The sequence below is a fragment of the Anolis carolinensis genome, chromosome 1, assembly GCF_035594765.1.
Source record: "Anolis carolinensis isolate JA03-04 chromosome 1, rAnoCar3.1.pri, whole genome shotgun sequence".
Classification (NCBI taxonomy): domain Eukaryota; kingdom Metazoa; phylum Chordata; class Lepidosauria; order Squamata; family Dactyloidae; genus Anolis; species Anolis carolinensis.
The window spans coordinates 54,197,768-54,269,856 of record NC_085841.1 but is presented as its reverse complement, the minus strand read 5'-3'; positions in this window follow the sequence as shown (position 1 = coordinate 54,269,856).

Below are 72,089 nucleotides of genomic sequence, written 5' to 3'. Positions count from 1 at the left end.
TTGATTATTATGATGGTTCATACAAGATGGAGATGTGGAAACTCCAGAAAATCAGATTGAGACCCCAGATGGGCTAAATTCAATCTGAAGCCTGACATTACCCATCTCTGCTATATTTTGGGAAGGTCTATGGACACATAATTATTGCAGCATCTTTTACACCAGCTGTAGATTCAATTTTTCCTGCTCTTAAATTACTTTTGGATCTACTAAGTGCTGTCATCCAGGGGCTCCTGCATTCACAATAAGATATTGGCAGATTTTTGTAACAAGTCACATCTGCGCTCTCTGTTGCAGGCCAAGCAGCAGGTGGTACTTCAGCAAGAAGCGTGCCTGGAGGAACTCAAGTTCTGAAAAAGAGAAAAGATATTCAAGAAAAAAATGAGGAAGGATAATAGATCTGATACCTTAAAGAAACTTGGTGGAACAAAAAGGTCCTTTATATATTATTGCGTGAACCATTATTTGCATCCCCCCCTACACAGTATTAAACCAGTGTACAGTACTGCAACATAAAATATAAACAAATATGCAATATACAATTTAACATGTACTCTTTGTGAAATTCAGGGAATGCATGTCATGTTGGATTTAACAAGGTGGGCTTGCATAAATGTTTATAATAGTTATATTATAGGGAACGCACAACACCCCTACAACTATTCATGCCACCTACGTACTAGAACTTCTCATGCAAACTACTAGTTGGAATCTTAAATCAGCTGCATTCAGAAAACAACAGGACAAAAGGAGGAAAGGCTGGAAAATCTAACTTTGTGCAAGGACTAAAACAGGCTCTCCAAGAATCACCTGAGCTGATCCCCAGAAGAAATCCGGGAGATGATAGATCCTTTCCCTGGATCCAAGTTGTAGCTACAAATGACAAACAGACTTTCAATGTCCCTAGAATTGAGTCCAGGACTCTGAGATTTGTTATGACTCCAGTCCTTTTATTTCAGAAGCCTTGGCAATGCATATGACTCTCTCCAAGCTGGAATACATTGTTATTAGACTGCTTTAGGTTATGGAAGCGTCACACATCTTGCAGACCAAATGGCCCTTGCGATGACACAACAAAGAAGAACTCTCTCACACGCTTTCCTATTTTAATCACCTTGCCCAGTTTGAGTAATAACAAAACAACTGTGGAAGGTTTTGGAATTCAGGTATTTTTCTCCTTCCAACATCTTGAGACAATTTGATGGGTAAATGCATCAATGCACTCATTACAGAATTGTCTGGGCCAAGAAAGAGAAGCTAGGAGAAACTGTAACTAATATATAATGATGACATAAGAAAATGGCCAAGCACCCATAGTCATTATATACTATCTTCCCAGAGGAAATACATTTTTGGGAAATATTCATCTTTGTGATGCTGGAACTAAAAGAACAGAAATATTTTGGGAAGAGCAAATGGATCTTTTGTCATCGGGCCTTTTTTTTAAAAGGAGGCAACCAATGAATTCAATATCATGCTTTTTTTTTTTTTTTATAAATGTCACCTGTAATAGATGAGGACAGTGAATTGGGAGAAAAGGCGTCATCAATCAACAAGTGCAACAATTCTACCTTCCCCATTAATCTTCGTCCTGCAAGACTGTCTAAGGGGGCAAAATGTAAGTACAGAGGAGATGTGAGGACAATCAAAACAGATGAATAAACCACACACAGGGTCATTGTTGTTGCATGTGGGAGATGGGTTCCATCCCACCACTCTTCATGAGAGCAGCATTTTGATGGATTCGACAGTCATTTCCAACTAGCTGCAATGAGAAAGAATGTTGCAATGTCACAGAATTTATTGTCAAAAACACATTTGTGGCCATCAGCAGGATTTTCTGACTCAATTCATGCATTTTTATATCAATTAAATCAGAAAAATAAAAGAGAACTTTAATGTGAATAAATCTTAAACATCTTCATACCATTCCTGTTTTAGTCCAGTGAAGCCTAGTTGCAGTTGAACGAGAGCACAAAAGCCATCTAGTCCAACCCACTGCAATGTAGGAAAATACAATTTAAGCTCTCCTGACAAATAGCCATCCAGCTTCTGCTTATAACCCACCAGAGAAGGAGATTCCACCATGCTTTGAGGTAGTGTATTCCACTGCTGACCAGCTCTTATTGTTAGGACGTTCTTCCTAATGTTAAAGTGGAATCTCTTTTTTGCAATTTGAATCCATTGCTTCATCTTCTAGTCTCTAGAACAGCAGAAAACAAAGCTTGCCTCCTCCTTAAAAACATACCGGTATTTTCAAATATTTGAACATGACTATCGTGTCTCCTCTCAGCCTTCTTTTCTCCCAAGCTAAACATACTCAGCTCTCTGAACTGCTCTTCATAGGGCTCAGCTTCCAAACCTTTGATTATTTGGGTCATCCTTCTTTGGACATATTTCTTTTGGTTTCTGTCTGCACTAAATGATTACTCCAACCACTGGGTATACTTGGATTTGATGGTCTGTGAGGCCCCTTCGAATTTTATGATTCTGTTTCTCCATTTGTTCTCCAAAATGTTGAGTGCATTTTAGATGGACCTTGAGCTTCTTCATATTCATTGATAAACCGGATAAACAAAAGGAGTCAATTTGTTCCATATTTTATGTGTGTTTCATAAAATCTTAAGAGTTGGAAGAGGTCAAAACTCTCTTTTAGTCAAATCAACATAAATGAAGTTCTTCTGAATTTAAAGACCCCTGAAGATGTATCCCCCTCCATAAAACAGTCTATTCTATTGTTGAACAGGTATTATAGTAAAGAAGTTCTTTATAATGTTTAGGTATTGTGATTTCAATCCAATGATTCTAGTCTCTGGTGCAGAAGAAATAAAATTAGCTTGATGTTTTACACGATGTCCATTCAGATATTTAAAGATGATTATTGTGTCACATAGAATCATAGAATAGTAGAGTTGGAACCCCCTGCTAAGAAGCAGGAAATCGCATTCAAAGCACCCCCGACAGATGGCCATCCAGCCTCTGCTTAAAAGCCTCCAAAGAAGGAGCCTCCACCACGGCTCGGGGGAGAGAGTTCCACTGTCGAACACTCCTCACAGTGAGGAAGTTCTTCCTGATGTTCAGGTGGAATTTCCTTTCCTGTAGTTTGAAGCCATTGTTCTGTGTCCTAGTCTGCAGGGCAACAGAAAACAAACTTGCTTCCTCCTCCCTGTGACTTCCCTTCACGTATTTGTACATGGCTATCATGTCTTCTCTCAGCCTTCTCTTCTGCAGGCTAAACATGCCCAGCTCTTTAAGCCGCTCCTCATAGGGCTTGTTCTCCAGACCCTTAATCATGTTCTCCTCTCAATGTTCTCCTTTACAAACATAACATTCATAGCTCCCTAAGACAGTATTTATTTATTTATTAAAAGTTTTCTTTGTGAACATATACCGTGTTTCCCGGAAAATAAGACAGTGTCTTATATTAATTTTTGCTCCCAAAGATGCTCTAGGTCTTATTTTCAGGGGATGTCTTACTTTTCCATGAAGAAGAATTCACATTTATTGTTGAACAAAAATGAACATTTATTATATAATGTACAGTAGTTGTCATCACAAAGCAGCATAACCAGACAAACTGAATCCTATCAAGAATTTCTTGTTACTACCATTATTTCCATGTACAACACTCTATGGTATGTACATTTACCGATCTTACATGCTCTGGTGTTCTGTTTGGCGGGCATGCTTCCAAACAAAAACTTTGCTAGGTCTTACTTTCAGGGGAGGACTTATATTTAGCAATTCAGCAAAATCTCTCCTAGGTCTTATTTTCTGGGGATGTCTTATTTTAGGAGAAATAGGGTAGGTAAGAAAAAAAATAGAATGGGCAGATAGGAGAGTGTAGGGATGACATTAGGTTAGACATAAGGGAGGCTAGGGGGGATGGGAGGGGGTATAGCTAGGGTCTTTGGGAGGGAAGGGAAGAGAAAGGTGGGGGAGGGGAAGAAAATTATTGTTTTCCAATTTTCCTCTTCATTGTCAATTTTTTCTCCAGTCACTTATTTTTTCCTTAGTGTGCTTCTCCTTTTCTCTCTCTTTATTGGGACTATTTTCCTTGTAGTTGTCTACTTGGGTTATATTAATATATTTTTCTCTATTCATATCATTTTAAAGTAATTGCCAGTTGGTTGTCCTCTGAGATTTCCCTGGCATCTTCAACATCAGTTGGGTCAATTTGTCCATGACCATGATTTCCATAATTTTGATTAATTATTGTTCTTTTGTAGGTAATTCTTTTATTCTCCAGTTTCTAGCATATACAATTTTTCCACTGTTGTTAGATAACTAAGAAGGATTTCTGTGTTTACATCTATGTCAATGTCCGTATCTGTTAGTCCAAGTAAGAAGTACTCTGGTTTCATTTGTACCTTATGTTTGAGAATCATTTGGGATGCTTCCTGGATCTCCCTCCAATAGTTTTTAGCTTTTTTGCACGTCTACCACATATGGTAGAATGTACCTTCTTGCATTCCACATTTCTAGCACTTGCCCTGCATGTTTTTGTGTGGGGTTATATACCATCTGTACAACATTTTATACCAATTCTCTTTTAGATCTATTGCGCAGGTAACATTTTAGTTCTGATTCCTAACACAATTCTTATGAGGCTTGGTTCCTAGACCTTTGATAATCATAATAGATGTTTCAGCTTATCAATATCCTTTTGAACAGTTATATCCAAAACTGAACATAGTATTTTGGATAAAGTCTAATCAAACCAGAATAGAATGTCATTACCTCTTTATTTGATCTCGACACTATACTTTCGATTAACACATCCCCCCCCCCACTTCCCCAGTACTAATCCCCTCATTCTTCCCCAAAGGTCTGGCGGCAAAAGAAGATCTTGACCCACTTGCGGAAGGCCAGCAGGGATGGGACCATCCTGGTTTCTTTTGGTAGGGAATTCCACAGTCTAAGAGCAGCCACTGAAAAGGCCTTCTTGCATATTCTCTTTAAACTCATTTGAGTGGGTGGTGGGACAGAGAGAAGGTCCTCCCCAGTATATCATAGATGTCTACTAGGTTCATAGAAAGATACAGTCCTTCAGGTAACCTGGACCGGAGCCATATAGAATTTTGTAGGTCAAAAGCAGTACCTTGAATTGTACCTGGAATGTTGTCAGCCACTGGAGCTGTTACAACAGAGGAGTTGTACGCTTTCTGTAGCACACCCCAGTTAGCAGTCTGGCTGCTGTTCTTTGGATCAACTGAAGATTTTGAACACTTTTCAAAGGCAGCCCCACATAGAATGTATTTAGTGAGGATTCAACCAAGGCATGTACCACCATGGCCAGATCCAACATCTGCAGGAAAGGGTGCAGTTGGCACAGTAGCTTTAACTGTACAAAAACACTCCTGATCACTTCTGATACCTTGGCTTCCAGGTTAAGACCTAAATAAAGGAGTATCCCCAAGCTGTGAACCTGCAGTTTTGGGAGGATTGTGACCCCATTGCAGCTGCCAGGAACTGGTTTAGCAAAGGAACTGCTTCCTTGGAATTAGGTGAAAAGGAGTAATAGAGTTGGGTGTCATTTGTAGGTAGATAGCACCATACTCCAAAACTCTGGATGACCCTTCCCAGTGGTTTAATGTTGAACAGCATGGTGAACAACACGGAGCCCCGAGGGATGCCACAAGCACCATTTTCTGAGACCGTCCCTCCAGAAAGGAACAGAGCCACTGAAGAACAGATCCTCCAAGCCCCATCTCAGAAAGGTGACTCAGAAGGATACCATGATTGATGATATCAAAAGCTAGGAGACTCAACAGGGACACACTCCTCTTGTTTAGTTCTCTGCATAGGTCATCCACCAATGCAACCAAAGATGTCTCTGTCCCATAACTGAAAGCAGACTGAAATTCATTGAGATAATCTGCCTCATCCAGGAACCCTTGGAAGAATTTCAGTGTCACACTACATACAAACACACACACACACACACACACACACACACACACACACACACTTCATTTTTCCTGCCTAGATCCAGTATCCTTACAAATTATTTTGTTAGTTTTGCATTTGTAAGTTATTTTTTCCATATGCTAAACATTGTTCCACAATTTACTGACACTCAGATAGTTTGTATCTTTCTATGTACATGAAATATTTGCCCAGGCAGTTGTTACTCATATTAAACTAATTTTTTTATCAATCTTCGTTATTTTCATAGAAGACAGTGAGTAAACACAAAACTTAATTGCTTGATTAGTTATTTGTGAAATGACAACAGAACTGATCTGATCCAGAAGTCAAAGGTGAAGAGTGGTGTTTCAAAGGAACTATACAGTTGAAGAAGAGCACATAACATTTTTGATACTGTTGACTCCAATGCCCTGTAGGGAGGGAGCTCATTTTTTCAGCCTCACATTTGAAGTGCCCGAATATAATTCTGTAAACTTCCCTAACAGAAATTATGTTGCAAGAACTGTGATGCATTTGTGAGTGCTTGTATCTTTTGGAGAAGCCGTGTGTGCCTAGCTTAAATTGTCTTTTTAAAAGAAAGAATACAATGAAGATTTTCAAAAGAAAAAATTGGAAGTGTAGGGGAATGTCCACAAAAACCTCATTCTCATTTGTTGGAATTAATTATTTGAGAAGGAGGAATGTTTCTGGGACTCATTACATTCCTCACAAATGTGTTGTCACCAGAAATAATTAGGGCCTGGTGATGCAAGTAACACTTTAATTTCATGCTCTGTAAAAAGCGTATGTCTTTATACTCACCCCTTGCTTCTTTGCCATATCATTAATGGCGGTATGACTTGTCTCTTCGATTTGTGTATGGGTGTAAACTAAAGTTTTAAAACAATTGGCAGTAAATTATTTCCTGGTGAGAACTTCTTCTGTCCCATTCTCTTCCACCTCTATATTTAGTACATGACAGATGTTCCTGATAAACAAAGTCAGAGGAACAGATGCTTAACTGACTATAAATTAGGGTGGTAGCATGCTGCGGAGAGAAAGATCATCAGATAAGGTGCCTCCACCATGCTGATTCCTCCACAGTGCCCAGGTGGATGGAGATGAACATCATCATCTTCTTCCCACCATCTCTTATTAGTTTTCCTTTATATCTTGCTTTCACCCAAGACTGGAACTTAAGGGAGCTTACAAATTAAAATTACTACAATATATTACTACAATTAAATTACTATATACTCATGCACAAGCCTAGAAATATTGGTAAAAAATCAGCCCCTCAAAACTGGGTTAACTTATCCATAGGTCAATGTGAGTATTGCACTTCAACTCTTATCAAAAAGAGATTCTTTCCCTTCTCTGAGTAGTAATGAAAAGTAAGAGCTTAATCAATCCCAGGAGAGCCTACCAGAACTTCCTCCACTATCTCGACCATGAAACTGCTTCTGTTTTTTTGGTGTGGGGCAGTTGTCATGAATACTGTTCAAACATTAAAAAGGTTCTTTTATTCCATTTTCAGTGAGACAGAGGGCCCTTCCACACAGTCATATAACCCAGAATATCAAGGCAGAAAATCCACAATATATGCTTTGATCTGGGTTATCTGAGTCCACACTGCCCTGTATTCCAGTTCAAAGCAGAAAATGTGGGATTTTATTCAGCTGTGTGAAAGGGGCTAGAGTATATTAGGCACTTTATGAGAAAGAAAGTAGACACACAGACTATAATAATAATAATAATAATAAAACTTTATTTATACCCCGCCACCATCTCCCCAACGGGGACTCGGGGCGGCTTACATGGGGCCATGCCCAGACACCATACAATATAACAAAATAAAACAACATATCATAACACAATATAACAGTGCAAAAATAATCATATACATTACAGCACAAATCAGAGAAAACAGTAAAAAACAGGGCGGGCCACATGAACACTTAATTAAAAACTCGGGAGAGAGAGACATAGGACTATAGCTACATTAGTTACACAAAGAAAGGGGATTACATTTTACTCAGCATACACACACACACACACACACACACACACATTCGCTTTCCATGTATACATTACCATCCCTTCTATCACCTGGAGAAGAGACCCACATGTGGGCCAGATCATGTTCCCCACAAATCTGCCATTCTGCTGAATACACCACCTTTCTTTGTCCCTTGGAGAAGGATGTGGTGGGTGACCAAACTACATTCCTGCAGATCTGACACACTTTTGGAAAATAAAAAGGGCTCTTATACAGCAAGTTTCTTGCTGCTGTCTTTCAAGAAGATGGAAATGACTGACAGGTTGTTTTGCAGCTAAAATTAGCTGACTCTATCATTTCCAGACAGATGTTGGTTTAACGTAAGGAACCATTGTGTTTGACTTCCTTAACTTAAAGAGTCATTGTCTTTGATTATGTAAACATGTTGTTTACAACCACAGTTAAACATTTTCTGGTCATGTCAGCAGTTCTCATCAGCAACATTTTAATCACAGCTCAGCAGTTCACCTCCTTTTGCAGTTTTCCAGGCTTCATTCTTAGGATAGTGTCTTCAGTCTTTCTCAGACTCCAGTCATACAGCTTTCACTCAATTTCATTCAGTCCACTCATCACATTTATCACACAGTTGGCCTCCTGAAGTAGCGTTTGTGCTTTCCCTTCTCCATGGAATGACTCCCAACCTATCCATGGGACATATCAGAGTCCATGCTTGCCCCCAAACCTCCTCACAACTTAAATATGAGGTTGTTATACATGAGTATATACAATAGTTAAAAAGATAGAAAAATATTAGTAGTAGTAGTTGTAGCAGTATTACCGTAATTTATTTATATTGAAATGTCACTATGGTGCTACAGGAAGAGGTCAAGTCAAGGAGACACTGCCTTTCCCCATCCCTCCTTGCTCTGAGGGTACTATATTGTGCATTTTGTGTCTTTTTGTCATGGCCTTGGGCTCGTACAATAAAACTATTTGATTAAGATAATCTGAGTAATATGTAATTTATGGGAATCAGCAACATATCACCACTGCATTAATTCCCTGTAATTGTGCATATTATGACAGTTGAAATATCTTATAGCTAAAGTTGATAAGCAGTGATTGAAACAGTGTCTATGAAATTTGGAATGCAAGGTATTTTCTATTGCAGGGGGTGCTGTATAGCACTTTAATATAGTAAAAGATAACATTAGAATAAACAATAAAGATAAGATATTCTATTTCTATTATTTCAGGTGGGAAAGCGAAAAAGCTGTATATTTTCTTATCGGAGAAAGCTTGCTTATTTGTGAATACAGTTTTTGGTAAGTATAAAAACTGTTAGGCTTCTCTGTGATTTCAGACCTTCTTTATTATAAGGCTTACTATATCAACATAGGATCTACACTTTTTTTTTAGAACTGATCCTGGAGGAAAACACACTCAGGGAAGGAAATGAGTGAAGATCCACTTAATGCTTATGGCTATTACAATAATAATGATAATGTTAATGATCATCATCATCATCATCATCATCATCATCATCATGTCAGGATCAAAATGTCTGTCCTTCTGTCAGCAGGTTTTGTCTGCTGACAAGAGGACAGCAAAGAGGGAGTTCTAGATTCCTTATGGATAGAGTTCCAGAGTCTAGGGGCAGAAAAGGCCCTGTCTTATATGTACCCATCCACCAATTATATTTGTGAAGGCAGTAGGACTGAAAGAAAGTGAAAAGCCTTCTATTTGGATGGAAATGGAAAGGATACGACTTTTCATCCACTAAATCCAAAGCTGAGCTGTAACTCCTGATAGGTGATCCAAGCCTTATCTACATCAGTTTTAGCATTTATGTAGCCAATTTCTGCTAGACATGTCAGGGGGTGGGGGGTGGGGATTGTGAAGGCACACACAGTGGCATGAAAATCCTGGTGAATCTGCCCCACACAGTCTTTGCCCAGGCAAATTGGCAGCTGAACCAGACCTCCTTTGTCAAATTCAAATGCTGTTGTTTAAAGCAGATGAGTTGATGGCCAGGTTCTGTTTACTATCCTAAAATGCAGCAACACAGATCTCTAAATATATGCTCCTGTCCTTGTCATTTAAATTCTAGTTGTGATTCAGAAAAGCAGTTCTCTTTAGTAAAGCATGTTGGACATAAATATGAATACAAGAGCATTGTATCTGGGAAGAGTTTGGACTGAATCCTTTGCTTTGCTATAGTTGTGATGACGCAGGAGCAGAGCTGTAATCGAAGCACTCTGCAGATAATAACCGTTCTGCTTGGAAGACTGTTGCAAAGAAATGGGCCACAGAGGGCAGATGTGACCCATCAGCTATTTTACAGCAATCATAACATGAGAAAAATAGAAACATGGTGTTCTAGTCTCCATAGACTACAAAAAATTCTCCAGGAAGGACTTTCATGTTTGACTTATTTATATTTATAACTGTGCAATACTAAAATGCACTTGGGACGATAAGTAGATAAAGAAGTTATATTTTACTGGTGGGTAAAACTGCACACCCAGAGCGTTATAATACATACTAGATGAACACCCCTCACCCTTTCAAAATACAAAAATTGAAAGTTTAAAATTACAAGGTATGTTTTGTTTCAATCTATCCCCCTTTTCTTGTAGGAGGATTGCTGTGACAACGAAACAGCAGTAGAGATGGTTTCTCATAGCTGGAAACTATTTTACTAAAGATGGATGCAGCCTCTCAGTGGGTGAGAGACACAAAACAAGAAGACAGTCTGTTACACCAATAGAACCCACAAGAGTGTCTGGAAATAAACATTTTCCCCCTTCAGATCGATGTAGCTGCTACTGTGAAGTTAACAAGCTTGAGTCTTTCTGTCAATTTAGTTTCTTGAGCTTTGCTTATCTGGGATTCTGAAATCCAAAACACCGCAAAATTTGTCCATGTGAATGGCTGAGATAAGCACATCTTTGCTTTTTGATGGTCCAGTGTTCAGAAACTTTCTTTCATTCAGAAAATTATTAAACCTTTATAGAAATTTACTACCAGACCATCGACCTCATCATATCTGCATGTATTGTGGCGATTTCAAGCGTGCACAACCGGGGAGGGGGGGGAGAAGGGGAGGAGCATGGGGAACCCATCACCCCATGCCCCGCATCTCCTGACTCACCCTGCAGAGCTTCCCACCGGCAAAGTGTTGACCGTCCGGCTTCCCCCATTGTTCTTGTCACGTTGCTGTGACGGTGGCAGGCTCCACTTCACTGCCCATTTAAGTAATTCTGCATCATGTAATGGGAGCGAACGGGCTCCGTGCTTAAAGGGGTGGTGTAGTGGAGCATGCCGCTGATTCTTCCCCCATCTGATGAGGTTGTTTGTCTCAAAGGTACTTATAAAACAGAGATCAGTTTTATGTTTCGATTTGGGTTCCATCCTAAAGATATGTCATTATCTGTGTATGTGTAAATACAGCTATTCAAAAATCTGGAAAGAAAACATCTAAACTACGAAACATTTCTGTTCTCAAGCATTTGGATAAGGGTACTTAGTATGTACACATTTCTATTGAACTTTCCTTCATGCTCTCTTCTTTCTTTCCTTTGTCTGGATTCTTTTTCTAGTCTTTGTAGTTTAACAAGGCATCAGCAGTCTTTGCCAGAGAAAGCTAAAGACTGTGCAAAACTGTGACACCCATGATTCTATAGCATTGTGCCATGGCAATTAAAGTAGTATCAAACTAGATTACTTCTGCCGTGTAGTTACATCCCAAATTAGACCTATTGAATCAATGGAATTTGCCTATGTGTTGACTCACTATTAAACAATTGACTGAATAGGCCTACTTCGTTTGGGATTAATTAAAAGGATTCCAACTAATGTGAGTAGGAGCAGTCTACAAGTATTTACGGAGATAATTCCTATGGTATTTATATATGTGCCATATTGTCTTTACTAGCAGTTGTTGCAAGGGAGGGATGCAAACACTATAGTCTTATAAGGGTCTTTATTTGTGCTGATGCTTTTTAATTGGTCCATAAGTGTTTTGCAGTTATGTGTCCATTTGACCAGGACAGCTCTTCATATTTTTTTTCACTGTCATTTATCTCTTCACATTGAGGGGCTGGTGAAAGGATCACTGGAAACACTAGTAGAAATGGATTGACAAACAAGGGATTGTTGATCCTTATACAGTTGGCCTTCTGTATCCACAGATTCTGCATCCACAGCTTGAAACATGAAAAAACAGAAAGCAAACATTGATTTTGCCATTTTGTATAAAGGATGTGGTTTTACTATACCATTGTATATATTGAGACTTGAGCATCTATGGATTTTAGTATCCACTGGAATCTTGCAACTAAACCCTAGTGATACTAAGCTCTTGTTGTACTATTATTGAGAGTTTGGAAGGATCCAGGTTTGCTAGTATGTTATACCCATGGAATACTTGTCATTGGATGTGTGGAAGGGACATGATATTCCCATGAGCTGAACTGAAATGAACACAAAGCCAAAAAATATTTTTGATCAGCTCTCATATTTGTTTCTCTGCTTGATGACTTTCCTCTAGGCTCTTTCTGTGTACTGTTGTCACTCATAATATAGTGAGAAGTGCAAGGATCTTCATCTGCTGTAATGATCCAAGACCCTGCTGTATCCCTCTCCAGTGATCTGAAAAATAAGCAATTTCAGAAAAATCATCATTACAGCTAGGAAAGGCTTTGGTGCATTTTTGTAAAAAAAAAAGAAAGAAGAAGAAGTAATAAATATAACTCACACATATATAGAATTGGTTTTTATACATTCAAGGCTGAAGTACTTTTGCAAAAGTGGGAATCCTTCCTTTAAAATAAAGGCTTTTCTTTCCACACAGTCTAGAACTAGTTCAGCAAAAGTGTTCTAACGATTTTTCCATGTCCTGCTTTTTCTATGCTACATTTATGAAAGCAGTATCATTTCCCCCCAATAACATTATAGTTCACGCACCTTGGACATTATTCATCCAATGGATATTATTCATCTAATACTAGTTGTAGTTCTGGACAGAAAAAAAGCTTTAACTGAAAATAAATGTTTGTCAGTCAAAAATTGGTTCAATGGGTCTAATTAATTGGAACTACCAATAGCATTTAGATCTAAATATTCTACCTCCCATACGTAGTAGACATATAACATTGACTTCCTAGAAAGATAAGATTCAATATTACTATCCCAACAAAAAAATGAACAGAGGATCCAGAAGGACCACAAAAGACTAGGATATCTGAAAAGCTTGTCTCTCTTGATATGGGCTGGCCCAAGTTTTAAGATCCTTAAGAATATCACTTTTGGTGTTTCCTGTCCAGCCACCCTTATAAGCATATTTGGTGAGGACATGGGAGGAAAAACTATTGGCCACTGTTCCCACGCTATGGAGTTCCCTCCATGATGGTCTCTTTTTACTTTACTTTTTACTTTAGTAAAAAGAGATCATGTACAGTACCTTTGGTTGTTAATTGTCCACTGGCAGAAATTCCTTTAATAGGGATGTGCTGTATTTTTTCATTGAAATCATTTTTGACTTATGGTGACACTAGGTGAACTATTATGAGGTTTTCCTGGCAAGGTTTGTTTGGGTGACAGTGGCAGTTTTGATTGCCTTTCTCTGAGGTTAAGGGTAGGGCTTGCCCAAAGAAACCCAGTGAGTTTTCATGGTTATGCAGGAATTTCAACCCTGGCTTCTACATTCCTAGTCCAACACCCAAACAACTGCACTTCACTGGCTCCTTTTGCAACACACACATATATAGGTATATGTGGACTTTGTGCCTTGTTTTAACTGTATTCTGGTTTAATCTATATTGTAATTACTTCTGAGTCCCAAGTTAAGAGAAAACTGGGATATAGCAGCTTTGAGTCCCCTTCGGGGAGATAATAATAATAATAATAATAATAATAATAATAATAATAACAACAACTTTATTTTTATACCCCGCCCCATCTCCCCGAAGGGATTCGGGGCGGCTTACATGGGCCTTGCCCGATAAAACAATCAAATATCAAAACACAGCAATAAAACAGTTCTCCAATAAAAACATCAATTACAGTAAAAACAATATTTAAAGCAAGGTATGACTAATTATCATTATTATAATAACAACAATAATAAAATGACTGAACAAATGATACTCAGTTTTTAAGAAAAACTGGCTAGAGCTCAAGTGAGGTCAATTAAACCATCAGGTAGCTTGCAGGTTGTAATAGGCAGTAACAGGGAAAACCAGCTGATCCCTAATCCATCCAAAATGCAGACGTGTGCTTTTAAGAACCTTAAGAACACACAAGCATCTCGAGCTCTGAGGATTACCTGGGAAGGAATCCCACTGGAGCATTGCAGGCACACCAAAATATTTGGGAGTTATTCTGGGCCGTGCTCTGACTTACAAGAAGCACTGCTTGACTATCATGAAAAAAGTGGGTGATAGAAATAATGTTGTATGAAAGCTAACTGGCACAACCTGGGGATGACAACCAGACACAGTGAAGTTATCTGCCCTTGTGCTTTGCTACTCTGCTGCTGAATATGTATGCCCAGCATGGAATACATCTCACCACATTAAAACATTGGATGTGTCTCTTAATGAGACATACCGCATTATCACAGGATGTCTGCACCCCACACCACTGGAGAAATTGTACTGTTTATCAGGCATTGCACCACCTGACATCCGCCGGGAAGTAGCAGCCAACAATGAAAGGACCAAGGCAGTGACATCTCCGGCCCATCCCTGGTTCGGATATCAGCCAGCACACCAACACCTTAAATCAAGAAATAGTTTTCTAAGATCTACAGAGATACTCACAGGAACACACCAGCAAGCAAGAGTCCAAAAGTGGCCGGCGAAAACCCGGAACCTCAACCAGTGGCTAATGCTGGATGAGAGACTCCCTCCTGGGCACACAGAAGACTGGGTTACTTGGAAGGCACTGAACAGATGACTCTCTAGCATCATGAGATTCAGAGCCAACCTTAAGAAATGGGGCCAGAAAGTGGAGTCCACGACATGTGAGCGTTGAGAAGAGCAAACCATAGAGCACCTATTACAATGCAGTCTGAGCTGTGCCACATACACAATGGAGGACCTTCTTATAGCAACACCAGAGGCACTCCAAGTGGCCAGCTACTGGTCAAAGGACATTTAATATAATGCCAAATTTTTTCAACTTTGTGTTTTCAAATACATTACAACTTGTACCCTCAGTTTGCTTCTGACATGATAAATAAATAGCTTGCAGGCTAAAAAAAATCCAGTGTCTTGCCATCAAAACGAGTTCTTTGGGTACTGATGAAATGATTTTCTTACTAACAAGCAAGACTTTTGAACATCTTTGAATCATTCTCAAAGATGAAACAGTGCAGGTGCTCTGGGCATTATTTTATCTTCAAGAAGGCCTTCCAAGACTGCACAAAGTGGCTGATTCAAAATGGAAATTTCAGGATGATACAGAAGCAAAATAGTTATTTTTATTTTGACCATTTAGCAAATCTACAATGGAGTATTCTGTAACAGTTCCCAGACAGTTTTTAGTGTGTATATCCATTGATCCTTGATCTGTCAGGGAAAAAAAAATCTGGTATGAGATGAAATCTATACTTCTACTAGAAGATGAATTTATCCAGCTAAACTTTAAAAAGAAGACTTTTGAGTGGGTCAAGTATTTCACATGTCCCCCCCCCCCTCTGAATTTCTCCAATTGTATTACAAGAAGATTTAGACAGTGGTTTGAAAGAAGGAAGTGACTGAGCTGAGATACTGCAAGTTGTAGCTACAGGCGCCTCCGCTCTCAGGAAATGGATTTTTTCCTATTGGAATGAAAATTACATGCACTGGAGTAGTTTTACTTCCTAATAGCTACATTCTTCATTCTACCAGTCCATTACTTGCTGAAGGTGAAAAGAGAGATGCCAAGTTTTTAATGTGATAAAGCATTAGATCGAACACTATGGCCAAAATAATAATACATATTTAGCTGGCAGCATCTCTTCTGACAACAGCAGCTCTCTAGGGTTTCGGGCAAAGATCCTCACCAGTTCTATTGCCTGGAATCTTTTAATTGGAGATTCCAGAGACTATTCTTCCTAGAACAAAAACGTGTTGTGTTATGACATTGATTGCATTTATCAAGGGACGACTATAGGCCTTGACCTATATAATCTACAGATTGTACAATCGTATTATATAAACATACCCAGCACTTGTGATCTACAGGAGAGTCCCTTCTATCAGTTCTACCACCATTAGAAACATGGTTGGTGGGACATGGGAGACAATCCTCTCTGAGTTACTTGAATATTTAGACCTAGATATAGACCCTAGATTTAGACCTAGAACTAGGGCACAACTATTAAGGTGGGCTTGGAATTGGTTTGAGAAAATTGGTTTCTCTGCACAGATTATTAGATTAACTGGTCTGGAACAGATTTGAGAGCAGAAAAATTAACTATGGAAGTTTGCCTTAAATCTGTTCCAGAATCTGCAGTATTTCCCCCCATTTTTGCCTAAGATGTGCACCAGTGCCTTGGAGACATTAGAGGTGGAAAAAAGGAAAATGATAGCAGTGGAGGTCATCTTGTCCATTAGCCCCTGCTGCCCAGCCACCCACTCCCTTATTCTGACGGGTGTCTATAAAGAGCTTTGCATTCTGTGGAGCAATTTTATTGTGCAATGTGGTTTAGATTCAGGGCTCGCTGAAGCACATTAAGGGATTTACTTAACCCCCCCCCCTCCATTTTGATGCTTTTAAAAGCCTTAATTTGTGCTGCAGTGAGCTTTTGCAGTGTGCATTTTATAGCCACCACAGTTTGAAGTCAACTTCAAGCTGCATGAAATGGTCAGTGTAAATGTACCCTAGACTTGGGCACTTCCTCACCAGGGAGGATAGAATAACCCTTTCCTTGCTGCCGTTCCATTGGAAGACAAGGACTTCTTTTTAAAAAATTCAGGTGGGTTTTTAGAATTGACGATTTTTAACAAAGAGCTGTAAGTAAGCCTACAATGTGATTCGGCAGCTAAAAAAGCCAATGGGATTTTGGTATGCATAAATAGAAGTATAGTGTCTAGATCCAGGGAAGTCATGCGACCCCTCTATTCTGCCTTGGTCAGACCACACCTGGAATACTGTGTCCTGTTCTGGGCACCGCATTTGAAGGGACATGTTGACAAGCTGGAAAGTGTCCAGAGGAGGGCAACTAAGATCATCATCATCATCATCATCATCATCATCATCATCATCATCATTTAATTACTTATTAATCGCCCTCCATCCATGATGCTCTAGGCGATTTACAAGATAAAATGGTAAAGGATAAAAATACATACATACAAATATTAATAAAATTAACATAGATTAAAAGCTCTAGTAAAGAGCCTGTCAAGGGTCTGGAGAACAAGCACTATGAGGAGTGGCTGAAAGAGCTGGAATGTTTAGCCTGCAGAATAGAAGGCTGAGAGGAGACAGATGAGAGCCATGTATAAATATGTGAGGGGAAGTCATAGGGAGGAGAGAGCAAGCTTGTTTTCTGCTGCTCTGGAGATTAGGATGCGGAACAATGGCTTTAAAATACAGGAAAGGAGATTCCACCTGAGCATTCAGCAGTGAAACTCTCTGCCCCAGAGTGTGGTGGAGTCACCTTCTTTGGAGGCTTTTAAGCAGAAGTTGGATGGCCGTCTGTCGGGGGTGCTTTGAATGTAACTTTCCTGCTTCTTGGCAGGGGGTTGGACTGGATGGCCCACAAGGTCTCTTCCAACTCTATGATTCTATGATTCTAGGATTCTAAGTGCTATATATTAAAAATTATAATTATGTGACTTTTAAAATCTTTTTAGAGTATATGGGGGCTGGGCTGTGGCGCAGCAGGTTAAGTAGCCAGCTGCAATAAATCACTCTGACCAAGAGGTTGTGAGTTCGAGGCCAGCCCGTGTCGGAATGAGCACCTGACAATTAAAATAAAAAATTGCCCCTGCTCGTTGTTGACCTAAGCAACCGAAAGATAGTTGCATCTATCAAGTAGGAATTTAGATACCGCTTTGCGTGGAGGCAAATGTAACTAATTTATGACACCATAAAAATCGTCCAGCTCCCGTTTGGAATGAGGAAGTATCCATCAAGATGTCACAGTGGATGATGAAGCAACTGCTCCCCCTGTGGCCAGAATCGAGCATCTCCTCAGGAATCTGGAAGTTGGAGAATGTTAAATCGCCTCTGCGTCTGTCTCTTTCTATGTCTCTATGTTTACATGGCATTGAATGTTTGCCATTATATGTGCACATTGTGATCCGCCCTGAGTCCCCTTCGGGGTGAGAAGGGTGGAATATAAATACTGTAAAATAATAAATAAATAAATAAATAAATAAATATTGTTAACATTTTTTTTGGTTTCACTGATGGATTTTTGTAAGTTTGTAATGAATCTTTTTAAGTGTAAGCTGCCTTTAGTCCCAGTCTTGGAATACATTACTTGCAAGAAGAATTGTTATAAAGAGTGCCGGGACATTCAGGGCGATGCATTAAGCTTCCACCCCTGAAGTCACAAAGCTTTTCTGCCTTCTCTCACCTGTTCAGATGCATTTTACCCATCTGAGTCAGATCCAATCCAGATCTTTTAAAGATGAGCTGAGGTTTGGTGTGGTGGGTTCTTTCTTGGAATACAACTCGAGCATTTTCCCATGAATTGCCTGAATGAAGTCAGTCAACAACAATTTTGAAGTAGAATCAGCTCAGATTAACCAATGTGAGTTAATGTTCTGTAACCTATTGGATTTACTCATGCATTGTTCCAAGCCTGTTGAACAACAAGAGCTTGGTAAGATTATTTTTGGACTATAGTTCCCACAGTTCCACAGCCAACAAGGCCCATGGCCATGCCAGCTGGGGGATTACGAGTTATAGTTGTAAAAATTAAGTTTTCTAAGCTTGTGAGTTGCCAGTCATTTCAGGGTTCAAACCTGCAACAGAGGGGTGGCTGCTGGCATTGTCATTGTGTGGTGCATCAAGCAACAGCCCCAGCTGTTTAGAACATGTTGTTCATTTTTTAAAAAAAGACAACAAATGAGAAAACATTTTTACATTAGGAATTATATATTCCATAATATAAACTTTATTTTGGAAAAATCTAATCCAGTTTTTTAAGACCATAGTTTAATATAAGGGAGTTGTGGCCCAACTTGAGGAATGTTTCTAAGCCAAACTTCACCCCAAACTTTGCTTTTAATCGGTTACTTCTACTAGACAGTACTTCCCATAGGTGACATTTTCTTTGATTTCAAATTAGTTTTTAGAATGATCCTTCATCTCCCAAATAATAATATCAATAATCACAATAATGTTATTAATGATAATCAACTAACAAGACACCATAGTAACCCCTATCCAGAAGAAAGCCTAACTAAATCTAGTAGGACTTACAAATTTATTTATTTATTTATTTAATTTATATACCGCTCTTCTCCTCCAGGGGGACCCAGAGCGGTCTTACATAATGGTCTTACATTAATGCCACATATAATACAAAATATAGTAAAACAAACGATCGTAAAAACACACTTAAAAACCAATATCATACCCCATTTAAAACAGTAAAACACTGTGTGACCATTACAACAGGGCCAGTAGCATTGGGCCAAAAGTCAGAGCCAGTCTGTATTCAATTTCACATTAATCCAACAAATACATCAGATTATATCAACCGTATCTTAGGATGGGCCAAAAGCTAGGTCCCACATCCAGGTCTTCAGCTGCTTCCTAAAAGACATAAGTGAGGGGACTTCCCTATTCTCCCTTGGCAAGGAGTTCCATAGCTGCGGAGCCACCACCAAAAAAGCCCTGTCTCTCGTCCCAGCCAAATGCACCTGTGACGGTGGCAGGACCGAGAACAAGGCCTCACTGGAAGATCTTAAAATTGAGATCTTAAAATTTAAAATGGAAAGATTATTTAAAAAATCCCAGGGGCATTTACAGACACAACTGCAGCACTAACGACCTCATCACAAAGGCCTAAAATCGGCGGCATGCTCTGGTTTAGCCCAGGTCACCCACCGCATCAACCATTTAGAAAACGGAGAAGGACATGTGAACAGAACTGGAAAAATGAGTAATTAGATAGGAAAAGCCACAAACCAGCAATCCTGTAGTCCAATATCCAGCATTTACTTATGTGGCAAATAGAAAGGCAGTTCTATATTTCCCTGACCTGAACACCTACTAAGCCATGATAGGAAACAATGATAGGGAGGAAATCATCAGGCAAAGCCCCTGGAGGTCTACAGCAGCCTTTCCTAAACAGACTGTGGCAGAGGATAGATAAGCAGATAGATAGATAGACAGACAGATTTCAAGATAGTGCTCTTGCCCGATCTTGAAATATATATGTCTGAACTCTACAGAGATTTGTGAACCTTACAGAGAACATTCATCACTTTGAGGACAGTCAGAAGACATTCTCTCTTTAAAAGTGGCATCTCTTTTAAGGGCTGCCTTGTTTATCTGGTTGAAAGTCAAATAAATGGAGAATTCCATCATCCAGTAGCAGGTGGAGACTAAGTCACCTGCACCCAAGTCACCTGCTCCCAGTTTACACCACAACAGTAAGGGAGATGTATTTCCATTAAAATTATAGCAATTGTTTTCAAATTTACCTCTCACACTTAAGTAGAATGTTCACATTTTGAGTGAACCCATGCCCTCTTCATTGATACTGAATAAGTGGCAGTCTCTGGCCAAATATGGATGAGATGACTGAGATGAGAAGAGAAAGTAATCCATGAAGTCTCATAAAAAAACAGTTGAATGGATGAGCTGAGCTGAAGAAATCAACTAAAAGCTGTGCTGGACAGCACTGAAATGCAGATTGCAAAATAAATGAGAGAATGTCAAAATGCACATCCCAGAAAAGGATTCTGAAGACCTTCAATTCTGGATAATTCAACATTAACTTTTACCTCACAATTAGGGCACTTCTATTTCTTGATTCAATCTTAGTATAAGCTTATAGAAAGAAGCTAAAGTGATGCTAAGTAGAGAGGAGACAGATAAGAAAGAAAATACATTACAAATGGTTTGTGTGTGTTTATTAGAAGATAACGAGGCAACATTTTAAGCAATATGGAGTAATAGATGATATGTGAGGTGGAAAGACCAGAGATTGACTATAAGGCCAAAGCAATAAAAAACAAAGGTGAAGATAAAGTGTCTTCAACAAGGGGAAATTTTTCAAATCTGCAGTTATTAAGTTTTTAAGAGTCCCAAAGGAAAGCAGATATAGGACTTTATTATATGTTCTTGCTATTTCACTATAGTCATGCTGTCATTGATAACAGATACATAGTGAGTTGAACACTTTCAATATCACATTTCTCTTCAATAGTACAATTGTACTGATTTGGCAATTTGTCATCCCATGATCATACTTCTGCATATTCTTGCAACCCCATCTTCATATGCTACTACTGTTCTTTAATTTTTTAATTTCTATTTTTTATTTTAGAGCAATTTAGCCATTTCAGCTTTGAAAAAAGTAGATATAACTATCTTCTATATATATAAAACAATCAAAGTGTGTATGTATGTATGCCTGCCTGCCTGTCTGCCTGTCTGTCTGTCTGTTTGCTCCACAAAGGCTGTTGCTAGGTGAAGTGGCTCTCTGTGATCCCATTGGTAAGGATAGGTGACATATGTACTAGGGGGATGGAGGGAGGGAGGGAAGGAAGAAAGATAAAGGGGGAAAGGAAGGAAAGGGAAATTGGAAAAATATGAGGGGAGACGAGGAAAGAATGAGAAGGAAGGGAAGAGAAAGGAAGGGAAGAAAGAAGGAACAAAGAAAGGGATGGAAGAGAAAGGCAAGAAAGAAAGAAAGAAAAAGAAAGAAAGAAAGAAAGAAAGAAAGAAAGAAAGAAAGAAAGAAAGAAAGAAGAGGGAGAAAGATGTATGAGGAAAAGCAAAAGAAAAAAAGAAAGAAAACAGAGGGAGAATGTGTATGAAAGAAATGAAGGAAAGAAATAAAATGCCATAAAAAGAACCCACCAGTTGCACTTGAGTCCTGAACCACAGTTTCACCACACACCACACTATGTCTAAAATAGTCCAGTAAGATAAAGTCTATTAAAAGATGAGTGTATAAAAATCAATAACTTTCTCAAGAAGCATCAAAATTCAAAAAGCCTTTCCAAAAGAATCACAGAAGCCCCCAATCCTTTTAAAACATAGTCTTTAAAAGTAATCCATAAACATGATAGCAGGAATCCCAGGCAAGCAGTCTAAAGCACACAGGACACTAGAAACAGGAACCAACTTGACAACTTGGATACATGAAACAAAACCTAGGAACAGGAACCGAGAACTGTTTTCTCCTTGAATTCAATGTTGCTCTCACAAAGAATTGTATCAGAAGAAACCACTTAAAAGGCCTGCTTATCCTTTCCTTATCTCTAAGCCACTGAGAAAACGTAGTCTGTCTTCTTTTAACTTTTTGTCTACAGAGTTCAAGGCGACTCCCACAGAATTGTCTCCCACATTTCTCTCAGCCTGCACTTCTGACAGATTCTCATGAGAACTTCTCATGAGACTCCAGTTTAATGGGAAGTGCCAGGAGATTATGAAACAACTTTCTCCAGGCTACTTCTATCCTCCTCTGGGCCCTCAGAATCTATCCCAGCATCCCCTTCCTCATCTTCTGAGCACTCCAAATCTGACCAGGCTATAACATTGCCCACCATTGCCAGAGTGTTTTCATAGAGTTATTGTGGTGTAGGTCTTCTCAGAGCTGGAAAAAGGAGAAAATAGGAGGACAGTGGTTCCAACAACACCTGTTGTGGGTTGCTCTTCTGATTATGAGGGAGAAAGAGGACAGGTGGTTGAAGAAGCAGTACTTGGGGATTTGGGATTAAGTGGTGAGGGAGGAGGAGGAGGAGAAGTGGCAGATATAGCAGAAATCCCTACCTTTTTGGAACGTCAAAGGGAGAAAGAAGTCAAAAGGAGATCAGCTAGGCTAACAGAGAAAGCACTGAGCAATGAGACCGCACCCTAGGGTCAGCTGTGCTGGGAAGCTCAGGACTATAAATTAGTAGCAAAGTCAGGGGCCAGTGCTGGCAGCAACTGACCTATTTTTGGGGGAGTTTCTGTTACTAGCACCATGTCCAGCATTGGAACTCTGAAGGTTCCAGTCATTTGCAACTCATAAGCCTGTTTATTAAAGACTTTATTTGCTGTCTGATGTGAAGACTTCTGTTTTATATTTGCTTGAAATCCATGTGTTATCATCAAAGACTTTAATTGCTGTCCAATGTGAAGACTTCTGTTTTACGTTTGCGTGAAGACCATGCATTATCATCGAGATTGTACTTTCTGTTTCTTTAATTGCATTATCTTTATTTTGGCTGAAATAAAGCCTTTTCTGTTTTCTTTCACTTGAGTCTAAGGCTATTTCTGGCGTAGAATTGGACAACACCCAGGAAACACCAGGTGTGTATGCTAGTAAAATATCAAACAAAGTGAAAATATACAGCTTGGAAGTAGCAAGGGGGTGGGGGGTAGAAGAGGGTTCCCTGATGTCACTTTACAGCTGGTATGTAAAGGGGAAGGGACCCATTATACCAATAAAAGTGATGGGAATATTGCAGGATTGGGAGCTATCTATGGATGTTTCCTCGTCAATAGCTAAGGATAGGAGAATCATGGGAGAAAGAAAACCGGCAGTAGAATGCATGCAGAGGTATGCGATAGGGACAATCAATGCAAAGTTGCTTGACTTGTGCAATAAAGTCCTAAGTATTTCTAGAATATTTGCCCTATTTATTAACTTGCTACTAATAACAATGACAATCTGAAATGTAAAGGAAAGAGTCAACATGAATAGTTTTTTTCCCTTGGTACTTGCTTTGTAATTTTCCATTATGGCTTAATTGACCACAATTAGCAAAAATATGCTCCTATGTTGAATGCTACTGCATGGTAGATTTTCCAAAACTGCTGTAAAAGATAAGGTGCATACTTGCTTTGATTGTTCAGTGAGGGTGCAGAATATCTGGACTGGGATGTTATTAAGCAACCCGATGTCTTCATTTCAATAATGTCTGTATCCTTGAACCCAAATAGGAAAGAAGATATCCTTAACAGACAGCATTAGCTTTCAAAGAGCTTTATGACCTGTGAGCATTATTCATGCTTTTATCATCTCTCCAGTTAAATATTTCTGAAAGTTTGCATAGATCCTAAAGAAGAAAGATGAGTACCAATGAGCAAGGAAATAGTATTTCTTGCTGAATATTATTAGCAACTACAATGCAATTAAACAGGAGAAGAGAGAGTAATTGCTTCAAATGATTGCTCGTCTTGGAAAGTTTAGCACTTAGATATCCCAGCGGCATAAACATTTTTATGCCATAGCAGATTTGAAATCAACAGAGTTTTGTGTGTGTGACTATAATGAGGACTGAAGCTTATATATGATGACTCCCGGTTTGGCTAATGAATTTTCAGAATCACCTCCTGAGGCCAGCTTGGAAATAGGCAGCCAGCTCCCAGCAGGGATTATCAATTTGATTTTGCATTCTGATTGTATTTTAGGCACGGAGAAGGAAAAAAATTGCAATTGCACTGAGGGAACAGATATGCCTTTAAAAATGAACATATTTCATCCGAGTCTAGTTTTAGGTCTTTGCAGATCCCTCCATCAGTACTTCCATCTAGTTTTACTGTATCGGAAAAACTTTTAACTGTTATACTCCCACTGGTGGGTGATAAGAAAGAAGAAGTCAGGCTTAGGGAATTTGAAGTCAGCTCCGTTTCACATGTGTTGTAACTGAAGTTCATGGTGGGCTTTATTTTTGATTTTGCAGATCTGCAGTTCTAAACACATTACTGTTTCTAGCAGTGCCTTTTATTGCCCAACTAGCTTGGGGACCCCGCGGTGCCCGGGTTATTAGAAGAAGGCATTGTTTGTTTTGGGATATTAGATAATATTGCTTAAGTTGGGTCCAGATCTATGATCAGCTGGGTTTAGTGCTCTCTGTAGAAGAGTGAACTACAACTCCCAGATTCCCAGGGCAATCCCCCCAACTCCTGCATGTATGCACAGTTGGCCATGTTGGGTCTGAGTGCTAAATTTGGTCCAGATTAATTATCGGCTGGATTTGGTGCTCTTTGGAGAAGGGTGAACTACAACTCCCAGATAAGGGAAATCACCCCCAACTCCTGTCTGTATGCACAGTTAGCCATGTTGGGTCTTGTGCCAAGTTTGGTCCAGATCCGATGCCGGCTGGGTGGATTTCTCTCTGGATAAGGGTGAACTACAATTCCCATAATGACGACCAATTCCCACAAACCATATCAGCATGTTTAGTTGATCATGGGGGTTCTCTGTGCCAAGTTTGGTCCTGGTCCATTGTCGGTGGGGATTACAGTTTTTCTGGATGCAGGTGCATTATAACTCCCATAAATCAAGGTCAATTTCCCCCAAACATAGATATAGATATAGATGATATAGATATAGGTATAGGTTATATAGATATAGATGATATATAGATATAGATGATACAGATGATATATAGTTATAGATAAACTTCATTTTTTGAATTTTATGGAGGTCCAAAGGATGGCAACTTCCATTTTTTATTTTCTAAAGAAATACTCCTATCTATATATACAAAAGGGTAATGAAATTTCGACCTAGGACAAAACAACAAAACTACACATCCCAGAAACACTAAACTTGGCAGCACAACCCCTCATCCATGCCTCTACGTTCATACAACAAAAAGAAAAGAAAAATAAAGTCCTAATTAGAGGGAGAGGAATAATTGTTTTTATTCCAATTGCTGCCAGTTAGAAGGCTAAGCTCTGCCCACTTGGTCTCCTAGCAACCCGCCAGTCCCAGGGGACTGGCAGAGTTAGGCCTCACTTAGGCGTCTTCCACACTGCCTATAAAATACAGATTATCTGCCTCTATGTTCATACAACAAAAAGCTCCAGCTACTCCAGAAAACGGCCAGGCTTTGAGACTGCAAGGCTATTCGCTGCTATTCCACCTGGCCAACAAAGGATTCCCAACGCGTGGCCGGGCACGCTGCCTGAATTATTGGAAGTAAGACCATTGGATCTTTGGATAATTAAAAGGTGAAGCCTATATTGTTCTGTAGCCTCTTCCCTGTCAAAGGTAACAGTCCAACTGTTCTAGACTCCCCCCTGGAGAATTAGTGCCACTTGACACCACTTCAGTGCCTTAGGACCTCATCACATGAGAGCATGGATCCACTTTAAATTCAGGTTCTGCCTCCTGCAGGTCCTGGACCTCACTAAACTACAAAACCCACAATTCTGCAGAAAGCAGAAACTGCATTTAAAGTGGATCCATGCTCTGTGATGGGGATATTAGTTCAATGCTACAGAATTTGTATTTGGGTGTGGAATTAGCACTATTTGACAGAGAATGCTAAAGACCTTGCAAAACTACAAATTTCATTATTCCATATCATATGGCACTTGAAATGCTGTTAAACTGCATTAATTTTACAATGTAAATACACCTTCACATACATAATAAAAAGCTGGGGGAGGGCTATCTATCTACTATGGCAGAAGAGTCTTCTTATCTGGTTTGTTATGCTTCCATTCTTCTTACTATCTTTTACTGTGTTCCTAAACTTTTGCATTATTAAATAAATGGTTTATTTAATGATATTCAACCTTTTTGAAGGTTTTATATGCACTTTGCTAAACTTTGTCCAGATCATCATTCTAATAAACCTAGTGTAGATCAAGAAAAGGATCCACTGCAAACATTATACCAAATTTTCCTGATGTTTCTGTTCTTTAATTTTTTGTATCCCAGAAAACCCATTAAGGCAGTGGTTTTCAACCGGTGTGTCCCGAGATGTTTTGGCTTTCAACTCCCAGAAATACTAACAGCTGGTAAACTGGCTGGGATTTCTGGGAGTTGTAGAGCAAAACACCCAGGGACCCGCAGGTTGAGAATCACTGCATTAAGGAAAGAATGGGGAAACACCTGCACATTGCTTTTTTTTTTTAATGACAAGACTCTGGGCCCTTCCACACAGCCATATAACCCAGAATATCAAGGCAGATAATCCACACTATCTGCTTTGAACTGGGCTATCTGAGCCCACACTGCCATATAATCCAGTTCAATGTGGATTTTATACAGCTGTGTGGAAGGGGCCTTAGAGATGTTAATCTAGAAGCAACCTAAACCCAGTGAAAAGAAGAGAATTTATTTTCATGCAAACATGCATAGGATAGACCAGCAAAAGGGGCAAAACTGATTTGGCTGTTTAGTCAGAGATTTTTGATATATTTTACAGTTTGAATTTTCTTCTTCTTCTGTGTGTTTGTGCTTCCTCTTTGGTGACACTGGAAAGGATTCAAGATTAATACTTCATTGATGTGTGTATGTATACGATTCTTCCATTAAAAAAAAAGAAAGCCCTGAAAGAGTGTGCAATAAATCAAAAGGAAAAATGCAATAAAAGTGAGCCACCAAATAAAATAATGCAACTCAGCAATAAAATATTTGGGCACTGGGGAAAAAAAAGCATAAACTGAATTACTGGGAAGATAAAATTACCAAGAAGATGAAATAGCTGCTTTCTACCTGTCTTAAAACATTTAATTGGATCCTCTAGAATGATGCATAGTGAAAAGAATTCTGAATGGTATACATTCTGTATAATTGAAGGAAAACATGAAAGGCACCAGTATCTGGATGAAACAGTGACAAAAACCACACCCTTTCCTCTCTCCTGTACTGATGTTTTTGCAACACACCTACACACAAACACACACACTTACATAAGAAAGAATGTCTTAATTTATTCTTTTGAGGGGGAGGGTGTCGATTTTTCAACAACATAAGCATTTCAGTAGCATGCTAAACCATTGTCTTTTTTTGCAGCTAAGATCACTCAAATGTAAATTTAATGCTGTTGCAGCAATGTGTTCTCTTAAAATATTATGTCAGTTGGGAAGCCACTTTGCTATGGATAGGTGACATGCAGGGCAACAAATAAACAAAGAAATGATTCTAATTAGCTGTAGGCATGTTGGTAGTCATTAACATTAAGGATTAGCCTTAATTTGTGAAGCTGAATCGTATGAGAATTTGGGTTAATCAGATCCAAGAGGAAGAAAAGCAGAAGCAACAATGGCTCGACAAGAATGCTGTAGTAGTAATCTTTTCAGGTAAAAAAAAAAAAGCAGGTCGATTGAAATAACAAGCAGATCTTGAAAAAAACACATTGCTAGAAATGCGGCCATAATCTCAGGATGGATAAGAACAAGACTAACATAGTTCCTGAGTTTTCTTTGGGTACCTGGTTTGCTGAATAGCTACATTTCAGTTTTTTTTAAAAAAAGAAGAAGCAGGGAGCATGTACACTTTCTTTAACTGCCCCATAAGAAGAAAATTATAGCTTATGGTTTACCTCCTTTGGTGTCATAGAATCATCCTCTCAAAGTGTGAGATTGCTCTCAGGCATTAGAGAAAGCTGCTTTTCAAAAAAGATTGTGGATATAATAACACAACAAACAAGCACTTAATAAAATAGCAGCTCTTGAGAAAACTGTGGAAACTGCAGACAACTCTTGAAGAAGTTGAGCAATAAAAAGAATGAAAAATAGCATTTAACTGACATGCAATAGTGATGTGGATAAATTCCTCACAACTTGACTTAGGCCCCTGCTGCACAGCTGAATAAAATCCCATATTTTCTGCTTTGAGCTGGAATATATGGCAGTGTGGACTCAGGGCCCTTCCACACAGTCATATAACCCAGAATATCAAGGCAGAAAATCCCACAACACCTGTTTTGAACTGGATTATCTGAGTCCACACTGCCATATATTCCAGTTCAAAGCAGAAAATGTGGGATTTTATTCAGCTGTATGGAAGGGGCCTCAGATAACCCAGTTCAAAGCAGATATTGTGGGATTTTCTGCCTTAATAGGGGTTATATGGCTGTGTGGAAGGGCCCTTATAAATGTAGACCTGTTGATTATAAACTTCCTCAGAAACTATCTTATCATACATTTATATGATTTGAAAGGAAACCAAGAGTATTATCAAGAGTTTGTACACTCTCTGCCCTCCTGGTGAAGTCGAGCTAGAATTTGGAGGGTTTCGCCCAAAGGGAGAGATCTTGCAGACCCACCAAAAGAAAAGGGTCCGATACCCTGGCGAGAAAAGAGAGCCTTTATGATCAGAATTTCCCCTGTATTTCCCAAATAAATCTCACCAGAGCTGAAGAAAATGCCACCGAGTTGTTTATTGTGATCCAGCTGGAAAGGATGTTAAACAGTGATAATTTGTGAAGCAGACATGCCATACAACGCATTACAGTACATTTTATAGCAAAAAAACAGGGCGGTCAGCTTTGAATGTCCTGCTTCCGCTCCCCTCTGCCGGCTCCGTGCTGATTGGCCATTGTCATCAGCTGGAAAGGAGGTGTGGACACCTCGGCCAATCAGAAAGCCAGCGCTACTTCAGCCTTTCAGCCAATCAGGAGAGAGGAGGCGGTCCAAGCAGGAGGCAAAGGACCGGGAGTGGAATTTTGAGTGGATTAAATGGCTTAATGAGTGTCTGACAGCTGGCGATAACCCTCAGGGATCTTCAAGCCAGCTAGATATTATTTCCAATTGTGTGAATATACATCTGACATGGCCATCAGGATCTGGATTTTCTAAAGACTGTATATGGAAACAATTAGGCGAGATCTTGATGACAGTTTCGGCCAGGGTGTGAAGATAAAGGAAGAAGCAGTTTGGGACAATCTTAGATTTCCGAAGGTGGATTGTCCCTCATTGGAATGTAACAGGATCACCAGGGAGCATCTCTTCCAGGTGGCCTTGCTCGGATGCCTGGAGGAGGTACCCATTGTTCTTGTATATGCAAGAAGTTTTTGATGGAGTCCTTTTGTTAAGGGATTATTTACCCTTGAAAATGAGGAGGCTTCCCTGAGGGCTGGGATGCTGGGGTCACACAAGGGTGGCATTTCATATTTTATATTTCATATATGGGGTATTGGGAAAGGGAGACATACAAGGGATGTTCATAGGGTAAAAAGGAATTCATAGAGTAAAAGGGGATCATGTCATTCACCAAAGGTCCAGGATAAGTTTATACAACACATAGGTAGACATGAGGTCCGGGGGAAAAGTTCCCAAAAAATTCCTGAATGGTTGGGCTAAGTTCTGAAGGGGCTGATGAGTACGGGGGGGTCATCTGGATGAATTTATTGAGTTCATTATGAAATCCAACTTCCCTTGGTAGCAAGAAAAAGACCGGCGAAGGCAGCGCGGCGGAGGAGTCACAGATGACAATCAGCTGTTCCCTTTAAATTTGATTTCTTGGAACAAAGGGTTATTTCCCGGAGCGTAGGAGTCCAAAGTGTAGAAAGTGAGATAGCAGTTATAATCCACGCGTCAACGGATCGGCACCATTTTTGCATCACATTTTCCCGGACTAACTCTAAGATTGAGTTAGTCTGGGAAAATGTGATGCGAAAATGGTGCCCATCCGTTGACGCATGGCTTGATGGGTTCCCAGTATCCACGGTTCAGAGGAATGCAATTTGGCTTGCCGGCGGCTGCCCATGGCTTGGAAAGGAAAAGGTTCATGTGTTAGAGGGCTAGAGTCAGTGGAGGGGAAAGGCTCATAGGCTAGTATTAGTGAAAAAACACATTATATTACTCTGAGAAGGAAAAGGTTAAAATGTACTTTATTTGGGGATTAGTTACAATGTTAGGGTTGGGGAGAGAAGGCAGAGGGAAGGAAGGATAGTCCCGGCTCATTGAGCTGCTGCTGGAATGCACCTTTCATGGTTGGCTGGTCCCACGGGACTTTCTGGATCTGTGGAACTCCCTGCTCCAGGTCAGATTAGATTGAACGCAGGGAGTCCTTGGGGGCTCGATCTCATCGGCACATCATGTTTGAACAAACCTGCAAATATTTTTTGTGAGGAACTGTTATTCCTGGAATCGGATAGTGGTGAGAAATGTTGAATTACAAGTAGATTTTCTCATAAAGCAAAACACACATGGGAAGTAGAGTAGGCTTTAGATCTGAATGCAAAATAATTGCCATATAAAATAATACAAAATTTCTCATGAGAGTTGACTCATAGAGAAAGGTTCTCTATCAAGAACAAGGGAATAATCATAAACAATTTCTGGTAATGTATCTAGCGTTGAAGTGGCTTTGAACGTCTCAGATTAAAACAATTGGGGTTTCAGAAATAAGAGGCTTAGGACCCTTCCAGACAGGTCCTATATCTCAGGATCTGATCCCAGGTTTTCTTTTTTTATTATCTGGCAGTGGGGACTCATATAATCCAGTTTAAGGCAGAAAAGTTGGGATCAGATCCTGGAATATAGGGCCTGTCTGGAAGGGTCCTTACTAATCAACACACATTTTGCATACATGTGAGCTTTCTTTAATTGCCTGGGGCTTGTCTATACTGGCCACAAAACCAGAAGTGGACTGGAAGTTGCTCCTGGTTGCCTTCATAACATCCAGGGACTTCTGCTCCATAATGCAGGATAAACTGGGTTGAACTGGTTTAGCCCTATGCTAAAGGCAGTTGAGAAATGATCCCAAGTTTTACTGAAACTCTGAAGCTGCCCCACATTTTGGGCAGAGCGCAGATAGCAGACTGGCTATGAACTAGACCTCTGTCCACATGGGCTGTACTGGCTGTCTTTGCTTCTTCCAGAATGCTGATATTTGTCCACCTGTCCACCAGATTGGCTTTGTGTCACCCCTGTTATCACTCAGACTATCTGGCAGTGATGATAGCAAGAGGGATGGTAAGGTGATAGTCCAGCTGGGACAAATTGGTTTTGGCCCAGCTGTACTGTACAGACTCCACTCAATCATAGGTCAGCCACAGAAGAGGAGGAGGTCAAAGCTTGGAAGTAAGTAGTTGAAAACATTAATTATTTTCCCTATTAACCAAGGTATAACTATATTGTAATTTTCATATGATTTGAATGTTGTCTCATGCTACTGAATTTAAAGATATTCCAGTTGTCTTTAAAAAAACAGTTAAAATAAATTAGAGTTACTTTTGAGAAACTGGAATGAGTTACTTAAAAATCTGTAACTATAATGGCTATTAGCTACTTTTGAGAGTCTTGGAACTGTGATGCTGACAAATTATTTTTCAACTAACTTTAGAACAGTGGTTCTCAACCTGTGGGTCCCCAGATGTTTTGGGCTTCAACTCCCAGAAATCCTAACAGCTGGTAAACTGGCTGGGATTTCTGGGAGTTGTAGGCCAAAACACCTGGGGACCCACAGGTTGAGAACCACTGGGCTAGAAGTTTTAAGAAAGATCTGTTCGGTAATGTAGCCAAGTATTGCAAGCTGGACAAATCTATACAGTAGCATCTCGCTTATCCAACATAAATGGGTCGGCAGAATGTTGGATAAGCAAAAATGTTGGATAATAAGGAGGGATTAAAGAAAAGCCTATTAAACGTCAAATTACATTATGATTTTACAAATTAAGCACCAAAACATGTTTTACAACGAATTGAAAGAAAAAGCAGTTGAATGCATGGTAACGTTAGGTAGTAATTACTGTATTTATGAATTTAGCACCTAAACATCTCAATGTATTGAAAACATTGACTACAAAAACATTGACTACTAAAAATTGACTACAAATAAAGATAGAATTGCATAAAATGAACTTACAGTAACAACATTGTTGGAAGTTAAATCTGTAAAAAGTTCAGTCCTGTGATTTTTTTTATTTTTTATTTTTAAATCTGTGATCCTTGCCTGCCTAGAGAAATAGCTGCGGATCCAGGTGGGAGGCAGACTGCGTTAGATAATACAGAACGTTGGATAAGCGAAGGTTGGATAAGCGAAACTCTACTGTATTTGTTTATTTACACCAATATCCCCTCGTAGAGTATCCAAGATGACAATTACAGACAAGTATTCTAGAACATAATTACAACTTGGGGGACATCACAAGAGATGAAAACTCATTTGTAATGTAGCATATCATTTGATGCCTTTTCATTAAATCTTATAGCCATCTGTGATTAGTACTCATTGTAAAAGTTATTTTTTTGTCTTGCTAATATTCAAAATTCCCAGTTATTGCAACCATGACCCAAGTATCTGAATTGCCTCCAACACAAAGAATAATAATCAAAATGAAATGATTTATCAGTGACCTTAGGTCTGTTTCCTATATTTGTAATACCATAGGAAAGTGGCTCATAGCCTGCCCAGATGTTGTTCCATCTACCCAACACTTGCTACTCTGACTGGCAGAGGGTTTTTCATATCATTTGAGACCCAATCCTTTCTGAACTGGAGATGCCAGAAATTAAACCTGAGACCTTCTGTACTGTCCTTCTGCAACCATTTGTGAGGACAGGAGTATAATGAGGTGTGAGGAGGAAGACTGTAATACAGTCTTCAAAGGCATACAAACTATGTTTGGAGATGGCCATTTTTGTTTGAGGCTCAAAATATTGAGTGTTCAGCAGCAGGGTTGGCAGTCTTCTTAAAGACAATGTCCCTTGATTCACAGAGGTGAGTACTAGACAGACGGGTATGAAACTGAATGTAAATTAACTTTGAGAGCTTTATTGGAAGGTTCTAGACATTTGAATGAGGAAAATCCGTCATCATGTCTCTCTGCCATTTTACCTGCAGTAACTTTCTTTTTGCATTACAGGAAATGATAGCAATCTTACAGTAATACTTCATTAAAGTCCAGCTGGAACGACATGCAACAGAACCCTATAAAATGATGGCAACACTCATTCAAGTAGTACCCCAGTAATGTGACATAAAATATTGCAGAGAGCCTTCAGAAAACACACCTGCACAATCCTGCCCTCCACTTCTGTTTCTATAAATAGGTCTTTTGAAAGGACCAAGAAAACAAATCTATGGTTTTTGAAAAGCAATTCATGGCAGAGTGGAGGGGAAGGTAACATAGGAATGATACAGTGCTGTTTCTGAATGTCAGAACGCTGGCTAGAGTTATCTATGAGGCTACGAGGTGCCTGAACCAAAATAAGTCTGGGCAAATAAAAGTATAAGTCATTTTTATGATGCTGAGTCATAAAAGCAATAAAATCTCCCTTAAAACCTAGAATTCACTGATAGAGCAGCTTCCTCTCTTTCCAATGTGGAAGCAATTAAATATAGCATCATTACCTTCAGCACAGCTGAACAGTATACATACGTAATGCTGGCATATGGATGCTTTACTATATTGAACTTCATTGGGTTTTCTTGGCAAGATTTTTTTCAGAAGACATTTGCCTTTGCCTTTGTTTGATGCTGATTGTGTGACTTGCCTAAGCTTATCCAGTGGATTTCTATGTCTGAATGGGATTTGAACCCTAGATTCCAGGAATCCTCAGTGCATTTCTCAAACCATTGTGCCATCCCAACTCCCTTGCTACTAATTTAATTCTATTTTAATGTTAATCTTTCCATGTTTAGACTATAGTATGTGCCTGTGCTAATTTGTGAGCTGTCTTGTTCCAGAGAAAGGCAAGATATAAATGATGATGATAAAAAATTGTCATGCTATATTTCATGCATGCATCACCCTTCATCACGGGGGGGGGGGGGGGGGGGGAGGTACTTTGTCATCCATACCTGAGTCCAAAAGAACTTGCCCAAGATACATTTAATTTATTTTGACACTAGTCTAATTTTGAGTCTCAAACCCTCTAAGGGAGCTCTAATAGCACTCATATCACAAAAAGTGACCCATCACAAAAAAGAAAAGCCAAAAGTTCTCTAAAAATGTTTCAGCGCTTATAGGCATTTTACATTTTAACAATTTTGCCTAAACTGTTTTCCAATAACTTAAACCAAGCCATTAAGTAAATATAGTACAATCCCCTCTTCTATGGGCTTGGTATTTGTAGTTTCATTTATCCATGCTTGACAAAATATTAGGGGTATGCAAAATTCTATTGGTTGATTCAGATTTCAAATAATTTTGGAAATCTGGCAGCCGAGCTAAATCTTACCAAAACAAAAATGGAACTCATGGTTCCAAATTACAAGTCTGAACCCCCCCCTCCTTTCCAAATCTCCTGAATTTTCCTAAAAATGGAATGAGGGGCACTCAAAATGGAATGGATTTCTGCCATTTCACACACCCCTAGAAAATATGCAATTCCTAGACATTTTCCAGTTCACCCAACACAACTCTGTTATTTTTGGGCCAGAAGTGTTTATTTCAATAAGGTTCATCATTATTCACAGTTTTGTGTATTCAGGTTGTACTGTATCTTCTTCTTTCCTTTTCCTTATACTCTTAAATTCATGAGGATTCTCCCCTCATATCTCCTTTTCCTGAGACTAAATGAACCCATCTATCCTTTCTCGCTGAATCTTTCTTACATCCATTTATCCTTCCTTGTAGCTCTCCCCTGAATCATTTTCATTTTATCAGCTTCTTCCTAGGTGCATGGAATCCAGAAATAAACACAAGACTCCAGATGAGCACTCAGCAACATTGAGTGGAATGGTACTAAAGCACATATAACATTTTGCATTAAAGCACTTTATGTTACATCATGCCAGGAGGTATCCCCAGGTAAAGTGCTTTAAATGGCTTTAGAGTGCTTTAGAAAAACCAGTAAGTGTGAATGCTTACTGGTACCAAAGCGCCATAAACCTTTTACAGTGCTTTAACTGCTCTAGGGTGAATGTATCCCTTGTCTCTCTCTATAAACACACTTTTGTATACTGACTGATTGTTGTTGGCAATTTATATGCTCCCAGTAAAATGAATGAGGACATTTGGGCTGATTGGTTCATTCTTGGTCTATTAGCCTTTTCCACAGTTCTTGGTGCTCCTCATATGTGTTCATCCTTATTTGTTAGTAGAAAACACTTAGTACCTTACTATGCTTAAGCTTCTAGCTCATCTTCTGTGCAGAGATGTTGCAATTTACACACACAGAGTGAAAATAGTAAGGATGATTCTTTTGGGAGAAAATGGAAGAATTAATGTAAAATTGATATGGGTAAAAAAAAGAAACACTTTGCTTGCAGTTATCTATTTCTGTAGTGCATGCTACATACTGCAGCTGGCTGTAATCCTGGAAGAAAAACACTCTTCTAAAAGGGCAACATGCAGGATTCATCTGAGTAGAAATCATTGTTCTAAGGAAAGTTCTACAGAGATGAAGTTTTGCTCAGATATGGCAAAATCCCTGAGGACACTACCTGCCATCTGCTTGATACTGCTGCTGGCACATTACACCGTCTTTTGTTTTGTCATTCAGTTCTATAGTCACTTCTTCCATTATGTGAAGTGACAGCACATCTCCCCTCTCTATCCTTGCCTGGCTTAGGACCTCATCACATGGATAGTTTTCTCCATCCTTGTGTGCTGCTGGCACAAAGTCTGCCAGAGCCCTTCAAATGATGCTGGGCTACTACTGGCGGGGCTCCATTGTGATCTTTGCTGGCAGTGTGCTGGAAGTACAGAGAGACAGGCTACCCAACTCCTCAAGGAAGAAGCTGGGGACATCACAGAAACATTGTGGGATGGGAGTCCATGAGCAGCCACGGTAAGGGGACAAAGCAGTATACTGCCCCATGGTTTATTATTTTTATTTATTTATTTACAGCATTTATATTCCGCCCTTCTCACCCCGAAGGGGACTCAGGGCGGATCACATTACACATATAGGCAAACATTCAATGCCTTTTAACATAGAACAAAGACAGACAAACATAGGCTCCGAGCGGGCCTTGAACTCATGACCTCCTGGTCAGAGTGATTCATTGCAGTGATTCATTGCAGCTGCTCTCCAGCCTGCGCCACAGCCCGAGCCCAGGGTTTCCCCCCCTATCTCCAAGCTTCCTGACTTCCATGTGAAGAAGTCAATTTGGATGTTTGTTCTAAATTGTTCAGTTGTTGGAATATTAACCTAACAGCATTAGGGGATGGTTCTGTTCCAATTGCTGCTTTGTTTCCAATTTTATTCTTGAGTGTGATGCAATACATACAACTATTTCACTGATTGCTACTGATTAGTTGGTACTGGAAATATGGGATGAGACTCTGTTAAGAGATGCATCATCAGGTTCATCTTGCATATGTTTTCCAGTTCCCTTCTTACAGGATTCACCTGCGCCTTCCTCCATTGGCATTTAGTGAACAGTGGAGAGCACAAATAACCTGGCTCTATTTCTGTAGCCAGTTACACAATGATGGGACTGCTGGAGAATCCCCAAGAGGTCTCAGAGGATGCCTTTATAGTTCTGCTTCTGGCTATAAGGATGTAGCCACATGTTTCTCTGGTGCCCCCTGCTCTCCCATGGAGGGGTGCCTTCTAAGAGGAAAGTATGTGCTTGTGATGTCCCATGGACCCCCGGGACGTGAACCTGACTCCATTGTGGACAATAGCAATGAGGAAACAGGTTTAGTGCCAATTCAGCAAGACTCTGCCCCGTTCCAGATGTTGCCTATTGACAATTCCAGTTCAGTGCTCATTAAAAAGGACCTTGGAACGGAGTCTTCTCTCCCCAGCTCTCCCCCCTTTGATCGAAGAATGTTTGTGCAAACGGACAAGCAGGGGAGAGCGGGACAAAGACGAAGTGCAAGATTAGCCGCAAGGGAATCTCTTGATTAACCATTTTCCCCTGAGAACTTTCGGGGAGGATCGCATCTGGTGGAGATGTTTGTTTTAGCTCTTTTCCCTTGGGAAAAGAGTAGTTGGACACCTGATCTGTGCAGAGATTTGAAGTTCCTTAAAAGTTCTGTGTGCTGGCTAGTCAGCGTGGAGTCAACGAGTCAGTTCGAAGGATTAGCTTCGTTTCCAGCCAAGTGTGGACTGCGTTTAAGTCCGCTACCTTCCAGTCTTGTCGTGCCTTGCCTTGCCGTGTTCCTTGTATTGTTTCGCCGTGATTCCAGCCTTGTATCATCATGTCAAGTATCCAGTCTTGTCTTCAATTCCTTGCCTTGGACTTACTTTGAACTTTAGTAAAATCTTGGACGTTTTCCCCACTCAAACTGCTTGGAAGTCTGAGTGTGTTTCGGTTTGGTATTATAACTTTGAATTCTAATATTATATACTGGACATTATATTACTGGACTATATTTGACCTTCCCTGAAAGGTCTATTGATGAACTATATTATCTGCTTGTTTTTGTTCTAATTTACTAATTCCTTAATAAAGATATTAGACTGTTATTGGCCTCAGTGTATTGGTTTCCAGTGCTCTCGCTGCCAAGGGCGTGACAGTGCTGTTTTAGTCATTCTGTGAGAGAGGTATCAAATTTCTTGCTCCACAGCAGCCAAAAATATTAAACATGCAGATATAATTTTCAGTCACACGTGTGTATGTTACAAATAGGAAACAAACATTCTAATTAACATTTACAATAAACTCTACATCTATGATATGTGTATAATTATTAATTGATATCTCATATAAATTTGCTAGAGGAAGGATTATTGACATATGACATATAAAGGATCCTGAACATTCAGCGAAAGGATTAAGCCCAGTGTTGAGAATGTTAGACCAAGCTCTGAGCTTTTCTGCCGTATCCACTGGTTGGCCTACTAGTAATTCCATGAGCCCATACCCAACCTATGAGAATCTTTCTTCTGAGAATTTAATCTCTTGTGCTTTGGAGCCTTAGTTCCTCTTCATTTCTTTCCAAATCCACTTGTGCTACTCCAGCATTCTTCTTTCCTACCACAGAGGGTCCCATTTGATCATGGAAATCATTCTTTTTGTCTTTCTAGATGTCCATGATGTCCTTAGAACCATGAGACTTACTCTCTGGTGAGTAAATATGGGATTGGAGCCTTAGTAATATTTTATAAGTTTCCTAAAAACATTTGAAATGTCAACGCTCTTGCTGAAGGTGCTAGATTTCCCATAGCTCATGTCCTTGCTCACCTCCTGCTGAACAATATTCACATTAGATAAAAACATGGTGAGCATAAATTATTAGAACTTTTGAATAGGGAAAAAAAACTGCTGTGATGGAAACTCAAATACAGATTTATGGTACCATTGGAGTTAAATTAGATGCAGAACATAAAGCGAGATATTAACCATGTTCCTTCATGCTTTAATGAGGCCCTTGTTGCTCATTTGGTGAGACTGAAGAAAACTATAAAACAGAAAGGATAAAACAGAAATTAAAACGGGACGGGGAATGAACCCAAATAGCAGAGAATAGAAATGGCACGACACCCCATGCATATGGGGCATGGTACACACTGAATATTGGCAATTGTGATAAAGTGATCATGCCATTGCTTGAGAACTGAGGCAGGAAATCTGTATATTTTCATAGAATTCTATACAGCCTGTCAGTGGCATCTGGTTCTCCAAATGTTGTGGGCTGACTCTTGTTCTAAAGATGACTGCTCCTTTCCTGCATGTTGGCTTCCATGGCAGTTGAAAAAGAGACACAACTGGGTGTCATGAATGAAGTAAAAAGACTCGGCCTCAATAACGTCTGATCAGTCCTTTTAAGACCTTTGTGTGGATAATTCAGTATATGAGTGCATCCTCAATTTTACAACTCCTAATGCTCCTTAAAGCCTTGTGGGTCAACTATTTGACTCGCCCTGAGTCCCTTTGGGGAGATAGGGCGATATATAAATAAAGTTTTTCAATTATTATTATTATTATTATTATTATTATTATTATTATTATTATTAAAATGTTGGACAATTGCTCAAAATGGCCCCCAAGTAATTGAAATTGACTTGACTGGGCAACGAGTGCTCCCTTCGCTTGCCATCTTTCCAGGGCTCCTTCTTCCAAGGAAGCCCTGTATTCTGTGTCCTACCTGCATGCTGTTTCTAGGGCCAGCCAATCAGCAGTGGGCATTCTGTCTCACTCTAATTGGCCAGGTTGGGGGGGGGGGCGGACCAGAGGGAAGACTTCTTACCTCTAGTCCACCTGCCAATTATACAAGTCAGTGTGCAGGCTCCTCCAGCTCAGTTGCTTTCAAGCTCTCCCCACCCTCCCACCCATTGCTATTGTGTTTTGTGTTTTGTTTTGTATCTCAATCAGAATTAGGGGGCGGTTGACATGGGCCCTGGATCTGGTTCGGGATTGTTCTCTCTCTTCTCGAGAGGGTCATTGAATTTTCCGTGAGGAGTGTGGTGGTTCAGGTAATCTGGAGCGGCCTTCGATGGGAACCTGCAAAGCGTCCCCTCCCCCACTGTCTTGGTGCCAGTTACAATCAGGCCAAACATTTTGGTCTATCCAGATTTTCTACCTTACACTTCATCGCACCAGCAGTCCAGCTGTCCAATACTGTGATCCAGGATCCATATATGGATGCCAACCAATAAAGAAGTTGTGGCCTTTGTTATTTCAACTCCATTGTGAAAATTGTTTGTGTTGGATCTGGGGGGTGGTCACCCTGTGCACGCAAGTCTTAACTTCCTCAAAGTCAAAGTGAAATTGAAAGTAACAAAATATTATTTCAGGTTTGCCAAAAAAGAATAATTGTGGTCTTCTGGGATGGTGTGGAGGCAGTAAATGATATCTACTTCATAGATGTAGATATTAAAAAGTAATTCAAGCTTGTTCTAGTTCTTTAGGGGGCCATGGAAAAATAGGGAGACGTTTTCCTTTTATTCAGCTTGCTTGCTTACTGATTTATTTTATGAATAAAAAACCAGCTAGGATTTAGCACTGTTCCTGAGAAAGCACAAGAACTACAGATAAAAGAGGGAATTTTGCATGCCCAGAACATGTTTTGAAGCACTTATGCCCCCAAGTGGGGTTCTTGGTTCCTAGCTTCTTTGTATTATCTTTTGAAGAACTACCTCTCATTGCATAAAATAATGACTTTCTTTTCTAAGTTTAGTATGCGTGCCATACAATGTCACTGTCAAATGATTGGAAATTGAAACATGTGTACACTCTAAACACATTTTGGAAAATGAAGTATTTTATAGGATTTTGTTCATAAATAGTAATTGCTCTTTCTTTTGCTAATTTTGTGCACAACTGGGACAAATTTATATTCAGGAGATGAGCACTGCCCAGAAGGCAAAATACATACAGCAAAAAACCCCTCCCACAAAGTAAACCACACACAACTTTCTTGCACCAATCCAGTGAGACTATCTAACATACACACAGAACTGCATTATGAAACATTCACCACAATGTCTTTCTGAATTCATGTTTAAGTGTGCTTCCAGATTCAAGCATCCCAACACATTATCAAGCAATCACAATAAACAATCAAATCAAATAAGCATTTAATAGCTCTACTCAAATTCTTAACTGTCCGATAATGAATGGCCATGAATGAAGAACAGTTCTCTACAAACCTCCAGCTATTACCTTAATAAGCTGACAACAGCACATACACAAAAATAATGTGAAATTATAATACATTTCCCAAATGTTCATGTCCTCATTAAATTATGAAGATTAGAGTTGGAAGAGACCTCATGGGCCATCCAGTCCAACCCCTGCCAAGAAGCAGGAAAATGACATTCAAAGCACCCCTGAATGTTGGAAGAGACCACATGAGTTGGAAGAGACCACATGGGCCATCTAGTTCAACCCCCTGCCATGCAGGAAAAGCACTGTCAAAGCACCCCCGACAGATGGCCATCTAGTAAAGCAAATGTTCTTAGGTGCACTAAGAAGATTTAAGGAAGGCTTTGCCTTATGTTGACCAGCATTAAGAGACAGTATTAACCGTCTGTAAACCACAATGTATTTCAAAGGAAGGAACTGGCAAAACCTAAGACAAGCCAATGAAATGTATGGGGTCACCATAAGTAGGCAGTTTGAAAGTGTGTACATCAAGTCACAGAAGTGTCTGGAGGATTCTTGGTCTGAATATGAGCCTGTGAACATATAGGAGGCCATACCTAGAGGCCCCAAGGTCTGCATGCGACCTACAGGTCACACTTCGCTTCTCCTTTACTTAAGGACATTTATTGCCAAAATTAGAGAGTTCTGTCCTATTCCCTTTTAAAATCAGTTAGGCCAAGTCATGAAGCTACTAGGTTGTTTATGTCTCACTCTGAAGACACAGCAGCAAATTCTGAGAAGAAGGGCAATGAGAGAGCACTGTGTTGTTGTTGTCAAACGCCTTCAATTTGTTTCTAATCTATGGTGACGCTAAGTCAACACTGTCCCCGATAACACAGTAACATTAATTAAACAAGGCTTACAGGAGAAATGGAAAGAAGGTAGAAGTTTTGGGTAGAAGCTCCATCCGAAATGTACAACTTGTAGCAGCAATGGGAGGAGTGGAGATAAAATGGAGAGTGGAATTCCTCATCGCTGTGGCCACCCCTACTTAGTACATAGTGACTTCCAGAGGCTGCAGCCCCTTAGAACATGAATTTGCTTCTCATTTATAATGCTTGGCCACCTAAGCATTATAAAAACCATAAGCATTTGATGACGGAAACCTATATGTACCTACTCAGATAATCCCCTTCCTCATAAGATATACTTTCAATGCAAAATATCACTGTGTTTTGCTGTAACAAATTAATTAATCATTTATGTGGTGAAAAGCAGGCCATTAATTAACTATTCAATCTGTTAATAAGGATGAAGACCAAAAAAGAAATGAATCTCTGATTTACTGCAGATATCAAGGCTTTATACAGCCTCCCAAAGCAATAAAAATGTAACCAAATAAACAAATAATGAGGTAGGCAAAGAGGCTTTGGGCGGCATTCAAAGCCACCAGTTTATTTGTTTATGTAAATTAATAACCCAGTTTTATATTACTTTTTTATTTACACAGTGTTGATTGTTGACTAATGGCTAGTTTCAATGCTTAATCAAGTCCTTTGACACTCCATAAGGCACAGAAATATGGCTTCTACATGTTGCTAACATCTACTAATGTTTTTATTTCCAGATGTTCTCATAGTAAGCTAAAGCACTTCCTCCTCATGTCTGTCATATTTTTGTGGACTTTTAACTCTTTATAAGCTGTAAACAAAGCCTTAATAAAATGCTGACTTTACTAATCGTAATTGAGTTCTGATGATGACCGAAACCCCGGCTTTCAAATTAATTTGAACCCGCAGCGGAGGGTTCCGCAGATCCATCACCAAAGGAACGGAGCGGGACCGCAGCAGACTATTATTAAAAGATCTTTTTTTCTTCACTTTCCCCTTCCCTGAACTATGTAACAAATCCCCCAATAAAAGTAGCATTTATTTTAACAGTAACACTCTCTATCTGGTTATTTTGTGTCATTCTCTGACTCCTTCCTTTGCATGCAATTTCTCTCTCTCTCCTTCTCACTAACCCGTCTGATCTTTAAACCCTGGCAGAGGCTTCTCCACCATAGATTAATACGGCGGACGGTACAAATTGGCTCATATCTTTATCAAAATTACCCCTAGCACACTCATCTTTTAGTCCTAACCCTTTCTAAGACCCCTGACTCAAGGACCACCAGCGGAACCGAAATCGGTCCAGTTCTCGGCACCTCAACAGCTGACTGTCAAACGGGACCGACTGCTCCTTTCAAGCCAGGCTGCTGCCTTATCCCGGACTTTCCTCTCCCCGCGACCCGCGGAATGGTTTTAGGAGATCCCTGGCCCCCTTTCTGTGAACTGGGGATGGGGGATCGCTCTCCCACTGGGGAAACATAGTTCTCCAAGGACCCTCACCCTCTCTACAGCTGCCAGGAGGGTGCCTGGACGGGTGCCCCTCCACGTTTCATTCATACCTTCATAATTTTATGAAGGAGAAGAACACTCTTCCCCAGACCTACCCCTGAACTTATGAAATCTTATACTTCCAAAGACTGCAACCCACATGTGCCTCTTCCCCATGCCATCTCTACGAATTCCTTCCACCAACAGATGAACTCTTTTCCTCATGTATGTACCTGGACACCCTCATGACCCACTGTTGTATGAATTTCTAATCGTTGGGCTAACTTCATGAATTGTGAAATCATGCTGCTAGAACTCCACTTCTATGACTTTCCATATTGGGTTCCCCAGATGTTGTAAACCTCGTTCTTATCAAATGTTTTCAATTGTTTATATCATCCATGATTCCCCTTTATGCAATGTAACCCACCTCTATGGATTCTCCCTTACTTCCTTGAAATCTATCCATCTGCCTATATGTATTTGTACTCTTTGGGATCCCCGGAAAATATGTGTTTTTCCCAGCTGGGTTTACGCTCCAACTTTATTTTATTTTTCATTTTATTTCATATAATTGTCAATTCATGAAATCAAATGGGAAATATTTTGACCCCAACATGAACCCCAGCTTCTATGACCCAGGTTTACCTTCCCCAAAACAAAAGGTTAATCCGCTGCCACATAACCTAATCAGAATCAGATTGCATGGACAATATAGGACTTGAGTCGCCGAATAAAAGGTGATTCGCCCTCAAGGCAAACATTGTCATATCTCCTCCAAAGGGAAAACCAGGACGTCTCAGGAAGACGCCCTGCTGAGCCCATTGCCACCCATCCTTACTCCCCCCCCTTGACACCTCAAGGCATATCTGAAATCAGTGTACATGACAGGAACCCCTGATGACTGTCATTAATCCCTTTAGAATTCGGCCGGACAAGAACTAATCCGATCCTTCCTGCTCAGTCATTTCATTGTTTCAATAACTCCCGCCTTCTCCTCTCTGATTGGCCCGAGTGGGGACAAAAAAGCGGCTCTCCATTGTGCCAGCAGAGCAAGGCGGGAAACGAAAGCCCGCCTCGTTCAACCTTCTAGCCTATCCGCGATCAGATGGGCGGGGGAGCGGGGCGGGAAATTCAAGGGGCTGTCAGACCGAAACATTGTATAAATATGGCTTTATTTTGAATGTATGATACGCTAGTAGACTGAATGATCGCTACTAGTGTCCTTTTCAGCTGAATCGCTCAATAAAGACTCCTTGGCGGATTTTCCTTCAACTTTGGCGGACCTTCTTCATTTCGGCTCCAGGTTGTATTGCGGCTCATATTCTCCTATTGGCTCCGCCAAGGTCCGTTCTCTCAGGACCGGATCGGCTCTCTCCTTAAGGGGCCCGATCCCCCAGAAATGCGGTCGACAACATAATTTGGCTTTACCACGAAGGGACTTGCTTGGAAGTTCCAAAAATCAATTTCTAGGCTAAAATTCCAAGCGGCGACCTTGGTCCAGATATTCTGGAACAGGTTGGGGAGAGAAACGGCTGCAAGGAGGGCCCTCCGACCAACAATTTGACCTCATTTCACATCCAAATTTCTCTGGCAGTCCCTTTCTCTAGATCTGATTCAGGGTACTGAACAAAGGAGCCAGATAGGAGGAAGCAGATTTTTAGCTCCTCGAAGGAAAGGCGCCAACGTGAAACAGGGGACGCCCTGAAAAAAAGGGAACCGGCTCCGTTGTTGAGCCCCAGGTGGGCGGAGCTCTGGAGGTATTGCACTTCGGATCAGGGCTCGGTAACAAATTCCTGGTGAAACCCGGGAACATCTGGCACCTGGAGGCATGTGAGAACAGTCTGGCTTGCAGATTACAGGTTCAAGGATCGTAGGGTAGGGGAACGGTTGTGTTCCCGGGTCACCTGCGGATTCCACGAGCGCCAGCCATTCAGCCTTGGTGGAGGGAACTCTTGAAAGGACGAGCTGCATCTGGCCGGTTGGGTGAGTCGTTACTCCATTAACTGTCAGGGTAGGCAGGGGCTGAGCTAAGGATGGGTGTTTGTTCAGCACGTCTAGGGTGTCCCACCCCAGCAGACATCCCCAGGGATTCTCCATTGGGCAAGATCCTGGCCAATTGGGGTGGGTTTGCATCGAAAAACATGGTGCAGGCCAGGTTGGTCCAACTCAGCACGCGTAAGTGGCCCCTCGTGGCCCTTGAAGGGGGAGTCGCTTGGCCTCTGCACGGCAGTGAGGATGAGAATCTCATTTTGAGGCTCCAGAGCCATTGCCATGGGGAGGGCAAGTGGTCCCAACTTGCTTATGCCGCGATGACCTTATGACCTTAAGCCAGAGGGAGAGTGGAAGGGGAGAGGGGGTCCAAGCCTTCCCATGCAGGGACGTGGGCCCCAAACCAACCCTCCTCAGAAGCTCCTCTCTAGACCTACTCCCCCTCCCGCCTCCACCAGAAGAGGAACTTCTGGAGACATTCGCTTGCCCCCCCACCTTACCAACCCCGACCCCCATCCCTTGCCCCACCTCATTCCCCGTTTTCTCCCCCTGTCCTGAGCCCTGCACCGATCCAGAACCCCCAAATTGACCCTTCTAGGGAACCTCTGCTTCCCGGGATCCCCACTTTCCCAGACTCACTCTCCCAACCTCCTGCCATTTCCCCCCGTCCCCCCTCCGTTTCCCAGCCCTCTATTTTCTCTCAGCCCCATCTCCCCTCCGTTTCCCAACCTCCTATTCCCTCTCAGCCCCCCCAATCCTCTCTTCTCTCTCCTCCTCCCAACCCCCCCATTCTCCAATCCCCTTCTCCCTCTCCTTCTCAACTTCCTTTCCCATTCTTTAATGGCTATCTCCCATACACGCTTCCCAAAGGATCACCCTTCCAGATCCCAGACTCTCTCGCCTCTCAGATTTTCCACCCTCTATTACTCCCATCTGCGCCCCCCGCAGGAACCCCCCCTGTCTCTTCAGCACCCCCAGCTTCTCAGACCCCCCCACCAGTCCTCCTAGCACCCGAAAGACCCAGTTTCAACTGTCCCTCTCCTACCCTCTCATCAGAAACTGCATCCCTGCCCCCTCGAAGGGTTTCTCAAGCGTCAGAGGATCCCTTTGAGCCCCTCATCACCAAAAATAGCCTGCGGACCCGCTCCGCCACTGTAATGGCCCCCCTACGGGAGGTGGTCGGGACAAGGGGAGACCCGGTCCTAATCCATGTCCCTTTCAGTACCACAGACCTCATTGCCTGGAAGAAGACAACTGCACCACTTTCCCAAGACCCCTCAGAAATGACCGAGCTTTTTAGGACTATTTTTCTAACTCATCGCCCCTCCTGGGCAGATGTTATGACTCTCTTGGCTTCTCTCCTTACTCAGGAGGAGAAGCGCCGCCTACTGGCCGCAGCTCAGGCTGAAATCATGAAGGCAGATGTAGATGACGGTAGAGATTCTGAAATTATTTTTCCAACCAAGGAAGACCCCGGCTGGGACTACAATACCAACGCTGGTATGATGTCTTTAAAGGCTTTCCACCGTGCCATCTTGGCTGGCCTGCCGTTGGTCTATCCTCGACCTATAAATCTTTCTAAATACTATGACATAAAACAGACTCCTGAAGAAAGCCCCTCTGATTTTTATGATCGGTTATGTCGCACTGCAAAACAGTGGACACACATTGACCCCTCTGACCCCCAAAATGCGTCTGCTTTAAATTCCCTGTTCATTGGCAGGTCATACAGGGACAGTGTCCATCAGGGCGTGAGGAAGGCGGGCTATGCGGTTGTTACTCTGTGGGACACCATAGAGGCAGAACCATTGCCAGCCGGTACCTCCGCCCAAAAGGCAGAACTCATCGCCCTCACCAGAGCTCTGGAGCTGGCAGAAGGAAGGACTGTTAACATCTACACAGACTCTAAATTTGCCTTCAATGTCCTGCATGCCCACGGAGCCATTTGGAAGGAGAGGGGACTGCTGACCACTGCTGGCAGCCCAGTCAAGCACCAGGCAGAAATCCTGAGGCTGCTGGATGCTGTCTGCAAGCCCACTGCCGTTGCTGTCATCCACTGTCGGGGACACCAGACGGGAGACCAGGACACCGCCAGGGGAAACAGGAGAGCAGATGCCGCGGCTAAGGGGGCCGCCAACCAAACGCCCACCTTCCAGGGTGCCCTCATCCCAGATACCACCGTCACCAGCCTCCCTCTGTATGGAACTATGGATGATGAGTTTGCTAGGAAGGAAGGCCTGACACGGGATGAGGGTTGGTGGAAGGACAGCCAAGGCCGTCTGCTCCTCACAGATCCCCTGATGCGTGAAGTGGCCCTCCGTCTTCACAAAAGCACCCACTGGGGTCATGATGCCATGCTGGAACACCTCAGATCCTTCTTCATTGGACCACGCATGGCCCAACAGTCTATCTGGGCCTGCAAGCCATGCCTCCTCTGCCTAAAGAACAATCTCAAGATCCAGAAGAAGCCAGAAGTGGGGCATCTCAGGGCAGGACTGCAACCAGGACAAGTATGGCAGGTGGATTTTGCTGAATTGCCCTCCAGTAAAAAGTACAGATACCTGTTGGTGTTTGTGGATTGCTACAGCGGGTGGCCTGAAGCTTTCGCCTGCTATACTTGTACTGCCAAAGAAGTCATTCAAGCTCTCCTCCATGACATCATCCCACGTTTCGGTCTGCCCCTCTGCATTTCTTCGGACAACGGGAGCTCCTTCATCTCCAAGGTCACCCAACAGGTCTCCCAGGCCCTTCAGATCCGGTGGGACTTACACTCCAGCTGGCACCCAGAAGCAAGCGGCAAGGTTGAAAGGATGAACCAAACCCTTAAGCGACAAGTGGCGAAGATCTGTCAGCAAGCGAACCTACCTTGGCCAGAGGCTCTTCCACTCGCTCTCACTCGAGTCAGGGCTGCCCCTAGGGGCAAGTTAAAATTAAGTCCTTTTGAGATTCTTTATGGTAGGCCTTTTCCTTCTTCTCAGGTTCCCTTGAAGGCTGAACACCTACATGAGGTGGGTTCCGAAAGCCTTAGAGCTAGACTGTCTTCTCTTACCTCTGTCCTCTCTTCTCTAAACAGGTACCTACTCTCCCACCTTCCTGTCCCCTTGGATGCTCCAGTCCATGACTTTTCCATAGGAGATTGGGTCTTCGTGCGGACGTGGCGACCAGAGCCTCTGACTGAGAAGTGGGTCAGACCTCACCAAGTCCTCCTGACCTCCTACACCGCGTGCAAGGTTGCTGGAATCCGTGCCTGGATCCATCACACCAGGCTCAAGAGTGCTCCTGAACCAGAACCAGCCCCCACCAGCGGTGAGGAAGACAAAGACCTGTGGACTGCTGAGCTGGGAGACGACCTGAAGGTGTTGTTCCGGAAAGCACCTCCTCAGGACTCGCCGCCCGCAAACTGTCCTGACCCACACCCTCCCGAGGCCCGGAGAAAGACCAAAAGCCAGAGACAAAAGCACAAGACCCCCTCCAAGGACCCCTCCAAATCCCATCCCCCTAGCACCACGAGAACACCCCTTTTTGGACCTACAAACATTTGACAGCTCAATTTGACAGCTGTCAAATCCGCCTGCCAGCTGATCGGCTCTCATTTCAACCCCCCACTCAGAGGAGCCGGCACTACGATTCCGCTGGGAGCTGTCCAGGGTACTACGTCCAGAGCCGTGAGTTCTAATTTTCTCTCTATTTTTCTCTCCCTGTCTCTTCCCTATCTTTCACCGCTGGGAGCTGTCCAGCGTGCTAACCCTAAAAATGCTAACCCTAATTCTCATCTTTTCTCTAGCCCTCCCTGTCAATCTTAGCCCAGTTTTGTATGAATGGCTTTCTTCTAAAGTAAACTTCTGGCAACAGTTGGCCACAAAGGCCTTAAATGTCTCAGACTTTTGCCTGTCCAGTGGAGCTTCCGCCACAGACCTGTTTTCCACTTGTTTAATTGGCATTCCAGAACCTCTGGAAATTTTTAGAAATTATACCATGTTCCAAGACATCCCAAAGGATATGTCTTACCGAGATCTCTCTAACTGGGGAAGAGTTTCCATGGACAAGTTGCCCGGCATGGCTACTATCCGCCTTGCTCATGTTCCACAAGCAAAAGATTGTTTTCAAATACCCACCTGCACCGGTGAGTGCCATCAGCTTCCCATTGACAACTCTCTAAATTGCACTCATATAGAAAAACTGTCTCATCTGAATGCCCATTTGGTCCTGCCCCCAGGATGGTTTTTCCTGTGTGGACAGACAGCCTATGGTTATCTACCTGCCAATACCTCCATGGGGAATTGTGCATTGGGTAGGCTGTCTCTTTTTATGCCTTCTAAGAACGACTTGGAATTGGCACACTCTTTGAGTCGGAAGGCAAGATCCATTCAAAACTTGGATCCAAATTGCGACCCCTCAGTGGTACTTAAGGGCATTCCTCAATTTGTGGCGGCTGCATTGTTCACTCCTGGAGTGGCCTCAGCCATGAATTATAGGGCCATAAAGCATCTGGCCTGCGCTCTGGTCAAAAACATCAATTATACCTCTCAGGCCTTGGCATCAGTGGCAAAGGAAATGCATGAGCTGCGGGAGGCTGTATTAGATAACAGGGCAGCTATTGATTTCCTCTTATTGAAAAACCACTATGATTGCGAGAGCGTAAGGCACATGTGCTGCTTTAATTTGACAGACCAGACTCCTATAATTCATAAATCCATCGAGAGCTTGAATGATCTAGCTTTAGGAATTAAAGAGACGACTGGGTTCGACCTTAGTTTTCTGACCAACTGGCTCCCTTCTTTAGACTGGTTGAGGAAAGGTTTTCTCCTTTTTCTAGCTGTAATCCTTTTCCTTCTAATAATAAGCTGCTGCTGGTCGCATTTGCCCGCTCTGTTCCAAATTTGTCGCAAAAAGAACCATTCGAACCCCTCTCAGCAGATGGCCATGCTGCTGCTGAGAGGTTACAATGCTTATGCGGTAGGGCAGGGGCGAAATGGGCTCCTCCCACTTCGCCCCACCCTCCCGAGTGGGGTTATGATGACCGAAACCCCGGCTTTCAAATTAATTTGAACCCGCAGCGGAGGGTTCCGCAGATCCATCACCAAAGGAACGGAGCGGGACCGCAGCAGACTATTATTAAAAGATCTTTTTTTCTTCACTTTCCCCTTCCCTGAACTATGTAACAAATCCCCCAATAAAAGTAGCATTTATTTTAACAGTAACACTCTCTATCTGGTTATTTTGTGTCATTCTCTGACTCCTTCCTTTGCATGCAATTTCTCTCTCTCTCCTTCTCACTAACCCGTCTGATCTTTAAACCCTGGCAGAGGCTTCTCCGCCATAGATTAATATGGCGGACGGTACAAATTGGCTCATATCTTTATCAAAATTACCCCTAGCACACTCATCTTTTAGTCCTAACCCTTTCTAAGACCCCTGACTCAAGGACCACCAGCGGAACCGAAATCGGTCCAGTTCTCGGCACCTCAACAGCTGACTGTCAAACGGGACCGACTGCTCCTTTCAAGCCAGGCTGCTGCCTTATCCCGGACTTTCCTCTCCCCGCGACCCGCGGAATGGTTTTAGGAGATCCCTGGCCCCCTTTCTGTGAACTGGGGATGGGGGATCGCTCTCCCACTGGGGAAACATAGTTCTCCAAGGACCCTCACCCTCTCTACAGCTGCCAGGAGGGTGCCTGGACGGGTGCCCCTCCACGTTTCATTCATACCTTCATAATTTTATGAAGGAGAAGAACACTCTTCCCCAGACCTACCCCTGAACTTATGAAATCTTATACTTCCAAAGACTGCAACCCACATGTGCCTCTTCCCCATGCCATCTCTACGAATTCCTTCCACCAACAGATGAACTCTTTTCCTCATGTATGTACCTGGACACCCTCATGACCCACTGTTGTATGAATTTCTAATCGTTGGGCTAACTTCATGAATTGTGAAATCATGCTGCTAGAACTCCACTTCTATGACTTTCCATATTGGGTTCCCCAGATGTTGTAAACCTCGTTCTTATCAAATGTTTTCAATTGTTTATATCATCCATGATTCCCCTTTATGCAATGTAACCCACCTCTATGGATTCTCCCTTACTTCCTTGAAATCTATCCATCTGCCTATATGTATTTGTACTCTTTGGGATCCCCGGAAAATATGTGTTTTTCCCAGCTGGGTTTACGCTCCAACTTTATTTTATTTTTCATTTTATTTCATATAATTGTCAATTCATGAAATCAAATGGGAAATATTTTGACCCCAACATGAACCCCAGCTTCTATGACCCAGGTTTACCTTCCCCAAAACAAAAGGTTAATCCGCTGCCACATAACCTAATCAGAATCAGATTGCATGGACAATATAGGACTTGAGTCGCCGAATAAAAGGTGATTCGCCCTCAAGGCAAACATTGTCATATCTCCTCCAAAGGGAAAACCAGGACGTCTCAGGAAGACGCCCTGCTGAGCCCATTGCCACCCATCCTTACTCCCCCCCCTTGACACCTCAAGGCATATCTGAAATCAGTGTACATGACAGGAACCCCTGATGACTGTCATTAATCCCTTTAGAATTCGGCCGGACAAGAACTAATCCGATCCTTCCTGCTCAGTCATTTCATTGTTTCAATAACTCCCGCCTTCTCCTCTCTGATTGGCCCGAGTGGGGACAAAAAAGCGGCTCTCCATTGGGCCAGCAGAGCAAGGCGGGAAACGAAAGCCCGCCTCGTTCAACCTTCTAGCCTATCCGCGATCAGATGGGCGGGGGAGCGGGGCGGGAAATTCAAGGGGCTGTCAGACCGAAACATTGTATAAATATGGCTTTATTTTGAATGTATGATACGCTAGTAGACTGAATGATCGCTACTAGTGTCCTTTTCAGCTGAATCGCTCAATAAAGACTCCTTGGCGGATTTTCCTTCAACTTTGGCGGACCTTCTTCATTTCGGCTCCAGGTTGTATTGCGGCTCATATTCTCCTATTGGCTCCGCCAAGGTCCGTTCTCTCAGGACCGGATCGGCTCTCTCCTTAAGGGGCCCGATCCCCCAGAAACGCGGTCGACAACACTGACATCTGGATAATTTGTGATCAAGTGTAGGTATTTAATCTTAAACAAAATACAATGTTCAGATATTCCAAAAGGTAAGACATTTATTTGACTAATTTCCTCATACCAAAGGAAAAAAGATCTTTCTTTAAGTTATGAAAACTGCCCGACGCCTATACCAGTTAAAGGCTCTGTGAATGTAAGTGCTTTCCACACAGCTTTTTATTGGTCTGTCATAGCCTTATAGATATCTATTTGGTTCACCTACTGCCATACCTTTGCCTTTTAAGAGTGTGTTTTTGTCTTTTTGAAAAACGTACTTCATTAGATCAATGGGATTACATAACGTGTTGATTTACTATCCAGAAATGGATTGTTAGGCCTTGTGTAAGGGAGAAAAATTGGATTTAGGTCAAAGTTTTTGGAGAGTTCCATATTTTTAAATTATTTTCTTTGCAAATCAGACATTGGCTGAGTTAATATGTTCCTCTGAGCCTCAGTATGGGCTCTTAATACAGTGTTGTCCATAATAAACCACTTAACTGGCAGCCTGAGGTAACCCGAAGTTGTGTGCAGGTATTTATTTATTTATTTATTTATTTACAACATTTATATCCCGCCCTTCTCACCCGAAGGGACTCAGGGCAGCCACTACCTATATCTCAGGCTCGCCTTGTAGGAACAAGGGAGAGGGCCTTCTCTGCGGTGGCCCCTCGCTTGTGGAACTCGCTGCCCATTGAAATCAGGCAAGCCCCCACCCTTTTAGCCTTCAGGAAAGATTTAAAAACATGGCTCTTCCGGTGTGCTTTCGGAGAGTAAATGTTCTATGCTACTCCCCCCCCGATATTTATCCTCTAGACTGGTTCACTATCTGATGTCCCGTCCCTCGAGGTTTTATTCTGATCCCTTTCTCACCCAGAGTTTTAATTTTTAATCTAGTTTTTAAATGTAGTATTCATGCGGCCCGCTCGTTTTATATTGCTGTTTTGATCTTATGTTGTACTGTTTATTTTATGTAATGTATTATTTAATTGTATTATGTTATGGTTTATTGTATTGTCTTGGGCATGGCCCCATGTAAGCCGCCCCGAGTCCCCGTTGGGGAGATGGTGGCGGGGCATAAATAAAGTTTTATTATTTTTATTATTATTATTACAAATTGGCAACAATTCAATGCCTGCACATAATTAAAACAGCAATGAAAATCCAATAAAACAATTAAAACAATAGAAAAATATACAACATATGATTAATCCAAATAGGTTGTTTTAAGGGGGAAGGATCCTTTCTTCCGTGTTGTCGAAGGCTTTCATGGCCAGAATCACAGGGTTGTTGTGTGGCTGTATGGCCATGTTACAGAAGCATTATCTCCTGACATTTCGCCCACATCTATGGCAGGCATCCTCAGAGGTTGTGAGGTATATTGGAAAAATCTAAGCAAGGAAGGTTTATATATGTGTGGAAGGTCCAGGGTGGAAGAAGGAACTCTTGTCTGTTGGAGGCCAATGTGAATGTTGTAATTAATTAATTACAGTGCTTCTGAAACATGGCCATACATCCTGGAAAACACGCAACAACCCTGATCCTTTCTTTGCTTTTCTACATGGCTGCTCATTTCTCTGCCAGCTGAAGGGACAGAAAAGTGTCTTATGATGTTGTCACACGGTCACTGGAATCCATCTGCCTCATTGGGGAGCATGGGCAACCTGGTGCCCCACACCCACATCACCTGCTCCTTTGTAAGCTGATCCCATGGGGGAAAGCGTGGACTGCGCGGCTTTCCCCCATTGCTTCTAATGGCAACACGGGAAGCCTCCTGTGTTGCTGCAACGATGGCATGTGCCAGCTCTACCCTCCACCCACGGAGCCCCATCAAAATCTTTTGATGAGAGCCAATGGGCTCCATGGGTGACCTGGGCTAAACTGACGCATGCCGCTGAATTTAGCCCTTTGTGATGAGGTAGTTAGTCCACATCCATTGTGGAAATACACCTAGCTGGAGAGAGAATAATATAAGACAAGAGGCTACCCTTATCTCTCAATACAAAAAACTTTTTTCTACCTGTTTTATTTCTGAAGACGTAATTTCCTTGGCCATTTCCTACATTGATTATCACAATCTTCTTTTGACTGGTCTTCTACTGTTTCCTCTTGGGGTGCATCTACACTGTAAAATTAATGTAGCTTGATACCACCTTAACTGCCATGGCTCAATGCTACAGAATCATGGGAATTGTAGTTTCTGAGGGTTTCCTCTTCTTTGCATGGCTTTATCCTTTTTGCTATCTTGATGATCCATATTCTTGGAATTATCTCCCTAAATATTTATGTGTAGCTTCATTGCTCATTGTTTTTAAATATCAGTTAAGACCATTCCTATTTCCTAAAACTTTTGGAATTTGTTTAGTTTTAGTTTAATAATCATATATTTGTTCACTTGTTTTGTATTGTACTGTGTTGTTGTTTTTCTTTGCATCTGGAAAGCATGTTCTACTCTTGTACTGCATTGGTTATATCTGTATTACTCTGTCCTTCTTGTGTTCCTTTGTTAAAAATAGATTGTATACCTTGGGCAGAGTTCTCTGTTTTCCTTATTGCTTTATTTTTAAATTACCATGTACATTGATCAAGCTATATTGTTTCTGCTTTTGTTTTTGTTATTATTAATGTGCAAACCAACACCAAGGAATGGCAATACAATATATTTTTCCATGTTGTTAACTACTAATGTCTTTCTTCCATGGCTTTGTCACTATACAATCAGAATACCAGATCAACTAGAAAGACAGCACCGAAACTGGTAAGAAATGGAGGATGAGACCCAAACTATTAGTCAATCTATCTTTTTATTGTGACTGGCAAAGACAAAAGTTTTTCTCAGTATGTCTACTGGATATCCTCTTAACTGGAGACATGGCCCACTAATGGTGATGCTGATCTGAAGTGAGATACTCAGGATCACTGTTGCCATGGTCTGAATGGCCATCTATGGTCCACATATCTGTAATTGCTCTCTCTTGTCCCTACTCCCTTCTCCAATTGCTTTGTAGCTCTGGCTATTGTCATCACAGGTGCTGAATAGTGATGGCAAGATCAAGGCAAAGTCTAGAACGATCAGGCTAAGGTAATGGTGGTCAAAAAAAGATCCAGAGTGACAGGGGCAAGGTAAGTGCCATCCCTGTCCCCAGACTGCCCAAACCTGAGAAAAGTGGGATGGCAGTATGAACAACTGTGGCCACTTCTGAATAAGAGATCCAACTACAGTAGTCTCTCACTTATCCAACGTTCTGGATTATCCAACACATTTTTGTAGTCAATGTTTTCAATATATCATGATATTTTGGTGCTAAATTCGTAAATACAGTAATTACTACATAGCATTACTGTGTATTGAACTACTTTTTCTGTCAATTTTGTTGTATAACATGATGTTTTGGTGCTTAATTTGTAAAATCATAAACTAATTTGATGTTTAATAGGCTTTTCCTTAATGCCTCCTTATTATCCAACATATTTGCTTATCCAACGTTCTGCCGGCCCGTTTATGTTGGATAAGTGAGACTCTACTGTTTTTACAATGCCACAAAATGCAGATCAGCCCCAGAGCACCCTTATTCCTTCTTTCCCCGCTCCCTTGAGTTAAATAAAAGAGTTTATTAGACAAGTAGCAAAGCTTTCTGTCACCTTCTAAGTATCTTTCTTTTTAGAAATTTAACAGACCTTCAACCTCTTTGTATGTTTACTGTCAACAATTAAAAATATGGTATCTCCCACAAAAAATCAGTCCCACTCAGGAAATATTTAAAGTATTTTCTATTTAATCCTATCAGTAAAATCAAGAAATTGCTGTTTATGGCAGTTTTCCTTTGATCTGCATCCCTGAACTCCACTCCTCACCATACAAAATATATCTTCTTCCTTCCTTAGTAGAGTAGAGCTGCAGCAGGTAGACTCTTCTGGGCATCAATAAAAAGCCTAAAAAAATAGCAAGAGCCCAGTGAGCATCCCAATCCAGGCACTAGGCTATTATGTATTTGGCCAGGAAAAGAGATAATCAAATGTCTTTTCTCTTGGCCAAAGATATAATATCTTAGTGACTGCTACCAGTGAAAACCATTCATTGGGAAAGACTCTCCTTTAGGGGAGAAATGCTGTGTGCTTCTGAGAAGGGATTGCCTGCTGGATTTCAAAAAGACAGGTATGAGAGATTAACTGGAAAAAGCCAATGCTACCCCACCGACTTCAATAAGTAAGGACTGTGGCAGTTGGTTGCTTGATAGGGAGGAAGTGAATCTGTTTTGGCTTTAATCTGGACTTTTAGAAGACCTACCCAAGATACTGAAGTTATTGGGGAGAGTAGGAAACAGCAGAAGTAAAATAAGAATTAAAGATTCAACTGTATGTTAATTTGTTTTAGTGAACCTGATAACTACAGCTGTTGTCTTTGCATGGCCTGTATTGTTCACTCATGGCCTCATCACACTAGAGTTTGGATCCACTTTAAATCCACTTTAGGAAGAGGCCTTTAAACAGCTCAGTCAGACAGGTCCTGGACCTCACCAAACTACAAACCCCAGAATCCTGCAGGATGCAGAAACCAGATTCAAAGGGCATCCATGCTCTGGTGTGATAAAGCAATGAGCCATGTATTATGCTAGAAATGCTGTATCTGTGATATTATTTGCTAGGGCCAACAACCAGAGGTTGTGGTTACATACATTTCCAGACCCTCAGAAAACACTTTTAAACAACAAACATGTAACAACAACAACAACAACAACTTTATTTGTATACCCTGCCACCATCTCCCCAAAGGGATTCGGGGCAGCTTACATACGGGACAAAATGTCTACAAAACACGAATACAAATACAAGCAATCAATCAAAGGAAAAATAGAAATAAAATAAGAACAAATAAAATATAACAATCCAGATAAAACACAATTAAATATAACATCAGAATATAAAACAGCAGCATGAAACTCAATCAAAACACTACTCAATAACTCAATAGGTGTGACCAGGCTATAAAAGGGCCAGGCATGGGATAGTACAAATAACGGATCATAGGGCCATCTATATTCTGTTCTGATCACATAGACTTTAGATAAGGATTATCTTGTATACATTAGATATTGCTCATGCATACTTTGCTGTTGTTTGCATAACTGTGGAATTCTATAAAACAATTATTCTTGGAATAAATTTTATTTGTTTTGCCTAATGCTGTGAGTAGAGCAATGACCAACCTCGATAAAATAGTGAAGAGCAGAGACATCACACTGGCAATGAAGGTTTGCATAGTTAAAGCAATGGTATTCCCCGTAGTAACCTATGGATGTGAGAGCTAGACCATAAGGAAGGCTGAGTGGAGGAAGATAGACGCTTTTGAACTGTGGTGTTGGAGGAAAATTCCGAGAGTGCCTTGGACCAGAAGAAGATCCAACCAGTCCATACTCCAGGAAATAATGCCCGGCTGTTCACTGGAAGGAAAGATATTAGAAGCAAAGATGAAGTATTTTGGCCACTTAATGAGAAGACAGGAAAGCTTGGAAAAGAGAATGATGTTGGGGAAAATGGAAGGAAAAAGGAAGAGGGGCTGGCCAAGGGCAAGATGGATGGATGGTATCCTTGAAGTAACTGGTTTGACCTTGAAGAAGTTGGGGGTGGTGAGGGCCAACAGGAAGCTCTGGCGTGGGCTGGTTCACGAAGAGTCGGAAGCGACTGAATGAATAAATAACAATTGGACTTCAAGCAGTGCTGGTACTTGGTAGATGCTTTGCCCAAAGTGATTGATTGTTGTCTGTTTCCCTTCGTGCTCAGTTTCAGGGCTCATTCCATCTCCGTGTTTCACTTGGGAAATACAGTAAATACAGGACAGCAGCAATTTCAGTCCTACCCAACTCTCAGATTGTTCTTTTAAAGTTAAAACCAAATCCCAGAGCTGATTGACTGCCCCATCAGCTGCCAGTGAGTAAGAAGACAGGCAGATTTTTTGACTAGGAGAAGCCTGAACTTGATTGAGAGCACTGCCATTTGTCCTGTTCTGTGTTCAGCATTCTGTTCTCTCAGTAGGCCATGAAATCCTCAGTACCCTAACCTGTTACCTTGTATCCTGAAACACAGCTTTGATCCTGCCCCAGTCTTAAAAAATGTAACAGAACAGACTCATAGTTCCTTTCACTTCCTACAGCAAAGTTGTCTGCTGTATTCATTATGTTTGGAATGGATATTTATTAGTATTATTCATTTTTTTGCAATAACATACATGTATACATAAGCTAGCTGGTTAAAACTACGGAATGAAACTTTAACAGCTTGAATAACAAACTACGGATTTTGGGAAATGATTTGGTTATGAGATAATGACTTGGCCTTTTATTTGGTTTTAATCCGTTTAATTGATTGATATGTGTTTTAATTGCTCATATTTTAGATTGTTGATATGTATTTTAATGTTTGTAAGCCGCTTTGAGTCCCCTTTGGGGTGGAGAAAGGCGGGATAGAAATGAAGTAAATAAATAAAAAATAGGTGAAGGTTTTCTGGTGAAAGTCAGCCTGGAGAAGAAATTGGGACACCAATGTCTGTATCTGGGTATTTCTCTGCATCTGGGCATAATTAAAGTCTACCTACTTAGTATATGGCCTTAGAATCTGAAAAACAGGCAGAAGGGGGAAGAATGAGGATTCCAGACTTCATATCTCTGTGATTTGTTGGAGAAAATTTGTCTTGAATTTTCTTCTGATGCTCCTGATTATAACAGCTCAATGCATCCTAGTGTGGCAAATCCTATATATTGGCATTCAGGTGAGCCTCTCTCCACTCCTTCTCATAAACATACTGATAATATTAGGCTAATGACTGCAACCCAACAATGCCCTGGCAGGTTGAATCAAAGATGGGACATGCTGAGTTATTAATAATTGCCACCCATATCTTTCTGTCAGCATCTGAGAGCTTTGTGAACGTACTATCTTGCTACCACACATTTCCTGTCTAGCTGTGAGCTCTACGTGATGTAAGTGAAGTTTGCATCTTTTTGGCTGTAAAACAAAGACACCAAGGGCAGCCCAGCTGCTACACAAAGATTGATTTGTCCTTTGATTTGAAATGTTCTGAGTATATTTATTATAAGACACTTTCTCTGTTTATACGCAGGGAGACGTGAGCTTGAGCAAACCACATCTTCTGCCCTGTTCCTTAGATATTTGCATTGCCCGCAGCATCGTTGCATTACTATAAAGACTGCTGATTGTTCAATACCTCTCAATAATAATAATAATAATAATAATAATAATAATAATAATAATAATAGCTTTATTTCTCGACTGCCCTCTCTCCCCAGAGAGACTCAGGGCAGTTAACATACATATAAATGGCAAACATTCAATGCCACAACTACGTCACTAATATCATAAATATAAAATGGCAATGACATACTCAAAAATTCCAAGTTAGAAAAAACAATAAATTTAAACATGACACTCAGTAAACATTATTGCACAGAGCAAGTGTATACCTGGACCAATTTAAGTGACTGAAATGTTCAGTATTTGTTGTAGTTTCACTTAGACCATAACTGCTATGGGGTGGCAGTTACGTTAACCCTCCTCCTCTCCGTACGGTAAGGTGCATAGATGTGTCTCTAACTGTTTCTTAAAGGAGAGGAGGGTGGGGGCCATTTTTATTTCTTTAGGGAGGGAGTTCCAGAGGCGGGGGGGGGGGGGAGGCAATCACGGAGAAGGCCCCCCTCTTTTGTTCTCACAGGGATGGGACTGAGAGCAGGGGACTGAAATGCCCGAGATGGTCTATACAGGGAGATGCAATTTGACAAATAGCCTGGGCCTGAGCCATTCAGGGCTTTACAGGTAACAACCAGCACTTTGTATTTAGCTCGGAAACGGACTGGCAGCCAGTGGAGCTCAAGAATCTGGTCTAGTATTTTGAAAGCTATTACATCAATGCAAAATATGTAGGACTACCAGTGCTTCTATCAGTGCTTCTGCTTTTTGAAATTCATGCACCCTCCTCAAAAACAAAAACTCCCAGAGATGCCAGCCTTCTATCATCTTTAGTCCTAAAAGCAATCCTGTCAACACACACTTATTGGTTTTTAGTGATTTGCTTTAACTCCTGAGTTGAAGACATAAATGGATACTGACTGTATTGTGTTTTTCCCCCTGGATTCTTTTGGATTAATTCACTGGTTACAAGCCATTTTGATAAAAATTACCTGCATTTTTATTTGACCTAATACCCTACTTTTCTGTATGCTTGATGCAACTTACAAGAAAGTTAAGGTTACAGAAGCAGAACTTAAGAACAGAAGGACTGTAAAAAGAAACATCCAACACCTGAAGTAAAGATTTATCAGTAACCACATATCAAATAACTCAGCAACTGAATCAGAGAAGAAATAAAGGCGAAATTACTAAAACAGCACATCTGAGTACAGGCATGCTTCTAAACAAATTGGTTTTGAAACAAAATCAATATAATGAATGAAAAAGAATTAAGTCCTAATCCAGACAAAGTTAGTCATACTTAAATCCCATTGATTTCAGTGAGGCTCAACCATGACTACATTTCTATGGATTAGGGCCTTAATTATTACATGTTATTGTATTTTGGGTTGATACTGAATAACCTCTGTCATAAATCAGTTTGTCATAAAGAAAGAGTCTGGTTCCCCACAGATTTACAAATATAAATTTAGATACAATTGTACTTGACAGAAAGATCCCAGGGACACTAACATATATTAGCCTATAATACATAACATATGACAATAACACAGTGGTTCTCAACCTGTGGGTCTGCAGATGTTTTGGCCTTCAACTCCCAGAAATCCTAACAGCTGATAAACTGGCTGGGATTTCTGGGAATAGTAGGCCAAAACACCTGGTGACCCACGGGTTGAGAACCACTGCAGTAGCATATCACAATGATACCATTCATAAGATGCATGCACCATCAGCCTGGTTGTTAAGATCTATGTAATGCATATTTAGCCTTCATGAACCAGGATTAAGGAAACCTCTTTCTGTGATTTCTGTGTTTCTGATTCCAAATGGGAATTCCAATGCAATGTGGGTAGTGGTTGGGGATAAGGCTGTGGTTAAGGTTTAACATTCCCAATGAGAATTCCACTGTCTACGCACTCCACTACAAATATGGGTTTCCCCAGATAGGAACCAACTGACAATGAGCTCTTTTCCATTATCACTAAGAACATCTAATTTGAGTTGGTTCAACTGTCAAACTAACCCTGCAGTGTGGGGTTGCGTTAGGGCAGTGCTTCATAAACTGTGGCTCTCAATCTCAAATGGGTGACATTAGCTCAATGTTGGGGTCACAACAAATTTGGCGATAGTAAAAATTTCTGAATGCCATCCAGACATTTACAAAAATCTGTTAGCCACAACGTGCAGTGTTTACAATGAACTCTGTAGAAATTGCTTTTGCTGTACTTCATAAAAAGGCAAATCAGTCTGTTTAGCAAGCCTTGCAAATGATGATTTAATATCAGTAAATGTTTTATTTTTAAACCATTTTTATATACGGATATCAGGGGTCATGTAAAAAAACATTGAGCAGAAATGGGTCACAAAAAACTTTCAGAGACAGAAAGGGATCGCAATTGGAAAATTTTTAAGAAGCCCTGCTTTAGCGTGCATGACACTTTGGTTCACTGAAATATGAAAGAGCTAATTTTAGTCCCAATATGTTATGCAGTATATTCAATAGGGTATTTTACATTAAGGACTTTGTAGCATGAGAGAGGCAAACCAGCATTGGAGCAGGACTATGTGACACTATATACATCCTGTTGCCGAATTATCCCCTCCCCACAATCAACCTATCCCTTGCTATTGATGGGTAAACCCCATCATGCTGATAATTCTACCACATTAACTTCATCTAACTTGTATGGTGGAATTGTTTTGCTTTTGTGCTAGCAGACGTGACACCAAGAGGTAGCTGTCTGATCCTCTACTTCTCTTCTTTCCTTCCCCTTGCTATATCCAAGCCTGTTTCTTTGCTTGTGCATTTCCTTAAAATAATTAGGTAATTATTTTAAAAGAAGAAGGATTGTTGAGCAGTGAAAGTGTGAGAAGGTGAGGTTACAAGGGTATGTTGACCATGGATCAGTGGTATTGCATGGATAGAAAGTGGTGTGATAATGAGGAGAGTTATTTGCCACCGCCCCCGAAAAGAGATAGGCTGTTCCTGCTGGAACTGGTTCAGAGGGGGCGGGGCTGATCTAGGGATCAGCCAGCCCACTTAGCTTCATACTTGCCTTGACTGCCCCTGTCCGATTGGTAGGCCGGGTAAGGATGCTACCTTGGCTGTGTTTTCCACCAGATTCTCCATCAGAATAGAGTTACATTGAGTTTCAGAGTTAAATAGATAACAATGAATAAAGATGCCCATATTTTAACCCATTTCACTTGTGTTGTCTCGTTATTTTGGGGGTTGGCAGGCAAAGGTATATATCCACTACCACTGTTTGCACAATTGCCATGTAATAGCGGTTTAGTGCAACAAAGTCCTAAAGTACTATAATGACAAAAACAGTAGATCTATTGAGACATTTTTGTCAGGATTTTTTCTCATTGTAAAAAATGATAAGGAAGTGGCTGAAATATTTTGTAACTCTTTATAACTGCAGAGAATCTACATTGCAGGCTAGTTCTTTGTGCATTCTAAAATAAAACATAAGTCAGGGAGACTTAAAAATCCTTTCCTTGTGTTCAATGGTTAAACATATTTTCCTTCCTAAATTTCCTTCCCAGTTTGATAGCTGTGTTTATATATTCCTTCAGAGCATCTATGTAATTATAGCTGTTAGAATTTTTGTGTGTGTGTCAGGAGCGACTTGAGAAACTACAAGTCGTTTCTGGTGTGAGAGAATTGGCTGTCTGCAAGGACATTGCTCAGGGGATGCCTGGTTGTTTTGATGTTTTACCATCCTTGTGAGAGGCTTTTCTAATGTCCCCACAAGGGGAGCTGGAGCTGACAGAAGGAGCTCATCCATGATCTCCCAGGATTCGAACCGGCAACCTTCAGGTCAGTAACCCCACCTTCAAGTCAGCAGACCTGTCGGCACAAGGGTTTAACCCATTGCACTACCAAGAACATGTTTGAATTATACTACTATATTCAGGCTATAAAAATGTATTGCCCTTCAATAAACATATTTGGATGATGCTACACATGGAGAAAATAATAATAATAATAATAATAATAATAATAATAATAATAATAATAATAATAATAATAACTTTATTTTTATATCCCGCCCCATCTCCCCGAAGGGACTCGGGGCGGCTTACATGGGGCCAGGCCCGATAAAACAAACAAAACAGTAACAAAGCAATAAAACAATTATCCCAGTAAAAAACATCAACATCAATAAAAACAATCATTAAAATCAACAAGCAGGATACAGTGTTAAAAACAGGAGACTAATTCGTAGATCCCAGGCGAATAGCAGAGTGATACGAAATGGGAAAAGGAAATTTCACAGTTGGACAATAAAGTGCGGTACAAAATGGCAAGACAACAACAATGGGACAATTAAGAACAGAAGCGTAACCATACTGGATAATATCCAGCCTTGTCTTCCTATGGTGACCAACCAATTGTCTATGGGACATGTGCAACCCAGACACGAGTACAATGAAAGTGTGTACTGTGTATCTTGCAATTTTGAAGACAAGAAACTAAAGATGGAAAAAGAAAGGGTTAGGAGATGAATCAAGCACAATCCTTACAAGAACTACCAATGGGATTAAAACTATAATTAAACTGTCAGATATCTGTTGAAAGTAAGCAACAGTACACAGGGACCTTGATGGATACCAAATACTACCACTTTCAGTGGGACTCCATCACAATTCACAGTAGTTTGACTAGGGACACTGTGTATACCTATAAACAGGGAAACAGAAATGGGTTTTCTGTCATCTACACTGGTGCCACTAGTACTATGGAATCTAGAGATACAGCAGTGAAATTGCAGCCTAATGAAAAACTGTTCAAGCATGGTACAGAATATGAAGGAATATTTTCATTCCATTGAACAATCCCAGAAAGTCCAATATGACTTCAGTCTTTGAGTCTTTTTCTCAGAAGACCTGTATCCATTTTCCAGTAAAGTAAGCCCTCTGAATGAACAATGCAGAGGTTGCAACATTTAATCAATTACGGAGTAGCTGGGAAGTAATCTGTGTAGGACCCACTAATTCCAAGGACCTGCTAAAAGAAAGAAAATAAAAGTAAAAGTGGTGCATTTGTATTTTAATCCCTTCTCTGAAACCAGTACCTGCAGGCAGGGTGAATGATGGATGGGGAAGGAAATAATTGTTGTTTGCTTCCTCCTCCTCCTGTGCCTTCGGGTTGACTCTGACTTACAGCAACCCTATCCATTTTTTGGGGGGGGGGGGGGAGATTTCTGCAAAGAAGGTTTGACAGTGCCTTCCACTCAGGCTGAGAGAACATGATTTACCCAAGATCATCTTGTAGCTTCCCAGAATCCTACTTTACTTACTTATGTAGGGCGATTCCTCAGTGTCCGAGTATGATTGTCTTCCAGGTGTAATGTCCTGGTGGTGGATACGTAGGTGACTATAGAGCCCTATTCTTGACCCGTATGTTCTTCCATAGTCGGGACATTGGTTTCCAGGTAGAAGGCAGTCTCGGTCAGGGTTGGCTTGACGTGCCTTCCTCTTGGCACATTTCTTCCTTTTGCCCTCCATTCATGTCTCTTCAAATTCCACAGCACTACTGGTCACAGCTGATCTCTAGCTAGTGTGCTCATTGACCATTTCCACTACCTTTCCACAAAAGTCAATATTGATACTCTATTTTTACATTTTTCTACTGGAAAAGATAAATATTTACTTTGTTTTTTAAACATGACTTATTTTGGAATCTGAGGGTTTTGGAATACAAAGGAAACTTCTTCATATAAACATGTTCTAGGTGTCCTCTTGTTATTGATTGTTAGTGGTTCAACTTTCTTGGTTAAAGCTAACATCCATATTCAATTGAAGGTTGTGGAAGTACCCTTTCCTCTCTTCATTTGTACTCATTTGTTGTTTCACACATGTACAGTATCTACCAGTACAAGCCTAGGGCATAATAACAGCTACTGTTTCCTCCAAAAGTTTTGCTATCTTTAAAATATGATCATGGAAAACCCAGGTTCCAATTCTTAATAAGCCATAAAACATGCTTTCCTGGAAATCAATAAGACATATCATTTAGAAAGCCAGACAAGAACTTATTCTCACAATATCATATTGCCTAACAATATCAGAGACACTCAACCTTATCAAATGAGCCAGGCCAAGCATTCTGCTTGGCTTTGGCACTGAACAGAGGGCCAGCGGGACAAATCTGTCACATCTTGCACCAGCCCCTCGCAGAACCAGCACAACACAGGCAGGCTCCTGTTGTCCTGTTTTGTCTTTCAAGAACAGCCTTAAAACAATGTAGTAAGTAAATGAAAACTGCTTTACTTCAGCAAAACATAAAGAACAGCACACTCAGTGGTATAATGCAAAAGGAAGCAAAGTACTCTTAGGGCAATCACAGTCCTTAAGTCTCTGATAAATTCACAACCAAGTAGCAGTCTTACTTCAGACAAAGAAACAGCAATAAATCCTTAGGAGCAATTTCCCAGATGCAGACTCGAAGCAGGCACAAGGGGAGAGAAGGCTTAGCCATTAGCGTCAGTTTGTTACCAGCAAAAGCCATCCTGCCAATTGTGTAAGCCGCCCTGAGTCCCCTTGGGGAGAAGGGTGGGGTAGAAATACTGGGAATAAATAAAAAGCTGACTGCACCGGCTCCTGATTTATAGCCCTGAGTTCCTTCACAGTTGCTAGGACAGTTTCCAATTACTCAGCTGCATTTTTGGCAGCTATTCTAGCTAAATGATGTCTCTGCTCTGTTTCCTTTCACCTTTCCTGAAATGTGGGTACTTGAAAAATCTCCTCCTCAGATTCCAACTGCCCCTCTGATTCATGAACACTTTCCTGCTCCCCTTCCTCTTCTGAAGAAGAGGAATCCCTAACATCACTCCCCCTCCTAGAACACCCCTCCCGACCTGGAAGAGGACCAGGTTTCCCCGGGTAGTGCTGGTGAAACTGAAACGCTTACTCTGGGGCATGGACATTGGAAGCTTCCTCCCAAGAACGCTTCTCTGGCACAGCCGTCATCTCCTGCAGCCACTGGTCCACAGAAGGCACCGTTGAGGAACAACCCACCACTGGGTACGGCTGAGGGTGGTAACCTAGGTTGGCAAAGAAGGGCGTCTACTGAATGAAGGCATGGAGGGGGTTATTGTAAGCAAACTCTGCCAACGAAAGCAGGGCTACCCATTTATCCTGTTGGTAGTTGCTGTAACAATGGAGGTACTGTTCGAGGGTGGCGTTGGTCCACTCAGTCTGACCATCAGACTGCAGATGGTATGCTGAGGACAGGCAAGGTTTGATGTCCAGCTGCTGCAGCAAGCTCTTCCAGAACCATGCTGTAAACTGGGAACCCCAATCAGATCCCCTCTGGCAGTCCATGGAATCGGAAGACATGGTGGATGAATAGGCGGGCTGTCTCTTTGGCCGTAGGCACTCCGGCACACAGAACAAAACGTGCCACCTTGGAGAACACGTCCACCACCACAAAAACAGGGGCAGGGACAAGTCCATGATGAAGTCCATGGAAATCACCTTCCAGGGTCCTGAGGGTGTAGGTAAGGGTTGCAGCAAGCCTGTGGGCCTCCTAGTCTGATTCTCTGCCCGGCAGCAAACAGGGCAGGAATTCACGTAACGGGCCACATCTGCTCCAACACGAAGCCACCAGAAATCCCGGGTCACCAGATGCAAGGTCTTATGGACAACGGTGTTGGGGGTGGGGGGAAGTATTGTATGACGCTTCCACTCCAGATGTGGGTGGGTCCTCCACCAGAAGACCAGCATGCCCATCCATTGCTGGAATGATGGGGAAGTGTCCTAGAATGCTTCCCAAGCCCCATATGATGAGACAAATACAAGATACCCCACTTAGGCAAAAAAACTGAAATGCAAAGATACAGAATGGGGGATGCTGGCTTGACAGCAGTATGTGTGAAAAAGATCTTGGAGTCCTTGTGGACAAGAAGTTAAACAAGAGCCAACAATGTAATGCAGCAGCTAAGAAAGTCAATGGAATTTTGGCCTGCATAAATAGGAGTATAGTGTCTAGATGCAGATAAGTCATGCAAGGGAACTCTCTCCCTAGGGAGATCAGATGAGCACCCACCCTGGCCATATTCTGAAAAGACTTGAAAACATGGCTGTTTCAATGTGCTTTTGAATAAATCAGCTTGCACTTCACTGCACAGTCCCAATCGTTCCTGACCGGTTCTTAGCACTTTATTCCACTCTGGTTCTATTATCCACGGTTGCACAGTCTGCCCCTTCTATGCAACTTGAATAGTTCCACTTTGCTCTGTTTTAAATAATTTTTTGCTATGTTTAGTTTTGTAATTTGTACTGTGCTACACGATCATGTTGCATAATTACATTACAAACTAGCACTGCTATGTCTTTAAAGAATGTCTTTGTTATGCAAGCAAGCACACACAGAGAAACCCATTAAACACCACAATAGAAATCCAGTGATATTAAGTGATCCAAAGAAGGCTTTAAAACACTGAAATTAAACAAAAGTAGCTGTGGGGAATTCAGAGGTACTGAAATATTGCATATCTGGCCAAGTTCCTATTCCCAGCATAACTACATCAGTGTAGGAGATGCAGAGGTGAGGTACAGTGGAACTGTGACACTGAGAAGGGCAACAGCAAAAGCTATGTTTGTCAAGAGAAGATGTATACCATATCTTTGTGTGGACTATCATTTATCTCAACATTATGGTACTAAAGTTATCACCACACTTCAAGAACTGCTGCAATCACAGACACCATGTGACTGAACTCAATTACTGCAATGATATGATTGTAATTCATTCACCACACCGCCAAAGCTATCCTCTATATCTTTCCTGTACAGATCTTCTGTACATTCTCGCCACCTTTTCTTGATCTCTTCAGCTTCTGTTAGGTCCCTGCCATCTTTGTTTTTGATCATGCCCATTTTTGCCTGAAATTTTCCCCCGATGTTTCTGATTTTCTGGAAGAAATAGTTCTTTGTCTCTTCTGGCTAACCTCTGGAATTGTGCATTTACTTGGGCATATCTCCCCCTATCGCTTTTTCCTTTCGCCTTCCTTCTTTTTTGGGCTACTTCCAGTGTCTCAGAAGACAACCATCTTGCCTTCTTGGTTTTCTTTTTCTTTGGGACGTACTTTGTTGTTGCCTCCTGAACAATGTTGTGGACTTCTGTCCATAGTTCTTCTGGGACTCTATTTATTAAATCTAGTCAGTGAAATCTATTCTTCATCTCCACTGCATATTCACTGGGAATATTTGTGATATCATATCTAATTGGTCTGTGTATTTTCCCCATTAAGGTATATTAAGGAGAAATTTAATGCATAGTTAAAGATTAGTTCATGTACAGAAGCTTATGATTACACATTTTCAAAGCTTTGTTGTAGTTGTTTTTTAATTAGAGTTATTCAAAGTGGTGGCTCAGGGATTGGTCCTGGCCTGTATGATATTTGGTAGGTCTCCTAAACCCAATACAAGAGAATGTGAAAAATAAAATAATGCTTATCCACAGAAGCACGAAGAGGAGAGAAATCGAAGTTTTAAATGATCAGCAATTGAGCCCCTGTTTACCAGAAAGGCTTAGGGATGCCTGAACAGAACTAGATGGAATGCCATTCACTTTAGGCTCTGTGCTTATATCTTTGAGCTACGTTTTATATGAAAATGTCATTTTTGATAAATTGGACCCATTGTATATTGGGGGAAATAGTGATAGGTCAAGAAATCGAAGTCAATGAGTACTTTAGAGGAAATAATGGCTACTGGAAGAAAACTTTAATTACACTGGACACCAATTTTTGGATGGGAAATATCCATCAGACACCCACCATCCATCATTTGTGCTCATCCACCTTCCCTACTCACACATTTGAAATGCATGGCCAATATGCCAAGCAACAAAGCTCTGAATATCCCTGGTGCATTTAGAAAATGAGGAAAATGTTCTATCATCTATCTTAGACCCATATATATAAAGCGCTGTTGTTTCAAACTTCCAAGAAGTTTGGAATATAGAATACATGGAATTTAGTTAAACTTCTAGTTCATTGCAGAAAATGAACAACGAGGTTGCATGGTTCATATTGAATCAGTGTGGGTATTTAGGCAGAGGAGCAATGGCCTATCCTCACCTGCCACATGAGGCAACCCCATGTCTTGTGGTTGCCACCCTGGCCACCACCCATCTTCCTCTAGATTTAAAGTAACACAGGGCATGGACTGGATCTTTGAATACAATTACTGGCCACAAAACATGGTTGATGATGTTCTTCGCAGTGCTGGTCAGACACAAATGATTTACTCTGAGGGGTCTTTCCTCTGAGATGATCAGTTGAGGTTTGGGCAACTCTTGGGACCATGCCACTCTCACACAACAGTGGTGTCCTTGGCTCTCAGAGCATGGTGTTGTCATTCTCTATTCTAACTATACTGTCACTGATGTATTTGCATCATTGAAGGACTCCTGCTGAGACAGAAAACCAGGCAGGTCTAAGGGTGGGTGGGGAGGTGTGCTCAAATCCCTTCTTAGCCATGAGCTTCTCTGGGAGACGTTGAGGTGGTTAATTGCTCTCAGCTTATTTTAGATTGCAGAGTTGTTGTGAGACTAGAACAAGTTATTCCTTGGGTTATTGTGAGTTTTTTGGGCTGTATGGCCATGATATTATTCCTTGCATGTGTGCAATGCATACACTTCAACTGCCCTAGTTTTGCAGGGATAGTCCCAATTAACCCTCAGGTTCCATTTTTGAGTTTCCCTTAACATACCTCAGTTTTTCTCTCCTCCTCCAGCTCTCTCTTTTGTCCTCAGCTTCCTTCATGTACTCAAACTGAATTCAAAGTACGAAGTAGTATGTACTCTATCAACTCAGCAAGAAGAAAGGAGAGGAAGTGATGGAGTCTTATCTTTCCCATTAGGTTCAGGCAAAAGCAAACTGCTTCAGGTTCTCCTAGATTGTGTGTTCTTCCTCATTGCTAACTTTTGTTATATTGAAAACACTCTCATATTGTATGGCCAAGAATATCCTGGTATTCATCATTTTGGAAGTTATGTCTAGGTTTGGAGAGATACATAATTATGATAAAGAAGAATCCATCATTAAATAACTATGACAAATGTCCCTGTCTCAATCCTAAACATGAAATCTTTGAAAGTGGAGTGGTGGGAGAATACATAGCTTGCAGAGAGCAGTTGTAGTGCTGCTAAAGTCTTTCATTATTTCTGTTCAAAATTGGCATGATGCTGTCATTAATACTGTTGAATGAGGCACTGCTTTGTGAGGAAATTGGTTTAGGGCAATTCCAGTTTTCTCCTCAGGGAAATTCTAATAGACATTAACATAGATTTCAGGCACTTTGCGGTGATGAACGCAAGAAACATCTGTACAGAGTTCCCAGTATTATAAGCACAGAATACTGATTATTGTAGAAGTGGCATAGTCTAGCTCTCTATGAGGCTCAGAGGAGAAAGTATATCCTTTCTGGGCATTCAAAATTCTACTAATGTGAGAAAAAATATGCAAATTTGATGAAATTGGTTGAAATAGAGGCATATTCAGATTTGCTGGCAAAACAAATGTGTAGTTATCTTCATTTACATTCGGGTCTGATGAATATTTAATGGGTTCCCATAATGATGTCTGTAATTGTTTTAATATCACTGTTCTGATGCACTGATTTTTGTCATTCTGTTAAAGGGTCAAGTAGAAGTTGGAATAAAAAAAGTTGAAAGCCACTGACTGTCACAAATAGCATATTTTGAAGTTATATTATTTCACAGTGACCTTGAAAACCTGATAGGTTCCACATCCAGCTTGGCAAGCAGCAAAGAATAATGGAGGTTTGACAACATTGCGTTAAGAATGCTTTTATTCCTGAATGCGTTGCTTCTGAATTTTGTTAATGTGATGAAAATAGTGGAAATGAATTATTTTTCAATTAAACATAAGCTTCAGTACATGTTTACAAATGGAGTTTTAAAATACTATCTTCAAACATCTGTCTTTGAAAACCCCACTAACAGTGAGACTTAAAGCAAGTTCACATGATGGGCATACTCATGAACTTGGGCAGATCCTTAGAAAATAGCCTAAGTGATATTGCTGATCCATCTGATTGCCCTCACGTTGTCAGTATCTCACATGTCTGGTAATATGAGAAGATGCCCAAGTGTCTAACACTGTATGCTCAAAAAGCTCATCTATCTCATGGGAGGTCCTAATTGGCCCAATATCCTCACACAAAAAAGCTCTAAATAATGAGATAGTACACATGCAGGCCCT